Source organism: Lissotriton helveticus, chromosome 12 (genome assembly GCF_964261635.1).
Source record: "Lissotriton helveticus chromosome 12, aLisHel1.1, whole genome shotgun sequence".
NCBI classification, from domain to species: domain Eukaryota; kingdom Metazoa; phylum Chordata; class Amphibia; order Caudata; family Salamandridae; genus Lissotriton; species Lissotriton helveticus.
In genome coordinates this window covers 66,989,445-67,060,990 of record NC_136073.1, presented here as the reverse complement: position 1 = coordinate 67,060,990, position 71,546 = coordinate 66,989,445, and positions in this window count along the sequence as shown.

The window sequence follows — 71,546 nt, the reverse complement described above, 5'->3', positions numbered from 1 at the left end:
ACAGAGGCTCACCATCACTCACTGTGACCCCTCCTTCTGATCACCAGTGTCAGCTCCTGTCCCTCCCCGAGGAGCCTTTAATGGTGAGTCCTAAACCTGGCAGCAGTAACACCTCTGGGTCACTGCTCTCACTTCCTGTGTGGACAGGGGCTCACCATCACTCACTGTGACCCCTCCTTGTGATCACCAGTGTCCGCTCCTGTCCCTCCCCGAGGAGCCTTTAATGGTGAGTCCTTAACCTGGCAGCAGTAACACCTCTGGGTCACTGCTCTCACTTCCTGTGTGGACAGGGGCTCACCATCACTCACTGTGACCCCTCCTTGTGATCACCAGTGTCCGCTCCTGTCCTTCCCTGAGGAGCCTTTTGAAGGTGAGTCCTTAACCTGGCAGCAGTAACACCTCTGGGTCACTGCTCTCACTTCCTGTGTGGACAGGGGCTCACCATCACTCACTGTGACCCCTCCTTGTGATCACCAGTGTCCTCCTGTCCCTCCCTGAGGAGCCTTTAATGGTAAGTACTTAACCTGGCTGCAGTAACACCTCTGGGTCACTACTCTCACTTCCTGTGTGGACAGGGGCTCACCATCACTCCCTGTGACCCCTCCTTCTGATCACCAGTGTCCGCTCCTGTCCCTCCCTGAGGAGCCTTTAATGGTGAGTCCTTAACCTGGCTGAAGTAACACCTCTGGATCACTGCTCTCACTTCCTGTGTGCACAGGTGCTCACCATCACTCACTGTGACCCCTCCTTCTGATCACCAGTGTCAGCTCCTGTCCCTCCCCGAGGAGCCTTTAATGGTGAGTCCTTAACCTGGCTGCAGTAACACCTCTGGGTCACTGCTCTCACTTCCTGTGTGGACAGGGGCTCACCATCACCCACTGTGACCCCTCCTTCTGATCACCAGTGTCAGGGCAGTCCTTCCCTGAGGAGCCTTTAATGGTGAGTCCTTAACCTGGCTGTAGTAATGCCTCTGGGTCGCTGCTCTCACTTCCTGTGTGGACAGGGGCTCACCATCACTCACTGTGACCCCTCCTTCTGATCACCAGTGTCCGCTCCTGTCCCTTCCTGGGGAGCCTTTAATGGCGAGTCCTTAACCTGGCTGCAGTAACATCTCTGGGTCACTGCTCTCGCTTCCTGTGTGCACAGGTGCTCACCATCACTCACTGTGACCCCTCCTTGTGATCACCAGTGTCCTCCTGTCCCTCCCCGAGGAGCCTTTAATGGTGAGTCCTTAACCTGGCAGCAGTAACACCTCTGGGTCACTGCTCTCACTACCTGTGTGGACAGGGGCTCACCATCACTCACTGTGATCCCTCCTTGTTATCACCAGTGTCCCTCCTGTCCCTCCCCGAGGAGCCTTTAATGGTGAGTCCTTAACCTGGCTGCAGTAACACCTCTGGGTCACTGCTCTCACTTCCTGTGTGGACAGGGGCTCACCATCACTCCCTGTGACCCCTCCTTGTGATCACCAGTGTCCCTCCTGTCCTTCCCTGACGAGCCTTTAAAGGTGAGTCCTTAACCTGGCAGCAGTAACACCTCTGGGTCACTGTTCTCACTTCCTGTGTGGACGGGGCTCACCATCACTCACTGTGACCACTCCTTCTGATCACCAGTGTCCTCCTGTCCCTCCCTGAGGAGCCTTTAATGGTGAGTCCTTAACCTGGCAGCAGTAACACCTCTGGGTCACTGCTCTCACTTCCTGTGTGGACAGGGGCTCACCATCACTCACTGTGACCCCTCCTTGTGATCACCAGTGTCCGCTCCTGTCCCTCCCTGAAGAGGCCTTTAATGGTGAGTCCTTAAACTGGCAGCAGTAACACCTCTGGGTCACTGCTCTCACTTCCTGTGTGGACAGGGGCTCACCATCACTCACTGTGACCCCTCCTTCTGATCACCAGTGTCCGCTCCTGTCCCTCCCTGAGGACCCTTTAATGGCGAGTCCTTAACCTGGCTGCAGTATTACCTCTGGATCACTGCTCTCACTTCCTGTGTGGACGGGGCTCACCATCACTCACTGTGACCCCTCCTTCTGATCACTAGTGTCCTCCTGTCCCTCCCTGAGGAGCCTTTAATGGTGAGTCCTTAACCTGGCAGCAGTAACACCTCTGGGTCACTGCTCTCACTTCCTGTGTGGACAGGGGCTCACCATCACTCACTGTGACCCGTCCTTGTGATCACCAGTGTCCGCTCCTGTCCCTCCCTGAAGAGGCCTTTAATGGTGAGTCCTTAACCTGGCAGCAGTAACACCTCTGGGTCACTGCTCTCACTTCCTGTGTGGACAAGGGCTCACCATCACTCACTGTGACCCCTCCTTCTGATCACCAGTGTCCGCTCCTGTTCCTCCCTGAGGAGCCTTTAATGGTGAGTCCTTAACCTGGCTGCAGTAACACCTCTGGATCACTGCTCTCACTTCCTGTGTGGACAGGGGCTCACCATCACTCACTGTGACCCCTCCTTGTGATCACCAGTGTCCGCTTCTGTCCTTCCCTGAGGAGCCTTTAATGGTAAGTACTTAACCTGGCTGCAGTAACACCTCTGGGTCACTGCTCTCACTTCCTGTGTGGGCAGGGGCTCACCATCACTCACTGTGACCCCTCCTTGTGATCACCAGTGTCCGCTCCTGTCCTTCCCTGAGGAGCCTTTAAAGGTGAGTCCTTAACCTGGCAGCAGTAACACCTCTGGGTCACTGCTCTCACTTCCTGTGTGGACAGAGGCTCACCATCACTCACTGTGACCCCTCCTTCTGATCACCAGTGTCAGCTCCTGTCCCTCCCCGAGGAGCCTTTAATGGTGAGTCCTAAACCTGGCAGCAGTAACACCTCTGGGTCACTGCTCTCACTTCCTGTGTGGACAGGGGCTCACCATCACTCACTGTGACCCCTCCTTGTGATCACCAGTGTCCGCTCCTGTCCCTCCCCGAGGAGCCTTTAATGGTGAGTCCTTAACCTGGCTGCAGTAACACCTCTGGATCACTGCTCTCACTTCCTGTGTGGACAGGGGCTCACCATCACTCACTGTGACCCCTCCTTGTGATCACCAGTGTCCGCTTCTGTCCTTCCCTGAGGAGCCTTTAATGGTAAGTACTTAACCTGGCTGCAGTAACACCTCTGGGTCACTGCTCTCACTTCCTGTGTGGACAGGGGCTCACCATCACTCACTGTGACCCCTCCTTGTGATCACCAGTGTCCGCTCCTGTCCTTCCCTGAGGAGCCTTTAAAGGTGAGTCCTTAACCTGGCAGCAGTAACACCTCTGGGTCACTGCTCTCACTTCCTGTGTGGACAGAGGCTCACCATCACTCACTGTGACCCCTCCTTCTGATCACCAGTGTCAGCTCCTGTCCCTCCCCGAGGAGCCTTTAATGGTGAGTCCTAAACCTGGCAGCAGTAACACCTCTGGGTCACTGCTCTCACTTCCTGTGTGGACAGGGGCTCACCATCACTCACTGTGACCCCTCCTTGTGATCACCAGTGTCCGCTCCTGTCCCTCCCCGAGGAGCCTTTAATGGTGAGTCCTTAACCTGGCAGCAGTAACACTTCTGGGTCACTGCTCTCACTTCCTGTGTGGACAGGGCCTCACTATCACTCACTGTGACCCCTCCTTGTGATCACCAGTGTCAGCTCCTGTCCCTCCCCGAGGAGCCTTAAATGGTGAGTCCTTAACCTGGCAGCAGTAACACCTCTGGGTCACTGCTCTCACTTCCTGTGTGGACAGAGGCTCACCATCACTCACTGTGACCCCTCCTTCTGATCACCAGTGTCAGCTCCTGTCCCTCCCCGAGGAGCCTTTAATGGTGAGTCCTAAACCTGGCAGCAGTAACACCTCTGGGTCACTGCTCTCACTTCCTGTGTGGACAGGGGCTCACCATCACTCACTGTGACCCCTCCTTGTGATCACCAGTGTCCGCTCCTGTCCCTCCCCGAGGAGCCTTTAATGGTGAGTCCTTAACCTGGCAGCAGTAACACCTCTGGGTCACTGCTCTCACTTCCTGTGTGGACAGGGGCTCACCATCACTCACTGTGACCCCTCCTTGTGATCACCAGTGTCCGCTCCTGTCCTTCCCTGAGGAGCCTTTTGAAGGTGAGTCCTTAACCTGGCAGCAGTAACACCTCTGGGTCACTGCTCTCACTTCCTGTGTGGACAGGGGCTCACCATCACTCACTGTGACCCCTCCTTCTGATCACCAGTGTCAGCTTCTGTCCCTCCCCGAGGAGCCTTTAATGGTGAGTCCTTAACCTGGCAGCAGTAACACCTCTGGGTCACTGCTCTCACTTCCTGTGTGGACAGGGCCTCACCATCACTCACTGTGACCCCTCCTTGTGATCACCAGTGTCCCTCCTGTCCCTCCCCGAGGAGCCTTTAATGGTGAGTCCTTAACCTGGCTGTAGTAACGCCTCTGGGTCACTGCTCTAACTTCCTGTGTGGACAGGGGCTCACCATCACTCACTGTGACCCCTCCTTCTGATCACCAGTGTCAGCTCCTGTCCCTCCCCGAGGAGCCTTTAATGGTGAGTCCTTAACCTGGCAGCAGTAACACCTCTGGGTCACTGCTCTCACTTCCTGTGTGGACAGGGCCTCACTATCACTCACTGTGACCCCTCCTTGTGATCACCAGTGTCAGCTCCTGTCCCTCCCCGAGGAGCCTTAAATGGTGAGTCCTTAACCTGGCAGCAGTAACACCTCTGGGTCACTGCTCTCACTTCCTGTGCGGACAGAGGCTCACCATCACTCACTGTGACCCCTCCTTCTGATCACCAGTGTCAGCTCCTGTCCCTCCCCGAGGAGCCTTTAATGGTGAGTCCTAAACCTGGCAGCAGTAACACCTCTGGGTCACTGCTCTCACTTCCTGTGTGGACAGGGGCTCACCATCACTCACTGTGACCCCTCCTTGTGATCACCAGTGTCCGCTCCTGTCCCTCCCCGAGGAGCCTTTAATGGTGAGTCCTTAACCTGGCAGCAGTAACATCTCTGGGTCACTGCTCTCACTTCCTGTGTGGACAGGGGCTCACCATCACTCACTGTGACCCCTCCTTGTGATCACCAGTGTCCGCTCCTGTCCTTCCCTGAGGAGCCTGTTGAAGGTGAGTCCTTAACCTGGCAGCAGTAACACCTCTGGGTCACTGCTCTCACTTCCTGTGTGGACAGGGGCTCACCATCACTCACTGTGACCCCTCCTTCTGATCACCAGTGTCAGCTTCTGTCCCTCCCCGAGGAGCCTTTAATGGTGAGTCCTTAACCTGGCAGCAGTAACACCTCTGGGTCACTGCTCTCACTTCCTGTGTGGACAGGGCCTCACCATCACTCACTGTGACCCCTCCTTGTGATCACCAGTGTCCCTCCTGTCCCTCCCCGAGGAGCCTTTAATGGTGAGTCCTTAACCTGGCTGTAGTAACGCCTCTGGGTCACTGCTCTAACTTCCTGTGTGGACAGGGGCTCACCATCACTCACTGTGACCCCTCCTTCTGATCACCAGTGTCAGCTCCTGTCCCTCCCCGAGGAGCCTTTAATGGTGAGTCCTTAACCTGGCAGCAGTAACACCTCTTGGTCACTGCTCTCACTTCCTGTGTGGACGGGGCTCACCATCACTCACTGTGACCCCTCCTTGTGATCACCAGTGTCAGCTCCTGTCCCTTCCTGAGGAGCCTTTAATGGTAAGTACTTAGCCTGGCTGCAGTAACACCTCTGGGTCACTGCTCTCACTTCCTGTGTGGACAGGGGCTCACCATCACTCACTGTGACCCCTCCTTGTGATCACCAGTGTCCGCTCCTGTCCTTCCCTGAGGAGCCTTTAAAGGTGAGTCCTTAACCTGGCAGCAGTAACACCTCTGGGTCACTGCTCTCACTTCCTGTGTGGACAGGTGCTCACCATCACTCACTGTGACCCCTCCTTCTGATCACCAGTGTCCGCTCCTGTCCTTCCCTGAGGAGCCTTTAATGGTGAGTCCTTAACCTGGCAGCAGTAACACCTCTGGATCACTGCTCTCACTTCCTGTGGCGATGGGGGCCTGCCATCACTCACTGTGACCCCTCCTTCTGATCACCAGTGTCAGCTCCTGTCCCTCCCCGAGGAGCCTTTAATGGTGAGTCCTTAACCTGGCAGCAGTAACACCTCTGGGTCACTGCTCTCACTTCCTGTGTGGACAGGGGCTCACCATCACTCACTGTGACCCCTCCTTGTGATCACCAGTGTCAGCTCCTGTCCCTCCCCGAGGAGCCTTTAATGGTGAGTCCTTAACCTGGCAGCAGTAACACCTCTGGGTCCCTACTCTCACTTCCTGTGTGGACGGGGCTCACCATCACTCACTGTGACCCCTCCTTGTGATCACCAGTGTCAGCTCCTGTCCCTTCCTGAGGAGCCTTTAATGGTAAGTACTTAGCCTGGCTGCAGTAACACCTCTGGGTCACTGCTCTCACTTCCTGTGTGGACAGGGGCTCACCATCACTCACTGTGACCCCTCCTTGTGATCACCAGTGTCCGCTCCTGTCCTTCCCTGAGGAGCCTTTAAAGGTGAGTCCTTAACCTGGCAGCAGTAACACCTCTGGGTCACTGCTCTCACTTCCTGTGTGGACAGGTGCTCACCATCACTCACTGTGACCCCTCCTTCTGATCACCAGTGTCCGCTCCTGTCCTTCCCTGAGGAGCCTTTAATGGTGAGTCCTTAACCTGGCAGCAGTAACACCTCTGGATCACTGCTCTCACTTCCTGTGGCGATGGGGGCCTGCCATCACTCACTGTGACCCCTCCTTCTGATCACCAGTGTCAGCTCCTGTCCCTCCCCGAGGAGCCTTTAATGGTGAGTCCTTAACCTGGCAGCAGTAACACCTCTGGGTCACTGCTCTCACTTCCTGTGTGGACAGGGGCTCACCATCACTCACTGTGACCCCTCCTTGTGATCACCAGTGTCAGCTCCTGTCCCTCCCCGAGGAGCCTTTAATGGTGAGTCCTTAACCTGGCAGCAGTAACACCTCTGGGTCCCTACTCTCACTTCCTGTGTGGACAGGGGCTCACCATCACTCCCTGTGACCCCTCCTTCTGATCACCAGTGTCCGCTCCTGTCCCTCCCTGAAGAGGCCGTTAATGGTGAGTCCTTAACCTGGCAGCAGTAACACCTCTGGGTCACTGCTCTCACTTCCTATGTGGACAGGGCCTCACCATCACTCACTGTGACCCCTCCTTGTGATCACCAGTGTCCCTCCATTGCCTCCCCGAGGAGCCTTTAATGGTGAGTCCTTAACCTGGCTGCAGTAACACCTCTGGGTCACTGCTCTCACTTCCTGTGTGGACAGGGGCTCACCATCACTCACTGTGACCCCTCCTTGTGATCACCAGTGTCCTCCTGTCCCTCCCTGAGGAGCCTTTAATGGTAAGTACTTAACCTGGCTGCAGTAACACCTCTGGGTCACTACTCTCACTTCCTGTGTGGACAGGGGCTCACCATCACTCCCTGTGACCCCTCCTTCTGATCACCAGTGTCCGCTCCTGTCCCTCCCTGAGGAGCCTTTAATGGTGAGTCCTTAACCTGGCTGCAGTAACACCTCTGGATCACTGCTCTCACTTCCTGTGTGCACAGGTGCTCACCATCACTCACTGTGACCCCTCCTTCTGATCACCAGTGTCAGCTCCTGTCCCTCCCCGAGGAGCCTTTAATGGTGAGTCCTTAACCTGGCTGCAGTAACACCTCTGGGTCACTGCTCTTACTTCCTGTGTGGACAGGGGCTCACCATCACCCACTGTGACCCCTCCTTCTGATCACCAGTGTCAGGGCAGTCCTTCCCTGAGGAGCCTTTAATGGTGAGTCCTTAACCTGGCTGTAGTAATGCCTCTGGGTCGCTGCTCTCACTTCCTGTGTGGACAGGGGCTCACCATCACTCACTGTGACCCCTCCTTCTGATCACCAGTGTCCGCTCCTGTCCCTTCCTGGGGAGCCTTTAATGGTGAGTCCTTAACCTGGCTGCAGTAACATCTCTGGGTCACTGCTCTCGCTTCCTGTGTGCACAGGTGCTCACCATCACTCACTGTGACCCCTCCTTGTGATCACCAGTGTCCTCCTGTCCCTCCCTGAGGAGCCTTTAATGGTGAGTCCTTAACCTGGCAGCAGTAACACCTCTGGGTCACTGCTCTCACTACCTGTGTGGACAGGGGCTCACCATCACTCACTGTGATCCCTCCTTGTTATCACCAGTGTCCCTCCTGTCCCTCCCCGAGGAGCCTTTAATGGTGAGTCCTTAACCTGGCTGCAGTAACACCTCTGGGTCACTGCTCTCACTTCCTGTGTGGACAGGGGCTCACCATCACTCCCTGTGACCCCTCCTTGTGATCACCAGTGTCCCTCCTGTCCTTCCCTGACGAGCCTTTAAAGGTGAGTCCTTAACCTGGCAGCAGTAACACCTCTGGGTCACTGTTCTCACTTCCTGTGTGGACGGGGCTCACCATCACTCACTGTGACCACTCCTTCTGATCACCAGTGTCCTCCTGTCCCTCCCTGAGGAGCCTTTAATGGTGAGTCCTTAACCTGGCAGCAGTAACACCTCTGGGTCACTGCTCTCACTTCCTGTGTGGACAGGGGCTCACCATCACTCACTGTGACCCCTCCTTGTGATCACCAGTGTCCGCTCCTGTCCCTCCCTGAAGAGGCCTTTAATGGTGAGTCCTTAAACTGGCAGCAGTAACACCTCTGGGTCACTGCTCTCACTTCCTGTGTGGACAGGGGCTCACCATCACTCACTGTGACCCCTCCTTCTGATCACCAGTGTCCGCTCCTGTCCCTCCCTGAGGACCCTTTAATGGCGAGTCCTTAACCTGGCTGCAGTATTACCTCTGGATCACTGCTCTCACTTCCTGTGTGGACGGGGCTCACCATCACTCACTGTGACCCCTCCTTCTGATCACTAGTGTCCTCCTGTCCCTCCCTGAGGAGCCTTTAATGGTGAGTCCTTAACCTGGCAGCAGTAACACCTCTGGGTCACTGCTCTCACTTCCTGTGTGGACAGGGGCTCACCATCACTCACTGTGACCCGTCCTTGTGATCACCAGTGTCCGCTCCTGTCCCTCCCTGAAGAGGCCTTTAATGGTGAGTCCTTAACCTGGCAGCAGTAACACCTCTGGGTCACTGCTCTCACTTCCTGTGTGGACAAGGGCTCACCATCACTCACTGTGACCCCTCCTTCTGATCACCAGTGTCCGCTCCTGTTCCTCCCTGAGGAGCCTTTAATGGTGAGTCCTTAACCTGGCTGCAGTAACACCTCTGGATCACTGCTCTCACTTCCTGTGTGGACAGGGGCTCACCATCACTCACTGTGACCCCTCCTTGTGATCACCAGTGTCCGCTTCTGTCCTTCCCTGAGGAGCCTTTAATGGTAAGTACTTAACCTGGCTGCAGTAACACCTCTGGGTCACTGCTCTCACTTCCTGTGTGGGCAGGGGCTCACCATCACTCACTGTGACCCCTCCTTGTGATCACCAGTGTCCGCTCCTGTCCTTCCCTGAGGAGCCTTTAAAGGTGAGTCCTTAACCTGGCAGCAGTAACACCTCTGGGTCACTGCTCTCACTTCCTGTGTGGACAGAGGCTCACCATCACTCACTGTGACCCCTCCTTCTGATCACCAGTGTCAGCTCCTGTCCCTCCCCGAGGAGCCTTTAATGGTGAGTCCTAAACCTGGCAGCAGTAACACCTCTGGGTCACTGCTCTCACTTCCTGTGTGGACAGGGGCTCACCATCACTCACTGTGACCCCTCCTTGTGATCACCAGTGTCCGCTCCTGTCCCTCCCCGAGGAGCCTTTAATGGTGAGTCCTTAACCTGGCAGCAGTAACACCTCTGGGTCACTGCTCTCACTTCCTGTGTGGACAGGGCCTCACTATCACTCACTGTGACCCCTCCTTGTGATCACCAGTGTCAGCTCCTGTCCCTCCCCGAGGAGCCTTAAATGGTGAGTCTTTAACCTGGCAGCAGTAACACCTCTGGGTCACTGCTCTCACTTCCTGTGTGGACAGAGGCTCACCATCACTCACTGTGACCCCTCCTTCTGATCACCAGTGTCAGCTCCTGTCCCTCCCCGAGGAGCCTTTAATGGTGAGTCCTAAACCTGGCAGCAGTAACACCTCTGGGTCACTGCTCTCACTTCCTGTGTGGACAGGGGCTCACCATCACTCACTGTGACCCCTCCTTGTGATCACCAGTGTCCGCTCCTGTCCCTCCCCGAGGAGCCTTTAATGGTGAGTCCTTAACCTGGCAGCAGTAACACCTCTGGGTCACTGCTCTCACTTCCTGTGTGGACAGGGGCTCACCATCACTCACTGTGACCCCTCCTTGTGATCACTAGTGTCCGCTCCTGTCCTTCCCTGAGGAGCCTTTTGAAGGTGAGTCCTTAACCTGGCAGCAGTAACACCTCTGGGTCACTGCTCTCACTTCCTGTGTGGACAGGGGCTCACCATCACTCACTGTGACCCCTCCTTCTGATCACCAGTGTCAGCTTCTGTCCCTCCCCGAGGAGCCTTTAATGGTGAGTCCTTAACCTGGCAGCAGTAACACCTCTGGGTCACTGCTCTCACTTCCTGTGTGGACAGGGCCTCACCATCACTCACTGTGACCCCTCCTTGTGATCACCAGTGTCCCTCCTGTCCCTCCCCGAGGAGCCTTTAATGGTGAGTCCTTAACCTGGCTTTAGTAACGCCTCTGGGTCACTGCTCTAACTTCCTGTGTGGACAGGGGCTCACCATCACTCACTGTGACCCCTCCTTCTGATCACCAGTGTCAGCTCCTGTCCCTCCCCGAGGAGCCTTTAATGGTGAGTCCTTAACCTGGCAGCAGTAACACCTCTGGGTCACTGCTCTCACTTCCTGTGTGGACAGGGCCTCACTATCACTCACTGTGACCCCTCCTTGTGATCACCAGTGTCAGCTCCTGTCCCTCCCCGAGGAGCCTTAAATGGTGAGTCCTTAACCTGGCAGCAGTAACACCTCTGGGTCACTGCTCTCACTTCCTGTGTGGACAGAGGCTCACCATCACTCACTGTGACCCCTCCTTCTGATCACCAGTGTCAGCTCCTGTCCCTCCCCGAGGAGCCTTTAATGGTGAGTCCTAAACCTGGCAGCAGTAACACCTCTGGGTCACTGCTCTCACTTCCTGTGTGGACAGGGGCTCACCATCACTCACTGTGACCCCTCCTTGTGATCACCAGTGTCCGCTCCTGTCCCTCCCCGAGGAGCCTTTAATGGTGAGTCCTTAACCTGGCAGCAGTAACACCTCTGGGTCACTGCTCTCACTTCCTGTGTGGACAGGGGCTCACCATCACTCACTGTGACCCCTCCTTGTGATCACCAGTGTCTGCTCCTGTCCTTCCCTGAGGAGCCTTTTGAAGGTGAGTCCTTAACCTGGCAGCAGTAACACCTCTGGGTCACTGCTCTCACTTCCTGTGTGGACAGGGGCTCACCATCACTCACTGTGACCCCTCCTTCTGATCACCAGTGTCAGCTTCTGTCCCTCCCCGAGGAGCCTTTAATGGTGAGTCCTTAACCTGGCAGCAGTAACACCTCTGGGTCACTGCTCTCACTTCCTGTGTGGACAGGGCCTCACCATCACTCACTGTGACCCCTCCTTGTGATCACCAGTGTCCCTCCTGTCCCTCCCCGAGGAGCCTTTAATGGTGAGTCCTTAACCTGGCTGTAGTAACGCCTCTGGGTCACTGCTCTAACTTCCTGTGTGGACAGGGGCTCACCATCACTCACTGTGACCCCTCCTTCTGATCACCAGTGTCAGCTCCTGTCCCTCCCCGAGGAGCCTTTAATGGTGAGTCCTTAACCTGGCAGCAGTAACACCTCTTGGTCACTGCTCTCACTTCCTGTGTGGACGGGGCTCACCATCACTCACTGTGACCCCTCCTTGTGATCACCAGTGTCAGCTCCTGTCCCTTCCTGAGGAGCCTTTAATGGTAAGTACTTAGCCTGGCTGCAGTAACACCTCTGGGTCACTGCTCTCACTTCCTGTGTGGACAGGGGCTCACCATCACTCACTGTGACCCCTCCTTGTGATCACCAGTGTCCGCTGCTGTCCTTCCCTGAGGAGCCTTTAAAGGTGAGTCCTTAACCTGGCAGCAGTAACACCTCTGGGTCACTGCTCTCACTTCCTGTGTGGACAGGTGCTCACCATCACTCACTGTGACCCCTCCTTCTGATCACCAGTGTCCGCTCCTGTCCTTCCCTGAGGAGCCTTTAATGGTGAGTCCTTAACCTGGCAGCAGTAACACCTCTGGATCACTGCTCTCACTTCCTGTGGCGATGGGGGCCTGCCATCACTCACTGTGACCCCTCCTTCTGATCACCAGTGTCAGCTCCTGTCCCTCCCCGAGGAGCCTTTAATGGTGAGTCCTTAACCTGGCAGCAGTAACACCTCTGGGTCACTGCTCTCACTTCCTGTGTGGACAGGGGCTCACCATCACTCACTGTGACCCCTCCTTGTGATTACCAGTGTCAGCTCCTGTCCCTCCCCGAGGAGCCTTTAATGGGGAGTCCTTAACCTGGCAGCAGTAACACCTCTGGGTCCCTACTCTCACTTCCTGTGTGGACAGGGGCTCACCATCACTCCCTGTGACCCCTCCTTCTGATCACCAGTGTCCGCTCCTGTTCCTCCCTGAAGAGGCCGTTAATGGTGAGTCCTTAACCTGGCAGCAGTAACACCTCTGGGTCACTGCTCTCACTTCCTATGTGGACAGGGCCTCACCATCACTCACTGTGACCCCTCCTTGTGATCACCAGTGTCCCTCCTGTGCCTCCCCGAGGAGCCTTTAATGGTGAGTCCTTAACCTGGCTGCAGTAACACCTCTGGGTCACTGCTCTCACTTCCTGTGTGGACAGGGGCTCACCATCACTCACTGTGACCCCTCCTTGTGATCACCAGTGTCCTCCTGTCCCTCCCTGAGGAGCCTTTAATGGTAAGTACTTAACCTGGCTGCAGTAACACCTCTGGGTCACTACTCTCACTTCCTGTGTGGACAGGGGCTCACCATCACTCCCTGTGACCCCTCCTTCTGATCACCAGTGTCCGCTCCTGTCCCTCCCTGAGGAGCCTTTAATGGTGAGTCCTTAACCTGGCTGCAGTAACACCTCTGGATCACTGCTCTCACTTCCTGTGTGCACAGGTGCTCACCATCACTCACTGTGACCCCTCCTTCTGATCACCAGTGTCAGCTCCTGTCCCTCCCCGAGGAGCCTTTAATGGTGAGTCCTTAACCTGGCTGCAGTAACACCTCTGGGTCACTGCTCTCACTTCCTGTGTGGAAAGGGGCTCACCATCACTCACTGTGACCCCTCCTTCTGATCACCAGTGTCAGGGCAGTCCTTCCCTGAGGAGCCTTTAATGGTGAGTCCTTAACCTGGCTGTAGTAATGCCTCTGGGTCGCTGCTCTCACTTCCTGTGTGGACAGGGGCTCACCATCACTCACTGTGACCCCTCCTTCTGATCACCAGTGTCCGCTCCTGTCCCTTCCTGGGGAGCCTTTAATGGTGAGTCCTTAACCTGGCTGCAGTAACATCTCTGGGTCACTGCTCTCGCTTCCTGTGTGCACAGGTGCTCACCATCACTCACTGTGACCCCTCCTTGTGATCACCAGTGTCCTCCTGTCCCTCCCTGAGGAGCCTTTAATGGTGAGTCCTTAACCTGGCAGCAGTAACACCTCTGGGTCACTGCTCTCACTACCTGTGTGGACAGGGGCTCACCATCACTCACTGTGATCCTCCTTGTTATCACCAGTGTCCCTCCTGTCCCTCCCCGAGGAGCCTTTAATGGTGAGTCCTTAACCTGGCTGCAGTAACACCTCTGGGTCACTGCTCTCACTTCCTGTGTGGACAGGGGCTCACCATCACTCCCTGTGACCCCTCCTTGTGATCACCAGTGTCCCTCCTGTCCTTCCCTGACGAGCCTTTAAAGGTAAGTCCTTAACCTGGCAGCAGTAACACCTCTGGGTCACTGCTCTCACTTCCTGTGTGGACGGGGCTCACCATCACTCACTGTGACCCCTCCTTCTGATCACCAGTGTCCTCCTGTCTCTCCCTGAGGAGCCTTTAATGGTGAGTCCTTAACCTGGCAGCAGTAACACCTCTGGGTCACTGCTCTCACTTCCTGTGTGGACAGGGGCTCACCATCACTCACTGTGACCCCTCCTTGTGATCACCAGTGTCCGCTCCTGTGCCTCCCTGAAGAGGCCTTTAATGGTGAGTCCTTAAACTGGCAGCAGTAACACCTCTGGGTCACTGCTCTCACTTCCTGTGTGGACAGGGGCTCACCATCACTCACTGTGACCCCTCCTTCTGATCACCAGTGTCCGCTCCTGTCCCTCCCTGAGGACCCTTTAATGGTGAGTCCTTAACCTGGCTGCAGTATTACCTCTGGATCACTGCTCTCACTTCCTGTGTGGACGGGGCTCACCATCACTCACTGTGACCCCTCCTTCTGATCACTAGTGTCCTCCTGTCCCTCCCTGAGGAGCCTTTAATGGTGAGTCCTTAACCTGGCAGCAGTAACACCTCTGGGTCACTGCTCTCACTTCCTGTGTGGACAGGGGCTCACCATCACTCACTGTGACCCGTCCTTGTGATCACCAGTGTCCGCTCCTGTCCCTCCCTGAAGAGGCCTTTAATGGTGAGTCCTTAACCTGGCAGCATTAACACCTCTGGGTCACTGCTCTCACTTCCTGTGTGGACAAGGGCTCACCATCACTCACTGTGACCCCTCCTTCTGATCACCAGTGTCCGCTCCTGTTCCTCCCTGAGGAGCCTTTAATGGTGAGTCCTTAACCTGGCTGCAGTAACACCTCTGGATCACTGCTCTCACTTCCTGTGTGGACAGGGGCTCACCATCACTCACTGTGACCCCTCCTTGTGATCACCAGTGTCCGCTTCTGTCCTTCCCTGAGGAGCCTTTAATGGTAAGTACTTAACCTGGCTGCAGTAACACCTCTGGGTCACTGCTCTCACTTCCTGTGTGGACAGGGGCTCACCATCACTCACTGTGACCCCTCCTTGTGATCACCAGTGTCCGCTCCTGTCCTTCCCTGAGGAGCCTTTAAAGGTGAGTCCTTAACCTGGCAGCAGTAACACCTCTGGGTCACTGCTCTCACTTCCTGTGTGGACAGAGGCTCACCATCACTCACTGTGACCCCTACTTCTGATCACCAGTGTCAGCTCCTGTCCCTCCCCGAGGAGCCTTTAATGGTGAGTCCTAAACCTGGCAGCAGTAACACCTCTGGGTCACTGCTCTCACTTCCTGTGTGGACAGGGGCTCACCATCACTCACTGTGACCCCTCCTTGTGATCACCAGTGTCCGCTCCTGTCCCTCCCCGAGGAGCCTTTAATGGTGAGTCCTTAACCTGGCAGCAGTAACACCTCTGGGTCACTGCTCTCACTTCCTGTGTGGACAGGGCCTCACTATCACTCACTGTGACCCTCTCCTTGTGATCACCAGTGTCAGCTCCTGTCCCTCCCCGAGGAGCCTTAAATGGTGAGTCCTTAACCTAGCAGCAGGAACACCTCTGGGTCACTGCTCTCACCTCCTGTGTGGACAGAGGCTCACCATCACTCACTGTGACCCCTCCTTCTGATCACCAGTGTTACCTCCTGTCCCTCCCCGAGGAGCCTTTAATGGTGATTCCTAAACCTGGCAGCAGTAACACCTCTGGGTCACTGCTCTCACTTCCTGTGTGGACAGGGGCTCACCATCACTCACTGTGACCCCTCCTTGTGATCACCAGTGTCCGCTCCTGTCCCTCCCCGAGGAGCCTTTAATGGTGAGTCCTTAACCTGGCAGCAGTAACACCTCTGGGTCACTGCTCTCACTTCCTGTGCGGACAGGGGCTCACCATCACTCACTGTGACCCCTCCTTGTGATCACCAGTGTCCGCTCCTGTCCCTCCCCGAGGAGCCTTTAATGGTGAGTCCTTAACCTGGCTGCAGTAATTCCTCTGGGTCACTGCTCTCACTTCCTGTGTAGACAGGGGCTCACCATCACTCACTGTGACCCCTCCCTGTGATCACCAGTGTCCTCCTGTCCCTCCCTGAGGAGCCTTTAATGGTAAGTCCTTAACCTGGCTGCAGTAACGCCTCTGGGTCACTGCTCTCACTTCCTGTGTGGACAGGGGCTCACCATCACTCACTGTGACCCCTCCTTGTGATCACCAGTGTCCGCTCCTGTCCCTCCCCGAGGAGCCTTTAATGGTGAGTCCTTAACCTGGCAGCAGTAACACCTCTGGGTCACTGCTCTCACTTCCTGTGTGGACAGGGCCTCACTATCACTCACTGTGACCCTCTCCTTGTGATCACCAGTGTCAGCTCCTGTCCCTCCCCGAGGAGCCTTAAATGGTGAGTCCTTAACCTAGCAGCAGTAACACCTCTGGGTCACTGCTCTCACCTCCTGTGTGGACAGAGGCTCACCATCACTCACTGTGACCCCTCCTTCTGATCACCAGTGTTACCTCCTGTCCCTCCCCGAGGAGCCTTTAATGGTGAGTCCTAAACCTGGCAGCAGTAACACCTCTGGGTCACTGCTCTCACTTCCTGTGTGGACAGGGGCTCACCATCACTCACTGTGACCCCTCCTTGTGATCACCAGTGTCCGCTCCTGTCCCTCCCCGAGGAGCCTTTAATGGTGAGTCCTTAACCTGGCAGCAGTAACACCTCTGGGTCACTGCTCTCACTTCCTGTGCGGACAGGGGCTCACCATCACTCACTGTGACCCCTCCTTGTGATCACCAGTGTCTGCTCCTGTCCCTCCCCGAGGAGCCTTTAATGGTGAGTCCTTAACCTGGCTGCAGTAATTCCTCTGGGTCACTGCTCTCACTTCCTGTGTAGACAGGGGCTCACCATCACTCACTGTGACCCCTCCCTGTGATCACCAGTGTCCTCCTGTCCCTCCCTGAGGAGCCTTTAATGGTAAGTCCTTAACCTGGCTGCAGTAACGCCTCTGGGTCACTGCTCTCACTTCCTGTGTGGATAGGGGCTCACCATCACTCACTGTGACCCCTCCTTGTGATCACCAGTGTCAGCTCCTGTCCCTCCCCGAGGAGCCTTTAATGGTGAGTCCTTAACCTGGCAGCAGTAACACCTCTGGGTCACTGCTCTAACTTACTGTGTGGACAGGGGCTCACCATCACTCACTGTGACACCTCCTTGTGATCACCAGCGTGCGCTCCTGTCCCTCCCTGAAGAGGCCTTTAATGGTGAGTCCTTAACCTGGCTGTAGTAACGCCTCTGGGTCACTGCTCTCACTTCCTGTGTGGACAGGGGCTCACCATCACTCACTGTGACCCCTCCTTCTGATCACCAGTGTCAGCTCCTGTCCCTCCCCGAGGAGCAATTAATGGTGAGTCCTTAACCTGGCAGCAGTAACACCTCTGGGTCACTGCTCTCCCTTCCTGTGTGGACGGGGCTCACCATCACTCACTGTGACCCCACCTTGTGATCACCAGTGTCAGCTCCTGTCCCTTCCTGAAGAGCCTTTAATGGTAAGTACTTAGCCTGGCTGCAGTAGCACCTCTGGGTCACTGCTCTAACTTCCTGTGTGGACAGGGGCTCACCATCACTCACTGTGACCCCACCTTGTGATCACCAGTGTCAGCTCCTGTCCCTTCCTGAAGAGCCTTTAATGGTAAGTACTTAGCCTGGCTGCAGTAGCACCTCTGGGTCACTGCTCTAACTTCCTGTGTGGACAGGGGCTCACCATCACTCACTGTGACCCCTCCTTGTGATCACCAGTGTCCGCTCCTGTCCTTCCCTGAGAAGCCTTTAAAGGTGAGTCCTTAACCTGGCAGCAGTAACACCTCTGGGTCACTGCTCTCACTTCCTGTGTGGACAGGGGCTCACCATCACTCACTGTGACCCCTCCTTGATATCACCAGTGTCCTCCTGTCCCTCCCTGAGGAGCCTTTAATGGTGAGTCCTTAACCTGGCTGTAGTGACGCCTCTGGGTCACTGCTCTCACTTCCTGTGTGGACAGGGGCTCACCATCACTCACTGTGACCCCTCCTTGTGATCACCAGTGTCCGCTCCTGTCCTTCCCTGAGGAGCCTTTTGAAGGTGAGTCCTTAACCTGGCAGCAGTAACACCTCTGGGTCACTGCTCTCACTTCCTGTGTGGACAGGGGCTCACCATCACTCACTGTGACCCCTCCTTGTGATCACCAGTGTCCCTCCTGTCCCTCCCCGAGGAGCCTTTAATGGTGAGTCTTTAACCTGGCTGTAGTAACGCCTCTGGGTCACTTCTCTAACTTCCTGTGTGGACAGGGGCTCACCATCACTCACTGTGACCCCTCCTTCTGATCACCAGTGTCAGCTCCTGTCCCTCCCCGAGGAGCCTTTAATGGTGAGTCCTTAACCTGGCAGCAGTAACACCTCTGGGTCCCTACTCTCACTTCCTGTGTGGACAGGGGCTCACCATCACTCCCTGTGACCCCTCCTTCTGATCACCAGTGTCCGCTCCTGTCCCTCCCTGAAGAGGCCGTTAATGGTGAGTCCTTAACCTGGCAGCAGTAACACCTCTGGGTCACTGCTCTCACTTCCTATGTGGACAGGGCCTCACCATCACTCACTGTGACCCCTCCTTGTGATCACCAGTGTCCCTCCTGTGCCTCCCCGAGGAGCCTTTAATGGTGAGTCCTTAACCTGGATGCAGTAACACCTCTGGGTCACTGCTCTCACTTCCTGTGTGGACAGGGGCTCACCATCACTCACTGTGACCCCTCCTTGTGATCACCAGTGTCCTCCTGTCCCTCCCTGAGGAGCCTTTAATGGTAAGTACTTAACCTGGCTGCAGTAACACCTCTGGGTCACTACTCTCACTTCCTGTGTGGACAGGGGCTCACCATCACTCCCTGTGACCCCTCCTTCTGATCACCAGTGTCCGCTCCTGTCCCTCCCTGAGGAGCCTTTAATGGTGAGTCCTTAACCTGGCTGCAGTAACACCTCTGGATCACTGCTCTCACTTCCTGTGTGCACAGGTGCTCACCATCACTCACTGTGACCCCTCCTTCTGATCACCAGTGTCAGCTCCTGTCCCTCCCCGAGGAGCCTTTAATGGTGAGTCCTTAACCTGGCTGCAGTAACACCTCTGGGTCACTGCTCTCACTTCCTGTGTGGACAGGGGCTCACCATCACTCACTGTGACCCCTCCTTCTGATCACCAGTGTCAGGACAGTCCTTCCCTGAGGAGCCTTTAATGGTGAGTCCTTAACCTGGCTGTAGTAATGCCTCTGGGTCGCTGCTCTCACTTCCTGTGTGGACAGGGGCTCACCATCACTCACTGTGACCCCTCCTTCTGATCACCAGTGTCCGCTCCTGTCCCTTCCTGGGGAGCCTTTAATGGTGAGTCCTTAACCTGGCTGCAGTAACATCTCTGGGTTACTGCTCTCGCTTCGTGTGTGTACAGGTGCTCACCATCACTCACTGTGACCCCTCCTTGTGATCACCAGTGTCCTCCTGTCCCTCCCTGAGGAGCCTTTAATGGTGAGTCCTTAACCTGGCAGCAGTAACACCTCTGGGTCACTGCTCTCACTACCTGTGTGGACAGGGGCTCACCATCACTCACTGTGATCCCTCCTTGTTATCACCAGTGTCCCTCCTGTCCCTCCCCGAGGAGCCTTTAATGGTGAGTCCTTAACCTGGCTGCAGTAACACCTCTGGGTCACTGCTCTCACTTCCTGTGTGGACAGGGGCTCACCATCACTCCCTGTGACCCCTCCTTGTGATCACCAGTGTCCCTCCTGTCCTTCCCTGACGAGCCTTTAAAGGTGAGTCCTTAACCTGGCAGCAGTAACACCTCTGGGTCACTGCTCTCACTTCCTGTGTGGAGGGGGCTCACCATCACTCACTGCGACCCCTCCTTCTGATCACCAGTGTCCTCCTGTCCCTCCCTGAGGAGCCTTTAATGGTGAGTCCTTAACCTGGCAGCAGTAACACCTCTGGGTCACTGCTCTCACTTCCTGTGTGGACAGGGGCTCACCATCACTCACTGTGACCCCTCCTTGTGATCACCAGTGTCCGCTCCTGTCCCTCCCTGAAGAGGCCTTTAATGGTGAGTCCTTAAACTGGCAGCAGTAACACCTCTGGGTCACTGCTCTCACTTCCTGTGTGGACAGGGGCTCACCATCACTCACTGTGACCCCTCCTTCTGATCACCAGTGTCCGCTCCTGTCCCTCCCTGAGGACCCTTTAATGGTGAGTCCTTAACCTGGCTGCAGTATTACCTCTGGATCACTGCTCTCACTTCCTGTGTGGACGGGGCTCACCATCACTCACTGTGACCCCTCCTTCTGATCACTAGTGTCCTCCTGTCCCTCCCTGAGGAGCCTTTAATGGTGAGTCCTTAACCTGGCAGCAGTAACACCTCTGGGTCACTGCTCTCACTTCCTGTGTGGACAGGGGCTCACCATCACTCACTGTGACCCGTCCTTGTGATCACCAGTGTCCGCTCCTGTCCCTCCCTGAAGAGGCCTTTAATGGTGAGTCCTTAACCTGGCAGCAGTAACACCTCTGGGTCACTGCTCTCACTTCCTGTGTGGACAGGGGCTCACCATCACTCACTGTGACCCCTCCTTGTGATCACCAGTGTCCACTTCTGTCCTTCCCTGAGGAGCCTTTAATGGTAAGTACTTAACCTGGCTGCAGTAACACCTCTGGGTCACTGCTCTCACTTCCTGTGTGGACAGGGGCTCACCATCACTCACTGTGACCCCTCCTTGTGATCACCAGTGTCCGCTCCTGTCCTTCCCTGAGGAGCCTTTAAAGGTGAGTCCTTAACCTGGCAGCAGTAACACCTCTGGGTCACTGCTCTCACTTCCTGTGTGGACAGAGGCTCACCATCACTCACTGTGACCCCTCCTTCTGATCACCAGTGTCAGCTCCTGTCCCTCCCCGAGGAGCCTTTAATGGTGAGTCCTAAACCTGGCAGCAGTAACACCTCTGGGTCACTGCTCTCACTTCCTGTGTGGACAGGGGCTCACCATCACTCACTGTGACCCCTCCTTGTGATCACCAGTGTCCGCTCCTGTCCCTCCCCGAGGAGCCTTTAATGGTGAGTCCTTAACCTGGCTGCAGTAATTCCTCTGGGTCACTGCTCTCACTTCCTGTGTAGACAGGGGCTCACCATCACTCACTGTGACCCCTCCCTGTGATCACCAGTGTCCTCCTGTCCCTCCCTGAGGAGCCTTTAATGGTAAGTCCTTAACCTGGCTGCAGTAACGCCTCTGGGTCACTGCTCTCACTTCCTGTGTGGACAGGGGCTCACCATCACTCACTGTGACCCCTCCTTGTGATCACCAGTGTCAGCTCCTGTCCCTCCCCGAGGAGCCTTTAATGGTGAGTCCTTAACCTGGCAGCAGTAACACCTCTGGGTCACTGCTCTAACTTACTGTGTGGACAGGGGCTCACCATCACTCACTGTGACACCTCCTTGTGATCACCAGCGTGCGCTCCTGTCCCTCCCTGAAGAGGCCTTTAATGGTGAGTCCTTAACCTGGCTGTAGTAACGCCTCTGGGTCACTGCTCTCACTTCCTGTGTGGACAGGGGCTCACCATCACTCACTGTGACTCCTCCTTCTGATCACCAGTGTCAGCTCCTGTCCCTCCCCGAGGAGCAATTAATGGTGAGTCCTTAACCTGGCAGCAGTAACACCTCTGGGTCACTGCTCTCCCTTCCTGTGTGGACGGGGCTCACCATCACTCACTGTGACCCCACCTTGTGATCACCAGTGTCAGCTCCTGTCCCTTCCTGAAGAGCCTTTAATGGTAAGTACTTAGCCTGGCTGCAGTAGCACCTCTGGGTCACTGCTCTAACTTCCTGTGTGGACAGGGGCTCACCATCACTCACTGTGACCCCTCCTTGTGATCACCAGTGTCCCTCCTGTCCTTCCCTGAGGAGCCTTTAAAGGTGAGTCCTTAACCTGGCAGCAGTAACACCTCTGGGTCACTGCTCTCACTTCCCGTGTGGACAGGGGCTCACCATCACTCACTGTGACCCCTCCTTGTGATCACCAGTGTCCCTCCTGTCCTTCCCTGAGGACCCTTTAATGGTGAGTCCTTAACCTGGCTGCAGTAACACCTCTGGGTCACTGCTCTCACTTCCTGTGTGGACAGGGGCTCACCATCACTCACTGTGACCCCTCCTTGTGATCACCAGTGTCAGCTCCTGTCGCTCCCCGAGGAGCCTTTAATGGTGAGTCCTTAACCTGGCAGCAGTAACACCTCTGGGTCACTGCTCTCACTTACTGTGTGGACAGGGGCTCACCATCACTCACTGTGACACCTCCTTGTGATCACCAGCGTCCGCTCCTGTCCCTCCCTGAAGAGGCCTTTAATGGTGAGTCCTTAACCTGGCTGTAGTAACGCCTCTGGGTCACTGCTCTCACTTCCTGTGTGGACAGGGGCTCACCATCACTAACTGTGACCCCTCCTTCTGATCACCAGTGTCAGCTCCTGTCCCTCCCCGAGGAGCCATTAATGGTGAGTCCTTAACCTGGCAGCAGTAACACCTCTGGGTCACTGCTCTCACTTCCTGTGTGGACAAGGGCTCACCATCACTCACTGTGACCCCTCCTTGTGATCACCAGTGTCCGCTCCTGTCCTTCCCTGAAGAGGCCTTTAATGGTGAGTCCTTAACCTGGCTGTAGTAACGCCTCTGGGTCACTGCTCTCACTTCCTGTGTGGACAGGGGCTCACCATCATTCACTGTGACCCCTCCTTCTGATCACCAGTGTCAGCTCCTGTCCCTCCCCGAGGAGCCTTTAATGGTGAGTCCTTAACCTGGCAGCAGTAACACCTCTGGGTCACTGCTCTCACTTCCTGTGTGGACAGGGGCTCACCATCACTCACTGTGACCACTCCTTGTGATCACCAGTGTCCGCTCCTGTCCCTCCCTGAAGAGGCCTTTAATGGTGAGCCCTTAACCTGGCAGCAGTAACACCTCTGGGTCACTGCTCTCACTTCCTGTGTGGACAGGGGCTCACCATCACTCACTGTGACCCCTCCTTGTGATCACCAGTGTCCGCTCCTGTCCCTCCCTGAAGAGGCCTTTAATGGTGAGTCCTTAACCTGGCTGCAGTAACACCTCTGGGTCACTGCTCCCACTTCCTGTGTGGACAGGGGCTCACCATCACTCACTGTGACCCCTCCTTGTGATCACCAGTGTCAGCTCCTGTCCCTCCCCGAGGAGCCTTTAATGGTGAGTCCTTAACCTGGCAGCAGTAACACCTCTGGGTCACTGCTCTCACTTCCTGTGTGGACAGGGGCTCACCATCACTCACTGTGACCCCTCCCTGTGATCACCAGTGTCCGCTCCTGTCCCTCCCTGAAGAGGCCTTTAATGGTGAGTCCTTAACCTGGCAGCAGTAACACCTCTGGGTGACTGCTCTCACTTCCTGTGTGGACAGGGGCTCACCATCACTCACTGTGACCCCTCCTTGTGATCACCAGTGTCCGCTCCTGTCCTTCCCTGAAGAGGCCTTTAATGGTGAGCCCTTAACCTGGCAGCAGTAACACCTCTGGGTCACTGCTCTCACTTCCTGTGTGGACAGGGGCTCACCATCACTCACTGTGACCCCTCCTTGTGATCACCAGTGTCCGCTCCTGTCCCTCCCTGAAGAGGCCTTTAATGGTGAGTCCTTAACCTGGCAGCAGTAACACCTCTGGGTCACTGCTCTCACTTCCTGTGTGGACAGGGGCTCACCATCACTCACTGTGACCCCTCCTTGTGATCACCAGTGTCCGCTCCTGTCCTTCCCTGAGGAACCTTTAAAGGTGAGTCCTTAACTTGGCTGCAGTAACACCTCTGGGTCACTGCTCTCACTTACTGTGTGGACAGGGGCTCACCATCACTCACTGTGACACCTCCTTGTGATCACCAGCGTCCGCTCCTGTCCCTCCCTGAAGAGGCCTTTAATGGTGAGTCCTTAACCTGGCTGTAGTAACGCCTCTGGGTTACTGCTCTCACTTCCTGTGTGGACAGGGCCTCACCATCACGCACTGTGACCCCTCCTTGTGATCACCAGTGTCAGCTCCTGTCCTTCCCTGAGGACCCTTTAATGGTGAGTCCTTAACCTGGCAGCAGTAACACCTCTTGGTCACTGCTCTCACTTCCTGTGTGGACGGGGCTCACCATCACTCACTGTGACCCCTCCTTGTGATCACCAGTGTCCGCTCCTGTCCTTCCCTGAGGAGCCTTTAAAGGTGAGTCCTTAACCTGGCAGCAGTAACACCTCTGGGTCACTGCTCTCACTTCCTGTGTGGACAGGGGCTCACCATCACTCACTGTGACCCCTCCTTGTGATCACCAGTGTCCTCCTGTCCCTCCCTGAGGAGCCTTTAATGGTAAGTACTTAACCTGGCTGCAGTAACACCTCTGGGTCACTACTCTCACTTCCTGTGTGGACAGGGGCTCACCATCACTCCCTGTGACCCCTCCTTCTGATCACCAGTGTCCGCTCCTGTCCCTCCCTGAGGAGCCTTTAATGGTGAGTCCTTAACCTGGCTGCAGTAACACCTCTGGATCACTGCTCTCACTTCCTGTGTGCACAGGTGCTCACCATCACTCACTGTGACCCCTCCTTCTGATCACCAGTGTCAGCTCCTGTCCCTCCCCGAGGAGCCTTTAATGGTGAGTCCTTAACCTGGCTGCAGTAACACCTCTGGGTCACTGCTCTCACTTCCTGTGTGGACAGGGGCTCACCATCACTCACTGTGACCCCTCCTTCTGATCACCAGTGTCAGGGCAGTCCTTCCCTGAGGAGCCTTTAATGGTGAGTCCTTAACCTGGCTGTAGTAATGCCTCTGGGTCGCTGCTCTCACTTCCTGTGTGGACAGGGGCTCACCATCACTCACTGTGACCCCTCCTTCTGATCACCAGTGTCCGCTCCTGTCCCTTCCTGGGGAGCCTTTAATGGTGAGTCCTTAACCTGGCTGCAGTAACATCTCTGGGTCACTGCTCTCGCTTCCTGTGTGCACAGGTGCTCACCATCACTCACTGTGACCCCTCCTTGTGATCACCAGTGTCCTCCTGTCCCTCCCTGAGGAGCCTTTAATGGTGAGTCCTTAACCTGGCAGCAGTAACACCTCTGGGTCACTGCTCTCACTACCTGTGTGGACAGGGGCTCACCATCACTCACTGTGATCCCTCCTTGTTATCACCAGTGTCCCTCCTGTCCCTCCCCGAGGAGCCTTTAATGGTGAGTCCTTAACCTGGCTGCAGTAACACCTCTGGGTCACTGCTCTCACTTCCTGTGTGGACAGGGGCTCACCATCACTCCCTGTGACCCCTCCTTGTGATCACCAGTGTCCCTCCTGTCCTTCCCTGACGAGCCTTTAAAGGTGAGTCCTTAACCTGGCAGCAGTAACACCTCTGGGTCACTGCTCTCACTTCCTGTGTGGACGGGGCTCACCATCACTCACTGTGACCCCTCCTTCTGATCACCAGTGTCCTCCTGTCCCTCCCTGAGGAGCCTTTAATGGTGAGTCCTTAACCTGGCAGCAGTAACACCTCTGGGTCACTGCTCTCACTTCCTGTGTGGACAGGGGCTCACCATCACTCACTGTGACCCCTCCTTGTGATCACCAGTGTCCGCTCCTGTGCCTCCCTGAAGAGGCCTTTAATGGTGAGTCCTTAATCTGGCAGCAGTAACACCTCTGGGTCACTGCTCTCACTTCCTGTGTGGACAGGGGCTCACCATCACTCACTGTGACCCCTCCTTCTGATCACCAGTGTCCGCTCCTGTCCCTCCCTGAGGACCCTTTAATGGTGAGTCCTTAACCTGGCTGCAGTATTACCTCTGGATCACTGCTCTCACTTCCTGTGTGGACGGGGCTCACCATCACTCACTGTGACCCCTCCTTCTGATCACTAGTGTCCTCCTGTCCCTCCCTGAGGAGCCTTTAATGGTGAGTCCTTAACCTGGCAGCAGTAACACCTCTGGGTCACTGCTCTCACTTCCTGTGTGGACAGGGGCTCACCATCACTCACTGTGACCCGTCCTTGTGATCACCAGTGTCCGCTCCTGTCCCTCCCTGAAGAGGCCTTTAATGGTGAGTCCTTAACCTGGCAGCAGTAACACCTCTGGGTCACTGCTCTCACTTCCTGTGTGGACAAGGGCTCACCATCACTCACTGTGACCCCTCCTTCTGATCACCAGTGTCCGCTCCTGTTCCTCCCTGAGGAGCCTTTAATGGTGAGTCCTTAACCTGGCTGCAGTAACACCTCTGGATCACTGCTCTCACTTCCTGTGTGGACAGGGGCTCACCATCACTCACTGTGACCCCTCCTTGTGATCACCAGTGTCCGCTTCTGTCCTTCCCTGAGGAGCCTTTAATGGTAAGTACTTAACCTGGCTGCAGTAACACCTCTGGGTCACTGCTCTCACTTCCTGTGTGGACAGGGGCTCACCATCACTCACTGTGACCCCTCCTTGTGATCACCAGTGTCCGCTCCTGTCCTTCCCTGAGGAGCCTTTAAAGGTGAGTCCTTAACCTGGCAGCAGTAACACCTCTGGGTCACTGCTCTCACTTCCTGTGTGGACAGAGGCTCACCATCACTCACTGTGACCCCTCCTTCTGATCACCAGTGTCAGCTCCTGTCCCTCCCCGAGGAGCCTTTAATGGTGAGTCCTAAACCTGGCAGCAGTAACACCTCTGGGTCACTGCTCTCACTTCCTGTGTGGACAGGGGCTCACCATCACTCACTGTGACCCCTCCTTGTGATTACCAGTGTCCGCTCCTGTCCCTCCCCGAGGAGCCTTTAATGGTGAGTCCTTAACCTGGCAGCAGTAACACCTCTGGGTCACTGCTCTCACTTCCTGTGTGGACAGGGCCTCACTATCACTCACTGTGACCCTCTCCTTGTGATCACCAGTGTCAGCTCCTGTCCCTCCCCGAGGAGCCTTAAATGGTGAGTCCTTAACCTAGCAGCAGTAACACCTCTGGGTCACTGCTCTCACCTCCTGTGTGGACAGAGGCTCACCATCACTCACTGTGACCCCTCCTTCTGATCACCAGTGTTACCTCCTGTCCCTCCCCGAGGAGCCTTTAATGGTGAGTCCTAAACCTGGCAGCAGTAACACCTCTGGGTCACTGCTCTCACTTCCTGTGTGGACAGGGGCTCACCATCACTCACTGTGACCCCTCCTTGTGATCACCAGTGTCCGCTCCTGTCCCTCCCCGAGGAGCCTTTAATGGTGAGTCCTTAACCTGGCAGCAGTAACACCTCTGGGTCACTGCTCTCACTTCCTGTGCGGACAGGGGCTCACCATCACTCACTGTGACCCCTCCTTGTGATCACCAGTGTCCGCTCCTGTCCCTCCCCGAGGAGCCTTTAATGGTGAGTCCTTAACCTGGCTGCAGTAATTCCTCTGGGTCACTGCTCTCACTTCCTGTGTAGACAGGGGCTCACCATCACTCACTGTGACCCCTCCCTGTGATCACCAGTGTCCTCCTGTCCCTCCCTGAGGAGCCTTTAATGGTAAGTCCTTAACCTGGCTGCAGTAACGCCTCTGGGTCACTGCTCTCACTTCCTGTGTGGACAGGGGCTCACCATCACTCACTGTGACCCCTCCTTGTGATCACCAGTGTCCGCTCCTGTCCCTCCCCGAGGAGCCTTTAATGGTGAGTCCTTAACCTGGCAGCAGTAACACCTCTGGGTCACTGCTCTCACATCCTGTGTGGACAGGGCCTCACTATCACTCACTGTGACCCTCTCCTTGTGATCACCAGTGTCAGCTCCTGTCCCTCCCCGAGGAGCCTTAAATGGTGAGTCCTTAACCTAGCAGCAGTAACACCTCTGGGTCACTGCTCTCACCTCCTGTGTGGACAGAGGCTCACCATCACTCACTGTGACCCCTCCTTCTGATCACCAGTGTTACCTCCTGTCCCTCCCCGAGGAGCCTTTAATGGTGAGTCCTAAACCTGGCAGCAGTAACACCTCTGGGTCACTGCTCTCACTTCCTGTGTGGACAGGGGCTCACCATCACTCACTGTGACCCCTCCTTGTGATCACCAGTGTCCGCTCCTGTCCCTCCCCGAGGAGCCTTTAATGGTGAGTCCTTAACCTGGCAGCAGTAACACCTCTGGGTCACTGCTCTCACTTCCTGTGTGGACAGGGCCTCACTATCACTCACTGTGACCCTCTCCTTGTGATCACCAGTGTCAGCTCCTGTCCCTCCCCGAGGAGCCTTAAATGGTGAGTCCTTAACCTAGCAGCAGTAACACCTCTGGGTCACTGCTCTCACCTCCTGTGTGGACAGAGGCTCACCATCACTCACTGTGACCCCTCCTTCTGATCACCAGTGTTACCTCCTGTCCCTCCCCGAGGAGCCTTTAATGGTGAGTCCTAAACCTGGCAGCAGTAACACCTCTGGGTCACTGCTCTCACTTCCTGTGTGGACAGGGGCTCACCATCACTCACTGTGACCCCTCCTTGTGATCACCAGTGTCCGCTCCTGTCCCTCCCCGAGGAGCCTTTAATGGTGAGTCCTTAACCTGGCAGCAGTAACACCTCTGGGTCACTGCTCTCACTTCCTGTGCGGACAGGGGCTCACCATCACTCACTGTGACCCCTCCTTGTGATCACCAGTGTCCGCTCCTGTCCCTCCCCGAGGAGCCTTTAATGGTGAGTCCTTAACCTGGCTGCAGTAATTCCTCTGGGTCACTGCTCTCACTTCCTGTGTAGACAGGGGCTCACCATCACTCACTGTGACCCCTCCCTGTGATCACCAGTGTCCTCCTGTCCCTCCCTGAGGAGCCTTTAATGGTAAGTCCTTAACCTGGCTGCAGTAACGCCTCTGGGTCACTGCTCTCACTTCCTGTGTGGACAGGGGCTCACCATCACTCACTGTGACCCCTCCTTGTGATCACCAGTGTCCGCTCCTGTCCCTCCCCGAGGAGCCTTTAATGGTGAGTCCTTAACCTGGCAGCAGTAACACCTCTGGGTCACTGCTCTCACATCCTGTGTGGACAGGGCCTCACTATCACTCACTGTGACCCTCTCCTTGTGATCACCAGTGTCAGCTCCTGTCCCTCCCCGAGGAGCCTTAAATGGTGAGTCCTTAACCTAGCAGCAGTAACACCTCTGGGTCACTGCTCTCACCTCCTGTGTGGACAGAGGCTCACCATCACTCACTGTGACCCCTCCTTCTGATCACCAGTGTTACCTCCTGTCCCTCCCCGAGGAGCCTTTAATGGTGAGTCCTAAACCTGGCAGCAGTAACACCTCTGGGTCACTGCTCTCACTTCCTGTGTGGACAGGGGCTCACCATCACTCACTGTGACCCCTCCTTGTGATCACCAGTGTCCGCTCCTGTCCCTCCCCGAGGAGCCTTTAATGGTGAGTCCTTAACCTGGCAGCAGTAACACCTCTGGGTCACTGCTCTCACTTCCTGTGCGAACAGGGGCTCACCATCACTCACTGTGACCCCTCCTTGTGATCACCAGTGTCTGCTCCTGTCCCTCCCCGAGGAGCCTTTAATGGTGAGTCCTTAACCTGGCTGCAGTAATTCCTCTGGGTCACTGCTCTCACTTCCTGTGTAGACAGGGGCTCACCATCACTCACTGTGACCCCTCCCTGTGATCACCAGTGTCCTCCTGTCCCTCCCTGAGGAGCCTTTAATGGTAAGTCCTTAACCTGGCTGCAGTAACGCCTCTGGGTCACTGCTCTCACTTCCTGTGTGGACAGGGGCTCACCATCACTCACTGTGACCCCTCCTTGTGATCACCAGTGTCAGCTCCTGTCCCTCCCCGAGGAGCCTTTAATGGTGAGTCCTTAACCTGGCAGCAGTAACACCTCTGGGTCACTGCTCTAACTTACTGTGTGGACAGGGGCTCACCATCACTCACTGTGACACCTCCTTGTGATCACCAGCGTGCGCTCCTGTCCCTCCCTGAAGAGGCCTTTAATGGTGAGTCCTTAACCTGGCTGTAGTAACGCCTCTGGGTCACTGCTCTCACTTCCTGTGTGGACAGGGGCTCACCATCACTCACTGTGACCCCTCCTTCTGATCACCAGTGTCAGCTCCTGTCCCTCCCCGAGGAGCAATTAATGGTGAGTCCTTAACCTGGCAGCAGTAACACCTCTGGGTCACTGCTCTCCCTTCCTGTGTGGACGGGGCTCACCATCACTCACTGTGACCCCACCTTGTGATCACCAGTGTCAGCTCCTGTCCCTTCCTGAAGAGCCTTTAATGGTAAGTACTTAGCCTGGCTGCAGTAGCACCTCTGGGTCACTGCTCTAACTTCCTGTGTGGACAGGGGCTCACCATCACTCACTGTGACCCCACCTTGTGATCACCAGTGTCAGCTCCTGTCCCTTCCTGAAGAGCCTTTAATGGTAAGTACTTAGCCTGGCTGCAGTAGCACCTCTGGGTCACTGCTCTAACTTCCTGTGTGGACAGGGGCTCACCATCACTCACTGTGACCCCTCCTTGTGATCACCAGTGTCCGCTCCTGTCCTTCCCTGCGAAGCCTTTAAAGGTGAGTCCTTAACCTGGCAGCAGTAACACCTCTGGGTCACTGCTCTCACTTCCTGTGTGGACAGGGGCTCACCATCACTCACTGTGACCCCTCCTTGATATCACCAGTGTCCTCCTGTCCCTCCCTGAGGAGCCTTTAATGGTGAGTCCTTAACCTGGCTGTAGTGACGCCTCTGGGTCACTGCTCTCACTTCCTGTGTGGACAGGGGCTCACCATCACTCACTGTGACCCCTCCTTGTGATCACCAGTGTCCGCTCCTGTCCTTCCCTGAGGAGCCTTTTGAAGGTGAGTCCTTAACCTGGCAGCAGTAACACCTCTGGGTCACTGCTCTCACTTCCTGTGTGGACAGGGGCTCACCATCACTCACTGTGACCCCTCCTTGTGATCACCAGTGTCCCTCCTGTCCCTCCCCGAGGAGCCTTTAATGGTGAGTCTTTAACCTGGCTGTAGTAACGCCTCTGGGTCACTGCTCTAACTTCCTGTGTGGACAGGGGCTCACCATCACTCACTGTGACCCCTCCTTCTGATCACCAGTGTCAGCTCCTGTCCCTCCCCGAGGAGCCTTTAATGGTGAGTCCTTAACCTGGCAGCAGTAACACCTCTTGGTCACTGCTCTCACTTCCTGTGTGGACGGGGCTCACCATCACTCACTGTGACCCCTCCTTGTGATCACCAGTATCAGCTCCTGTCCCTTACTGAGGAGCCTTTAATGGTAAGTACTTAGCCTGGCTGCAGTAACACCTCTGGGTCACCGCTCTCACTTCCTGTGTGGACAGGGGCTCACCATCACTCACTGTGACCCCTCCTTGTGATCACCAGTGTCCGCTCCTGTCCTTCCCTGAGGAGCCTTTAAAGGTGAGTCCTTAACCTGGCAGCAGTAACACCTCTGGGTCACTGCTCTCACTTCCTGTGTGGACAGGTGCTCACCATCACTCACTGTGACCCCTCCTTCTGATCACCAGTGTCCGCTCCTGTCCTTCCCTGAGGAGCCTTTAATGGTGAGTCCTTAACCTGGCAGCAGTAACACCTCTGGATCACTGCTCTCACTTCCTGTGGCGATGGGGGCCTGCCATCACTCACTGTGACCCCTCCTTCTGATCACCAGTGTCAGCTCCTGTCCCTCCCCGAGGAGCCTTTAATGGTGAGTCCTTAACCTGGCAGCAGTAACACCTCTGGGTCCCTACTCTCACTTCCTGTGTGGACAGGGGCTCACCATCACTCCCTGTGACCCCTCCTTCTGATCACCAGTGTCCGCTCCTGTCCCTCCCTGAAGAGGCCGTTAATGGTGAGTCCTTAACCTGGCAGCAGTAACACCTCTGGGTCACTGCTCTCACTTCCTATGTGGACAGGGCCTCACCATCACTCACTGTGACCCCTCCTTGTGATCACCAGTGTCCCTCCTGTGCCTCCCCGAGGAGCCTTTAATGGTGAGTCCTTAACCTGGCTGCAGTAACACCTCTGGGTCACTGCTCTCACTTCCTGTGTGGACAGGGGCTCACCATCACTCACTGTGACCCCTCCTTGTGATCACCAGTGTCCTCCTGTCCCTCCCTGAGGAGCCTTTAATGGTAAGTACTTAACCTGGCTGCAGTAACACCTCTGGGTCACTACTCTCACTTCCTGTGTGGACAGGGGCTCACCATCACTCCCTGTGACCCCTCCTTCTGATCACCAGTGTCCGCTCCTGTCCCTCCCTGAGGAGCCTTTAATGGTGAGTCCTTAACCTGGCTGCAGTAACACCTCTGGATCACTGCTCTCACTTCCTGTGTGCACAGGTGCTCACCATCACTCACTGTGACCCCTCCTTCTGATCACCAGTGTCAGCTCCTGTCCCTCCCCGAGGAGCCTTTAATGGTGAGTCCTTAACCTGGCTGCAGTAACACCTCTGGGTCACTGCTCTCACTTCCTGTGTGGACAGGGGCTCACCATCACTCACTGTGACCCCTCCTTCTGATCACCAGTGTCAGGGCAGTCCTTCCCTGAGGAGCCTTTAATGGTGAGTCCTTAACCTGGCTGTAGTAATGCCTCTGGGTCGCTGCTCTCACTTCCTGTGTGGACAGGGGCTCACCATCACTCACTGTGACCCCTCCTTCTGATCACCAGTGTCCGCTCCTGTCCCTTCCTGGGGAGCCTTTAATGGTGAGTCCTTAACCTGGCTGCAGTAACATCTCTGGGTTACTGCTCTCGCTTCGTGTGTGTACTGGTGCTCACCATCACTCACTGTGACCCCTCCTTGTGATCACCAGTGTCCTCCTGTCCCTCCCTGAGGAGCCTTTAATGGTGAGTCCTTAACCTGGCAGCAGTAACACCTCTGGGTCACTGCTTTCACTACCTGTGTGGACAGGGGCTCACCATCACTCACTGTGATCCCTCCTTGTTATCACCAGTGTCCCTCCTGTCCCTCCCCGAGGAGCCTTTAATGGTGAGTCCTTAACCTGGCTGCAGTAACACCTCTGGGTCACTGCTCTCACTTCCTGTGTGGACAGGGGCTCACCATCACTCCCTGTGACCCCTCCTTGTGATCACCAGTGTCCCTCCTGTCCTTCCCTGACGAGCCTTTAAAGGTGAGTCCTTAACCTGGCAGCAGTAACACCTCTGGGTCACTGCTCTCACTTCCTGTGTGGACGGGGCTCACCATCACTCACTGCGACCCCTCCTTCTGATCACCAGTGTCCTCCTGTCCCTCCCTGAGGAGCCTTTAATGGTGAGTCCTTAACCTGGCAGCAGTAACACCTCTGGGTCACTGCTCTCACTTCCTGTGTGGACAGGGGCTCACCATCACTCACTGTGACCCCTCCTTGTGATCACCAGTGTCCGCTCCTGTCCCTCCCTGAAGAGGCCTTTAATGGTGAGTCCTTAAACTGGCAGCAGTAACACCTCTGGGTCACTGCTCTCACTTCCTGTGTGGACAGGGGCTCACCATCACTCACTGTGACCCCTCCTTCTGATCACCAGTGTCCGCTCCTGTCCCTCCCTGAGGACCCTTTAATGGTGAGTCCTTAACCTGGCTGCAGTATTACCTCTGGATCACTGCTCTCACTTCCTGTGTGGACGGGGCTCACCATCACTCACTGTGACCCCTCCTTCTGATCACTAGTGTCCTCCTGTCCCTCCCTGAGGAGCCTTTAATGGTGAGTCCTTAACCTGGCAGCAGTAACACCTCTGGGTCACTGCTCTCACTTCCTGTGTGGACAGGGGCTCACCATCACTCACTGTGACCCGTCCTTGTGATCACCAGTGTCCGCTCCTGTCCCTCCCTGAAGAGGCCTTTAATGGTGAGTCCTTAACCTGGCAGCAGTAACACCTCTGGGTCACTGCTCTCACTTCCTGTGTGGACAAGGGCTCACCATCACTCACTGTGACCCCTCCTTCTGATCACCAGTGTCCGCTCCTGTTCCTCCCTGAGGAGCCTTTAATGGTGAGTCCTTAACCTGGCTGCAGTAACACCTCTGGATCACTGCTCTCACTTCCTGTGTGGACAGGGGCTCACCATCACTCACTGTGACCCCTCCTTGTGATCACCAGTGTCCACTTCTGTCCTTCCCTGAGGAGCCTTTAATGGTAAGTACTTAACCTGGCTGCAGTAACACCTCTGGGTCACTGCTCACACTTCCTGTGTGGACAGGGGCTCACCATCACTCACTGTGACCCCTCCTTGTGATCACCAGTGTCCGCTCCTGTCCTTCCCTGAGGAGCCTTTAAAGGTGAGTCCTTAACCTGGCAGCAGTAACACCTCTGGGTCACTGCTCTCACTTCCTGTGTGGACAGAGGCTCACCATCACTCACTGTGACCCCTCCTTCTGATCACCAGTGTCAGCTCCTGTCCCTCCCCGAGGAGCCTTTAATGGTGAGTCCTAAACCTGGCAGCAGTAACACCTCTGGGTCACTGCTCTCACTTCCTGTGTGGACAGGGGCTCACCATCACTCACTGTGACCCCTCCTTGTGATCACCAGTGTCCGCTCCTGTCCCTCCCCGAGGAGCCTTTAATGGTGAGTCCTTAACCTGGCTGCAGTAATTCCTCTGGGTCACTGCTCTCACTTCCTGTGTAGACAGGGGCTCACCATCACTCACTGTGACCCCTCCCTGTGATCACCAGTGTCCTCCTGTCCATCCCTGAGGAGCCTTTAATGGTAAGTCCTTAACCTGGCTGCAGTAACGCCTCTGGGTCACTGCTCTCACTTCCTGTGTGGACAGGGGCTCACCATCACTCACTGTGACCCCTCCTTGTGATCACCAGTGTCAGCTCCTGTCCCTCCCCGAGGAGCCTTTAATGGTGAGTCCTTAACCTGGCAGCAGTAACACCTCTGGGTCACTGCTCTAACTTACTGTGTGGACAGGGGCTCACCATCACTCACTGTGACACCTCCTTGTGATCACCAGCGTGCGCTCCTGTCCCTCCCTGAAGAGGCCTTTAATGGTGAGTCCTTAACCTGGCTGTAGTAACGCCTCTGGGTCACTGCTCTCACTTCCTGTGTGGACAGGGGCTCACCATCACTCACTGTGACTCCTCCTTCTGATCACCAGTGTCAGCTCCTGTCCCTCCCCGAGGAGCAATTAATGGTGAGTCCTTAACCTGGCAGCAGTAACACCTCTGGGTCACTGCTCTCCCTTCCTGTGTGGACGGGGCTCACCATCACTCACTGTGACCCCACCTTGTGATCACCAGTGTCAGCTCCTGTCCCTTCCTGAAGAGCCTTTAATGGTAAGTACTTAGCCTGGCTGCAGTAGCACCTCTGGGTCACTGCTCTAACTTCCTGTGTGGACAGGGGCTCACCATCACTCACTGTGACCCCTCCTTGTGATCACCAGTGTCCCTCCTGTCCTTCCCTGAGGAGCCTTTAAAGGTGAGTCCTTAACCTGGCAGCAGTAACACCTCTGGGTCACTGCTCTCACTTCCCGTGTGGACAGGGGCTCACCATCACTCACTGTGACCCCTCCTTGTGATCACCAGTGTCCCTCCTGTCCTTCCCTGAGGACCCTTTAATGGTGAGTCCTTAACCTGGCTGCAGTAACACCTCTGGGTCACTGCTCTCACTTCCTGTGTGGACAGGGGCTCACCATCACTCACTGTGACCCCTCCTTGTGATCACCAGTGTCAGCTCCTGTCGCTCCCCGAGGAGCCTTTAATGGTGAGTCCTTAACCTGGCAGCAGTAACACCTCTGGGTCACTGCTCTCACTTACTGTGTGGACAGGGGCTCACCATCACTCACTGTGACACCTCCTTGTGATCACCAGCGTCCGCTCCTGTCCCTCCCTGAAGAGGCCTTTAATGGTGAGTCCTTAACCTGGCTGTAGTAACGCCTCTGGGTCACTGCTCTCACTTCCTGTGTGGACAGGGGCTCACCATCACTAACTGTGACCCCTCCTTCTGATCACCAGTGTCAGCTCCTGTCCCTCCCCGAGGAGCCATTAATGGTGAGTCCTTAACCTGGCAGCAGTAACACCTCTGGGTCACTGCTCTCACTTCCTGTGTGGACAAGGGCTCACCATCACTCACTGTGACCCCTCCTTGTGATCACCAGTGTCCGCTCCTGTCCTTCCCTGAAGAGGCCTTTAATGGTGAGTCCTTAACCTGGCTGTAGTAACGCCTCTGGGTCACTGCTCTCACTTCCTGTGTGGACAGGGGCTCACCATCACTCACTGTGACCCCTCCTTCTGATCACCAGTGTCAGCTCCTGTCCCTCCCCGAGGAGCCTTTAATGGTGAGTCCTTAACCTGGCAGCAGTAACACCTCTGGGTCACTGCTCTCACTTCCTGTGTGGACAGGGGCTCACCATCACTCACTGTGACCCCTCCTTGTGATCACCAGTGTCCGCTCCTGTCCCTCCCTGAAGAGGCCTTTAATGGTGAGCCCTTAACCTGGCAGCAGTAACACCTCTGGGTCACTGCTCTCACTTCCTGTGTGGACAGGGGCTCACCATCACTCACTGTGACCCCTCCTTGTGATCACCAGTGTCCGCTCCTGTCCCTCCCTGAAGAGGCCTTTAATGGTGAGTCCTTAACCTGGCTGCAGTAACACCTCTGGGTCACTGCTCCCACTTCCTGTGTGGACAGGGGCTCACCATCACTCACTGTGACCCCTCCTTGTGATCACCAGTGTCAGCTCCTGTCCCTCCCCGAGGAGCCTTTAATGGTGAGTCCTTAACCTGGCAGCAGTAACACCTCTGGGTCACTGCTCTCACTTCCTGTGTGGACAGGGGCTCACCATCACTCACTGTGACCCCTCCCTGTGATCACCAGTGTCCGCTCCTGTCCCTCCCTGAAGAGGCCTTTAATGGTGAGTCCTTAACCTGGCAGCAGTAACACCTCTGGGTGACTGCTCTCACTTCCTGTGTGGACAGGGGCTCACCATCACTCACTGTGACCCCTCCTTGTGATCACCAGTGTCCGCTCCTGTCCTTCCCTGAAGAGGCCTTTAATGGTGAGCCCTTAACCTGGCAGCAGTAACACCTCTGGGTCACTGCTCTCACTTCCTGTGTGGACAGGGGCTCACCATCACTCACTGTGACCCCTCCTTGTGATCACCAGTGTCCGCTCCTGTCCCTCCCTGAAGAGGCCTTTAATGGTGAGTCCTTAACCTGGCAGCAGTAACACCTCTGGGTCACTGCTCTCACTTCCTGTGTGGACAGGGGCTCACCATCACTCACTGTGACCCCTCCTTGTGATCACCAGTGTCCGCTCCTGTCCTTCCCTGAGGAACCTTTAAAGGTGAGTCCTTAACTTGGCTACAGTAACACCTCTGGGTCACTGCTCTCACTTACTGTGTGGACAGGGGCTCACCATCACTCACTGTGACACCTCCTTGTGATCACCAGCGTCCGCTCCTGTCCCTCCCTGAAGAGGCCTTTAATGGTGAGTCCTTAACCTGGCTGTAGTAACGCCTCTGGGTCACTGCTCTCACTTCCTGTGTGGACAGGGCCTCACCATCACGCACTGTGACCCCTCCTTGTGATCACCAGTGTCAGCTCCTGTCCTTCCCTGAGGACCCTTTAATGGTGAGTCCTTAACCTGGCAGCAGTAACACCTCTTGGTCACTGCTCTCACTTCCTGTGTGGACGGGGCTCACCATCACTCACTGTGACCCCTCCTTGTGATCACCAGTGTCCGCTCCTGTCCTTCCCTGAGGAGCCTTTAAAGGTGAGTCCTTAACCTGGCAGCAGTAACACCTCTGGGTCACTGCTCTCACTTCCTGTGTGGACAGGGGCTCACCATCACTCACTGTGACCCCCTCCTTCTGATCACCAGTGTCCGCTCATGTCCCTCCCCGAGGAGCCTTTAATGGTGAGTCCTTAACCTGGCAGCAGTAACACCTCTAGGTCACTGCTCTCACTTCCTGTGTGGACAGGGCCTCACCATCACTCACTGTGACCCCTCCTTGTGATCACCAGTGTCCCTCCTGTCCCTCCCAGAGGAGCCTTTAATGGTGAGTCCTTAACCTGGCTGTAGTAACGCCTCTGGGTCACTGCTCTCACTTCCTGTGTGGACAGGGGCTCACCATCACTCACTGTGACCCCTCCTTGTGATCACCAGTGTCCCTCCTGTCCCTCCCCGAGGAGCCTTTAATGGTGAGTCCTTAACCTGGCTGTAGTAACGCCTCTGGGTCACTGCTCTCACTTCCTGTGTGGACAGGGGCTCACCATCACTCACTGTGACCCCTCCTTCTGATCACCAGTGTCAGCTCCTGTCCCTCCCCGAAGAGCCTTTAATGGTGAGTCCTTAACCTGGCAGCAGTAACACCTCTGGGTCACTGCTCTCACTTCCTGTGTGGACGGGGCTCACCATCACTCACTGTGACCCCTCCTTGTGATCACCAGTGTCCGCTCCTGTCCTTCCCTGAGGAGCCTTTAAAGGTGAGTCCTTAACCTGGCAGCAGTAACACCTCTGGGTCACTGCTCTCACTTCCTGTGTGGACAGGGGCTCACCATCACTCACTGTGACCCCTCCTTGTGATCACCAGTGTCCGCTCCTGTCCTTCCCTGAGGAGCCTTTAAAGGTGAGTCCTTAACCTGGCAGCAGTAACACCTCTAGGTCACTGCTCTCACTTCCTGTGTGGACAGGGGCTCACCATCACTCACTGTGACCCCTCCTTGTGATCACCAGTTTCCGCTCCTGTCCTTCCCTGAGGAGCCTTTAAAGGCGAGTCCTGAACCTGGCAGCAGTAATACCTCTGGATCACTGCTCTCACTTCCTGTGGCGATGGGGGCCCGCCATCACTCACTGTGACCCCTCCTTCTGATCACCAGTGTCAGCTCCTGTCCCTCCCCGAGGAGCCTTTAATGGTGAGTCCTTAACCTGGCAGCAGTAACACCTCTGGGTCACTGCTCTCACTTCCTGTGTGGACAGGGCCTCACTATCACTCACTGTGACCCCTCCTTGTGATCACCAGTGTCCCTCCTGTCCCTCCCCGAGGAGCCTTTAATGGTGAGTCCTTAACCTGGCAGCAGTAACACCTCTGGGTGACTGCTCTCACTTCCTGTGTGGACAGGGGCTCACCATCACTCACTGTGACACCTCCTTGTGATCACCAGCGTCCGCTCCTGTCCCTCCCCGAAGAGGCCTTTAATGGTGAGTCCTTAACCTGGCTGCAGTAACACCTCTGGGTCACTGCTCTCACTTCCTGTGTGGACAGGGGCTCCCCATCACTCACTGTGACCCCTCCTTGTGATCACCAGTGTCCGCTCCTGTCCTTCCCTGAGGAGCCTTCAAAGGTGAGTCCTTAACCTGGCAGCAGTAACACCTCTGGGTCACTGCTCTCACTTCCTGTGTGGACAGGGGCTCACCATCACTCACTGTGACCCCTCCTTCTGATCACCAGTGTCAGCTCCTGTCCCTCCCCGAGGAGCCTTTAATGGTGAGTCCTTAACCTGGCAGCAGTAACACCTCTGGGTCACTGCTCTCACTTCCTGTGTGGACAGGGGCTCACCATCACTCACTGTGACCCCTCCTTCTGATCACCAGTGTCAGCTCCTGTCCCTCCCCGAGGAGCCTTTAATGGTGAGTCCTTAACCTGGCAGCAGTAACACCTCTGGGTCACTGCTCTCACTTCCTGTGTGGACAGGGGCTCACCATCACTCACTGTGACACCTCCTTGTGATCACCAGCGTCCACTCCTGTCCCTCCCTGAAGAGGCCTTTAATGGTGAGTCCTTAACCTGGATGTAGTAACGCCTCTGGGTCACTGCTCTCACTTCCTGTGTGGATAGGGGCTCACCATCACTCACTGTGACCCCTCCTTCTGATCACCAGTGTCAGCTCATGTCCCTCCCCGAGGAGCTTTTAATGGTGAGTCCTTAACCTGGCAGCAGTAACACCTCTAGGTCACTGCTCTCACTTCCTGTGTGGACAGGGGCTCACCATCACTCACTGTGACCCCTCCTTGTGATCACCAGTGTCCTCCTGTCCCTCCCTGAGGAGCCTTTAATGGTAAGTACTTAACCTGGCTGCAGTAACACCTCTGGGTCACTGCTCTCACTTCCTGTGTGGACAGGGGCTCACCATCACTCACTGTGACCCCTCCTTGTGATCACCAGTGTCCTCCTGTCCCTCCCTGAGGAGCCTTTAATGGTAAGTCCTTAACCTGGCTGCAGTAACGCCTCTGGATCACTGCTCTCACTTCCTGTGTGGACAGCGGCTCACCATCACTCACTGTGATCCCCTCCTTCTGATCACCAGTGTCCCTCCTGTCCCTCCCCGAGGAGCCTTTAATGGTGAGTCCTTAACCTGGCAGCAGTAACACCTCTGGGTCACTGCTCTCACTTCCTGTGTGGACAGGGGCTCACCATCACTCCCTGTGACCCCTCCTTCTGATCACCAGTGTCCGCTCCTGTCCCTCCCTGAAGAGGCCTTTAATGGTAAGTCCTTAACCTGGCAGCAGTAACACCTCTGGGTCACTGCTCTCACTTCCTGTGTGGACAGGGGCTCACCATCACTCACTGTGACCCCTCCTTTTGATCACCAGTGTCCGCTCCTGTCCCTCCCTGAAGAGGCCTTTAATGGTGAGTCCTTAACCTGGCAGCAGTAACACCTCTGGGTCACTGCTCTCACTTCCTGTGTGGACAGGGGCTCACCATCACTCACTGTGACCCCTACTTGTGATCACCAGTGTCCTCTCCTGTCCTTCCCTGAGGAGCCTTTAAAGGTGAGTCCTTAATCTGGCTGCAGTAACACCTCTGGGTCACTGCTCTCACTTACTGTGTGGACAGGGGCTCACCATCACTCACTGTGACACCTCCTTGTGATCACCAGCGTCCGCTCCTGTCCCTCCCTGAAGAGGCCTTTAATGGTGAGTCCTTAACCTGGCTGTAGTAACGCCTCTGGGTCACTGCTCTCACTTCCTGTGTGGACAGGGGCTCACCATCACTCACTGTGACCCCTCCTTCTGATCACCAGTGTCAGCTCCTGTCCCTCCCCGCGGAGCCTTTAATGGTGAGTCCTTAACCTGGCAGCAGTAACACCTCTGGGTCACTGCTCTCACTTCCTGTGTGGACGGGGCTCACCATCACTCACTGTGACCCCTCCTTGTGATCACCAGTGTCAGCTCCTGTCCCTTCCTGAGGAGCCTTTAATGGTAAGTACTTAGCCTGGCTGCAGTAACACCTCTGGGTCACTGCTCTCACTTCCTGTGTGGACAGGGGCTCACCATCACTCACTGTGACCCCTCCTTGTGATCACCAGTGTCCGCTCCTGTCCTTCCCTGAGGAGCCTTTAAAGGTGAGTCCTTAACCTGGCAGCAGTAACACCTCTGGGTCACTGCTCTCACTTCCCGTGTGGACAGGGGCTCACCATCACTCACTGTGACCCCTCCTTGTGATCACCAGTGTCAGCTCCTGTCCCTCCCCGAGGAGCCTTTAATGGTGAGTCCTTAACCTGGCAGCAGTAACACCTCTGGGTCACTGCTCTCACTTCCTGTGTGGACAGGGGCTCACCATCACTCACTGTGACCCCTCCTTCTGATCACCAGTGTCAGCTCCTGTCCCTCCCTGAGGAGCCTTTAACGGTGAGTCCTTAACCTGGCAGCAGTAACACCTCTGGGTCACTGCTCTCACTTCCTGTGTGGACAGGGGCTCACCATCACTCACTGTGACTCCTCCTTGTGATCACCAGCGTCCACTCCTGTCCCTCCCTGAAGAGGCCTTTAATGGTGAGTCCTTAACCTGGCTGTAGTAACGCCTCTTGGTCACTGCTCTCACTTCCTGTGTGGACAGGGGCTCACCATCACTCACTGTGACCCCTCCTTCTGATCACCAGTGTCAGCTCCTGTCCCTCCCCGAGGAGCCTTTAATGGTGAGTCCTTAACCTGGCAGCAGTAACACCTCTGGGTCACTGCTCTCACTTCCTGTGTGGACAGGGGCTCACCATCACTCACTGTGACCCCTCCTTCTGATCACCAGTGTCAGCTCCTGTCCCTCCCCGAGGAGCCTTTAATGGTGAGTCCTTAACCTGGCAGCAGTAACACCTCTGGGTCACTGCTCTCACTTCCTGTGTGGACGGGGCTCACCATCACTCACTGTGACCCCTCCTTGTGATCACCAGTGTCAGCTCCTGTCCCTTACTGAGGAGCCTTTAATGGTAAGTACTTAGCCTGGCTGCAGTAACACCTCTGGGTCACCGCTCTCACTTCCTGTGTGGACAGGGGCTCACCATCACTCACTGTGACCCCTCCTTGTGATCACCAGTGTCCGCTCCTCTCCTTCCCTGAGGAGCCTTTAAAGGTGAGTCCTTAACCTGGCAGCAGTAACACCTCTGGGTCACTGCTCTCACTTCCTGTGTGGACAGGTGCTCACCATCACTCACTGTGACCCCTCCTTCTGATCACCAGTGTCCGCTCCTGTCCTTCCCTGAGGAGCCTTTAATGGTGAGTCCTTAACCTGGCAGCAGTAACACCTCTGGATCACTGCTCTCACTTCCTGTGGCGATGGGGGCCTGCCATCACTCACTGTGACCCCTCCTTCTGATCACCAGTGTCAGCTCCTGTCCCTCCCCGAGGAGCCTTTAATGGTGAGTCCTTAACCTGGCAGCAGTAACACCTCTGGGTCCCTACTCTCACTTCCTGTGTGGACAGGGGCTCACCATCACTCCCTGTGACCCCTCCTTCTGATCACCAGTGTCCGCTCCTGTCCCTCCCTGAAGAGGCCGTTAATGGTGAGTCCTTAACCTGGCAGCAGTAACACCTCTGGGTCACTGCTCTCACTTCCTATGTGGACAGGGCCTCACCATCACTCACTGTGACCCCTCCTTGTGATCACCAGTGTCCCTCCTGTGCCTCCCCGAGGAGCCTTTAATGGTGAGTCCTTAACCTGGCTGCAGTAACACCTCTGGGTCACTGCTCTCACTTCCTGTGTGGACAGGGGCTCACCATCACTCACTGTGACCCCTCCTTGTGATCACCAGTGTCCTCCTGTCCCTCCCTGAGGAGCCTTTAATGGTAAGTACTTAACCTGGCTGCAGTAACACCTCTGGGTCACTACTCTCACTTCCTGTGTGGACAGGGGCTCACCATCACTCCCTGTGACCCCTCCTTCTGATCACCAGTGTCCGCTCCTGTCCCTCCCTGAGGAGCCTTTAATGGTGAGTCCTTAACCTGGCTGCAGTAACACCTCTGGATCACTGCTCTCACTTCCTGTGTGCACAGGTGCTCACCATCACTCACTGTGACCCCTCCTTCTGATCACCAGTGTCAGCTCCTGTCCCTCCCCGAGGAGCCTTTAATGGTGAGTCCTTAACCTGGCTGCAGTAACACCTCTGGGTCACTGCTCTCACTTCCTGTGTGGACAGGGGCTCACCATCACTCACTGTGACCCCTCCTTCTGATCACCAGTGTCAGGGCAGTCCTTCCCTGAGGAGCCTTTAATGGTGAGTCCTTAACCTGGCTGTAGTAATGCCTCTGGGTGGCTGCTCTCACTTCCTGTGTGGACAGGGGCTCACCATCACTCACTGTGACCCCTCCTTCTGATCACCAGTGTCCGCTCCTGTCCCTTCCTGGGGAGCCTTTAATGGTGAGTCCTTAACCTGGCTGCAGTAACATCTCTGGGTTACTGCTCTCGCTTCGTGTGTGTACAGGTGCTCACCATCACTCACTGTGACCCCTCCTTGTGATCACCAGTGTCCTCCTGTCCCTCCCTGAGGAGCCTTTAATGGTGAGTCCTTAACCTGGCAGCAGTAACACCTCTGGGTCACTGCTCTCACTACCTGTGTGGACAGGGGCTCACCATCACTCACTGTGATCCCTCCTTGTTATCACCAGTGTCCCTCCTGTCCCTCCCCGAGGAGCCTTTAATGGTGAGTCCTTAACCTGGCTGCAGTAACACCTCTGGGTCACTGCTCTCACTTCCTGTGTGGACAGGGGCTCACCATCACTCCCTGTGACCCCTCCTTGTGATCACCAGTGTCCCTCCTGTCCTTCCCTGACGAGCCTTTAAAGGTGAGTCCTTAACCTGGCAGCAGTAACACCTCTGGGTCACTGCTCTCACTTCCTGTGTGGACGGGGCTCACCATCACTCACTGCGACCCCTCCTTCTGATCACCAGTGTCCTCCTGTCCCTCCCTGAGGAGCCTTTAATGGTGAGTCCTTAACCTGGCAGCAGTAACACCTCTGGGTCACTGCTCTCACTTCCTGTGTGGACAGGGGCTCACCATCACTCACTGTGACCCCTCCTTGTGATCACCAGTGTCCGCTCCTGTCCCTCCCTGAAGAGGCCTTTAATGGTGAGTCCTTAAACTGGCAGCAGTAACACCTCTGGGTCACTGCTCTCACTTCCTGTGTGGACAGGGGCTCACCATCACTCACTGTGACCCCTCCTTCTGATCACCAGTGTCCGCTCCTGTCCCTCCCTGAGGACCCTTTAATGGTGAGTCCTTAACCTGGCTGCAGTATTACCTCTGGATCACTGCTCTCACTTCCTGTGTGGACGGGGCTCACCATCACTCACTGTGACCCCTCCTTCTGATCACTAGTGTCCTCCTGTCCCTCCCTGAGGAGCCTTTAATGGTGAGTCCTTAACCTGGCAGCAGTAACACCTCTGGGTCACTGCTCTCACTTCCTGTGTGGACAGGGGCTCACCATCACTCACTGTGACCCGTCCTTGTGATCACCAGTGTCCGCTCCTGTCCCTCCCTGAAGAGGCCTTTAATGGTGAGTCCTTAACCTGGCAGCAGTAACACCTCTGGGTCACTGCTCTCACTTCCTGTGTGGACAAGGGCTCACCATCACTCACTGTGACCCCTCCTTCTGATCACCAGTGTCCGCTCCTGTTCCTCCCTGAGGAGCCTTTAATGGTGAGTCCTTAACCTGGCTGCAGTAACACCTCTGGATCACTGCTCTCACTTCCTGTGTGGACAGGGGCTCACCATCACTCACTGTGACCCCTCCTTGTGATCACCAGTGTCCACTTCTGTCCTTCCCTGAGGAGCCTTTAATGGTAAGTACTTAACCTGGCTGCAGTAACACCTCTGGGTCACTGCTCTCACTTCCTGTGTGGACAGGGGCTCACCATCACTCACTGTGACCCCTCCTTGTGATCACCAGTGTCCGCTCCTGTCCTTCCCTGAGGAGCCTTTAAAGGTGAGTCCTTAACCTGGCAGCAGTAACACCTCTGGGTCACTGCTCTCACTTCCTGTGTGGACAGAGGCTCACCATCACTCACTGTGACCCCTCCTTCTGATCACCAGTGTCAGCTCCTGTCCCTCCCCGAGGAGCCTTTAATGGTGAGTCCTAAACCTGGCAGCAGTAACACCTCTGGGTCACTGCTCTCACTTCCTGTGTGGACAGGGGCTCACCATCACTCACTGTGACCCCTCCTTGTGATCACCAGTGTCCGCTCCTGTCCCTCCCCGAGGAGCCTTTAATGGTGAGTCCTTAACCTGGCAGCAGTAACACCTCTGGGTCACTGCTCTCACTTCCTGTGCGGACAGGGGCTCACCATCACTCACTGTGACCCCTCCTTGTGATCACCAGTGTCCGCTCCTGTCCCTCCCCGAGGAGCCTTTAATGGTGAGTCCTTAACCTGGCTGCAGTAATTCCTCTGGGTCACTGCTCTCACTTCCTGTGTAGACAGGGGCTCACCATCACTCACTGTGACCCCTCCCTGTGATCACCAGTGTCCTCCTGTCCCTCCCTGAGGAGCCTTTAATGGTAAGTCCTTAACCTGGCTGCAGTAACGCCTCTGGGTCACTGCTCTCACTTCCTGTGTGGACAGGGGCTCACCATCACTCACTGTGACCCCTCCTTGTGATCACCAGTGTCAGCTCCTGTCCCTCCCCGAGGAGCCTTTAATGGTGAGTCCTTAACCTGGCAGCAGTAACACCTCTGGGTCACTGCTCTAACTTACTGTGTGGACAGGGGCTCACCATCACTCACTGTGACTCCTCCTTCTGATCACCAGTGTCAGCTCCTGTCCCTCCCCGAGGAGCAATTAATGGTGAGTCCTTAACCTGTCAGCAGTAACACCTCTGGGTCACTGCTCTCCCTTCCTGTGTGGACGGGGCTCACCATCACTCACTGTGACCCCACCTTGTGATCACCAGTGTCAGCTCCTGTCCCTTCCTGAAGAGCCTTTAATGGTAAGTACTTAGCCTGGCTGCAGTAGCACCTCTGGGTCACTGCTCTAACTTCCTGTGTGGACAGGGGCTCACCATCACTCACTGTGACCCCTCCTTGTGATCACCAGTGTCCCTCCTGTCCTTCCCTGAGGAGCCTTTAAAGGTGAGTCCTTAACCTGGCAGCAGTAACACCTCTGGGTCACTGCTCTCACTTCCCGTGTGGACAGGGGCTCACCATCACTCACTGTGACCCCTCCTTGTGATCACCAGTGTCCCTCCTGTCCTTCCCTGAGGACCCTTTAATGGTGAGTCCTTAACCTGGCTGCAGTAACACCTCTGGGTCACTGCTCTCACTTCCTGTGTGGACAGGGGCTCACCATCACTCACTGTGACCCCTCCTTGTGATCACCAGTGTCAGCTCCTGTCGCTCCCCGAGGAGCCTTTAATGGTGAGTCCTTAACCTGGCAGCAGTAACACCTCTGGGTCACTGCTCTCACTTACTGTGTGGACAGGGGCTCACCATCACTCACTGTGACACCTCCTTGTGATCACCAGCGTCCGCTCCTGTCCCTCCCTTAAGAGGCCTTTAATGGTGAGTCCTTAACCTGGCTGTAGTAACGCCTCTGGGTCACTGCTCTCACTTCCTGTGTGGACAGGGGCTCACCATCACTAACTGTGACCCCTCCTTCTGATCACCAGTGTCAGCTCCTGTCCCTCCCCGAGGAGCCATTAATGGTGAGTCCTTAACCTGGCAGCAGTAACACCTCTGGGTCACTGCTCTCACTTCCTGTGTGGACAAGGGCTCACCATCACTCACTGTGACCCCTCCTTGTGATCACCAGTGTCCGCTCCTGTCCTTCCCTGAAGAGGCCTTTAATGGTGAGTCCTTAACCTGGCTGTAGTAACGCCTCTGGGTCACTGCTCTCACTTCCTGTGTGGACAGGGGCTCACCATCACTCACTGTGACCCCTCCTTCTGATCACCAGTGTCAGCTCCTGTCCCTCCCCGAGGAGCCTTTAATGGTGAGTCCTTAACCTGGCAGCAGTAACACCTCTGGGTCACTGCTCTCACTTCCTGTGTGGACAGGGGCTCACCATCACTCACTGTGACCCCTCCTTGTGATCACCAGTGTCCGCTCCTGTCCCTCCCTGAAGAGGCCTTTAATGGTGAGCCCTTAACCTGGCAGCAGTAACACCTCTGGGTCACTGCTCTCACTTCCTGTGTGGACAGGGGCTCACCATCACTCACTGTGACCCCTCCTTGTGATCACCAGTGTCCGCTCCTGTCCCTCCCTGAAGAGGCCTTTAATGGTGAGTCCTTAACCTGGCTGCAGTAACACCTCTGGGTCACTGCTCCCACTTCCTGTGTGGACAGGGGCTCACCATCACTCACTGTGACCCCTCCTTGTGATCACCAGTGTCAGCTCCTGTCCCTCCACGAGGAGCCTTTAATGGTGAGTCCTTAACCTGGCAGCAGTAACACCTCTGGGTCACTGCTCTCACTTCCTGTGTGGACAGGGGCTCACCATCACTCACTGTGACCCCTCCCTGTGATCACCAGTGTCCGCTCCTGTCCCTCCCTGAAGAGGCCTTTAATGGTGAGTCCTTAACCTGGCAGCAGTAACACCTCTGGGTGACTGCTCTCACTTCCTGTGTGGACAGGGGCTCACCATCACTCACTGTGACCCCTCCTTGTGATCACCAGTGTCCGCTCCTGTCCTTCCCTGAAGAGGCCTTTAATGGTGAGCCCTTAACCTGGCAGCAGTAACACCTCTGGGTCACTGCTCTCACTTCCTGTGTGGACAGGGGCTCACCATCACTCACTGTGACCCCTCCTTGTGATCACCAGTGTCCGCTCCTGTCCCTCCCTGAAGAGGCCTTTAATGGTGAGTCCTTACCCTGGCAGCAGTAACACCTCTGGGTCACTGCTCTCACTTCCTGTGTGGACAGGGGCTCACCATCACTCACTGTGACCCCTCCTTGTGATCACCAGTGTCCGCTCCTGTCCTTCCCTGAGGAACCTTTAAAGGTGAGTCCTTAACTTGGCTGCAGTAACACCTCTGGGTCACTGCTCTCACTTACTGTGTGGACAGGGGCTCACCATCACTCACTGTGACACCTCCTTGTGATCACCAGCGTCCGCTCCTGTCCCTCCCTGAAGAGGCCTTTAATGGTGAGTCCTTAACCTGGCTGTAGTAACGCCTCTGGGTCACTGCTCTCACTTCCTGTGTGGACAGGGCCTCACCATCACGCACTGTGACCCCTCCTTGTGATCACCAGTGTCAGCTCCTGTCCTTCCCTGAGGACCCTTTAATGGTGAGTCCTTAACCTGGCAGCAGTAACACCTCTTGGTCACTGCTCTCACTTCCTGTGTGGACGGGGCTCACCATCACTCACTGTGACCCCTCCTTGTGATCACCAGTGTCCGCTCCTGTCCTTCCCTGAGGAGCCTTTAAAGGTGAGTCCTTAACCTGGCAGCAGTAACACCTCTGGGTCACTGCTCTCACTTCCTGTGTGGACAGGGGCTCACCATCACTCACTGTGACCCCCTCCTTCTGATCACCAGTGTCCGCTCATGTCCCTCCCCGAGGAGCCTTTAATGGTGAGTCCTTAACCTGGCAGCAGTAACACCTCTAGGTCACTGCTCTCACTTCCTGTGTGGACAGGGCCTCACCATCACTCACTGTGACCCCTCCTTGTGATCACCAGTGTCCCTCCTGTCCCTCCCCGAGGAGCCTTTAATGGTGAGTCCTTAACCTGGCTGTAGTAACGCCTCTGGGTCACTGCTCTCACTTCCTGTGTGGACAGGGGCTCACCATCACTCACTGTGACCCCTCCTTGTGATCACCAGTGTCCCTCCTGTCCCTCCCCGAGGAGCCTTTAATGGTGAGTCCTTAACCTGGCTGTAGTAACGCCTCTGGGTCACTGCTCTCACTTCCTGTGTGGACAGGGGCTCACCATCACTCACTGTGACCCCTCCTTCTGATCACCAGTGTCAGCTCCTGTCCCTCCCCGAAGAGCCTTTAATGGTGAGTCCTTAACCTGGCAGCAGTAACACCTCTGGGTCACTGCTCTCACTTCCTGTGTGGACGGGGCTCACCATCACTCACTGTGACCCCTCCTTGTGATCACCAGTGTCCGCTCCTGTCCTTCCCTGAGGAGCCTTTAAAGGTGAGTCCTTAACCTGGCAGCAGTAACACCTCTGGGTCACTGCTCTCACTTCCTGTGTGGACAGGGGCTCACCATCACTCACTGTGACCCCTCCTTGTGATCACCAGTGTCCGCTCCTGTCCTTCCCTGAGGAGCCTTTAAAGGTGAGTCCTTAACCTGGCAGCAGTAACACCTCTAGGTCACTGCTCTCACTTCCTGTGTGGACAGGGGCTCACCATCACTCACTGTGACCCCTCCTTGTGATCACCAGTTTCCGCTCCTGTCCTTCCCTGAGGAGCCTTTAAAGGCGAGTCCTGAACCTGGCAGCAGTAATACCTCTGGATCACTGCTCTCACTTCCTGTGGCGATGGGGGCCCGCCATCACTCACTGTGACCCCTCCTTCTGATCACCAGTGTCAGCTCCTGTCCCTCCCCGAGGAGCCTTTAATGGTGAGTCCTTAACCTGGCAGCAGTAACACCTCTGGGTCACTGCTCTCACTTCCTGTGTGGACAGGGCCTCACTATCACTCACTGTGACCCCTCCTTGTGATCACCAGTGTCCCTCCTGTCCCTCCCCGAGGAGCCTTTAATGGTGAGTCCTTAACCTGGCAGCAGTAACACCTCTGGGTGACTGCTCTCACTTCCTGTGTGGACAGGGGCTCACCATCACTCACTGTGACACCTCCTTGTGATCACCAGCGTCCGCTCCTGTCCCTCCCCGAAGAGGCCTTTAATGGTGAGTCCTTAACCTGGCTGCAGTAACACCTCTGGGTCACTGCTCTCACTTCCTGTGTGGACAGGGGCTCACCATCACTCACTGTGACCCCTCCTTGTGATCACCAGTGTCCGCTCCTGTCCTTCCCTGAGGAGCCTTCAAAGGTGAGTCCTTAACCTGGCAGCAGTAACACCTCTGGGTCACTGCTCTCACTTCCTGTGTGGACAGGGGCTCACCATCACTCACTGTGACCCCTCCTTCTGATCACCAGTGTCAGCTCCTGTCCCTCCCCGAGGAGCCTTTAATGGTGAGTCCTTAACCTGGCAGCAGTAACACCTCTGGGTCACTGCTCTCACTTCCTGTGTGGACAGGGGCTCACCATCACTCACTGTGACCCCTCCTTCTGATCACCAGTGTCAGCTCCTGTCCCTCCCCGAGGAGCCTTTAATGGTGAGTCCTTAACCTGGCAGCAGTAACACCTCTGGGTCACTGCTCTCACTTCCTGTGTGGACAGGGGCTCACCATCACTCACTGTGACCCCTCCTTCTGATCACCAGTGTCAGCTCCTGTCCCTCCCCGAGGAGCCTTTAATGGTGAGTCCTTAACCTGGCAGCAGTAACACCTCTGGGTCACTGCTCTCACTTCCTGTGTGGACAGGGGCTCACCATCACTCACTGTGACACCTCCTTGTGATCACCAGCGTCCACTCCTGTCCCTCCCTGAAGAGGCCTTTAATGGTGAGTCCTTAACCTGGCTGTAGTAACGCCTCTGGGTCACTGCTCTCACTTCCTGTGTGGATAGGGGCTCACCATCACTCACTGTGACCCCTCCTTCTGATCACCAGTGTCAGCTCATGTCCCTCCCCGAGGAGCTTTTAATGGTGAGTCCTTAACCTGGCAGCAGTAACACCTCTAGGTCACTGCTCTCACTTCCTGTGTGGACAGGGGCTCACCATCACTCACTGTGACCCCTCCTTGTGATCACCAGTGTCCTCCTGTCCCTCCCTGAGGAGCCTTTAATGGTAAGTACTTAACCTGGCTGCAGTAACACCTCTGGGTCACTGCTCTCACTTCCTGTGTGGACAGGGGCTCACCATCACTCACTGTGACCCCTCCTTGTGATCACCAGTGTCCTCCTGTCCCTCCCTGAGGAGCCTTTAATGGTAAGTCCTTAACCTGGCTGCAGTAACGCCTCTGGATCACTGCTCTCACTTCCTGTGTGGACAGCGGCTCACCATCACTCACTGTGATCCCCTCCTTCTGATCACCAGTGTCCCTCCAGTCCCTCCCCGAGGAGCCTTTAATGGTGAGTCCTTACCCTGGCAGCAGTAACACCTCTGGGTCACTGCTCTCACTTCCTGTGTGGACAGGGGCTCACCATCACTCCCTGTGACCCCTCCTTCTGATCACCAGTGTCCACTCCTGTCCCTCCCTGAAGAGGCCTTTAATGGTAAGTCCTTAACCTGGCAGCAGTAACACCTCTGGGTCACTGCTCTCACTTCCTGTGTGGACAGGGGCTCACCATCACTCACTGTGACCCCTCCTTTTGATCACCAGTGTCCGCTCCTGTCCCTCCCTGAAGAGGCCTTTAATGGTGAGTCCTTAACCTGGCAGCAGTAACACCTCTGGGTCACTGCTCTCACTTCCTGTGTGGACAGGGGCTCACCATCACTCACTGTGACCCCTCCTTGTGATCACCAGTGTCCTCTCCTGTCCTTCCCTGAGGAGCCTTTAAAGGTGAGTCCTTAATCTGGCTGCAGTAACACCTCTGGGTCACTGCTCTCACTTACTGTGTGGACAGGGGCTCACCATCACTCACTGTGACACCTCCTTGTGATCACCAGCGTCCGCTCCTGTCCCTCACTGAAGAGGCCTTTAATGGTGAGTCCTTAACCTGGCTGTAGTAACGCCTCTGGGTCACTGCTCTCACTTCCTGTGTGGACAGGGGCTCACCATCACTCACTGTGACCCCTCCTTCTGATCACCAGTGTCAGCTCCTGTCCCTCCCCGAGGAGCCTTTAATGGTGAGTCCTTAACCTGGCAGCAGTAACACCTCTGGGTCACTGCTCTCACTTCCTGTGTGGACGGGGCTCACCATCACTCACTGTGACCCCTCCTTGTGATCACCAGTGTCAGCTCCTGTCCCTTCCTGAGGAGCCTTTAATGGTAAGTACTTAGCCTGGCTGCAGTAACACCTCTGGGTCACTGCTCTCACTTCCTGTGTGGACAGGGGCTCACCATCACTCACTGTGACCCCTCCTTGTGATCACCAGTGTCCGCTCCTGTCCTTCCCTGAGGAGCCTTTAAAGGTGAGTCCTTAACCTGGCAGCAGTAACACCTCTGGGTCACTGCTCTCACTTCCCGTGTGGACAGGGGCTCACCATCACTCACTGTGACCCCTCCTTGTGATCACCAGTGTCAGCTCCTGTCCCTCCCCGAGGAGCCTTTAATGGTGAGTCCTTAACCTGGCAGCAGTAACACCTCTGGGTCACTGCTCTCACTTCCTGTGTGGACAGGGGCTCACCATCACTCACTGTGACCCCTCCTTCTGATCACCAGTGTCAGCTCCTGTCCCTCCCTGAGGAGCCTTTAATGGTGAGTCCTTAACCTGGCAGCAGTAACACCTCTGGGTCACTGCTCTCACTTCCTGTGTGGACAGGGGCTCACCATCACTCACTGTGACTCCTCCTTGTGATCACCAGCGTCCACTCCTGTCCCTCCCTGAAGAGGCCTTTAATGGTGAGTCCTTAACCTGGCTGTAGTAACGCCTCTTGGTCACTGCTCTCACTTCCTGTGTGGACAGGGGCTCACCATCACTCACTGTGACCCCTCCTTCTGATCACCAGTGTCAGCTCCTGTCCCTCCCCGAGGAGCCTTTAATGGTGAGTCCTTAACCTGGCAGCAGTAACACCTCTGGGTCACTGCTCTCACTTCCTGTGTGGACAGGGGCTCACCATCACTCACTGTGACCCCTCCTTCTGATCACCAGTGTCCGCTCCTGTCCTTCCCTGAGGAGCCTTTAATGGTGAGTCCTTAACCTGGCAGCAGTAACACCTCTGGATCACTGCTCTCACTTCCTGTGGCGATGGGGGCCTGCCATCACTCACTGTGACCCCTCCTTCTGATCACCAGTGTCAGCTCCTGTCCCTCCCCGAGGAGCCTTTAATGGTGAGTCCTTAACCTGGCAGCAGTAACACCTCTGGGTCCCTACTCTCACTTCCTGTGTGGACAGGGGCTCACCATCACTCCCTGTGACCCCTCCTTCTGATCACCAGTGTCCGCTCCTGTCCCTCCCTGAAGAGGCCGTTAATGGTGAGTCCTTAACCTGGCAGCAGTAACACCTCTGGGTCACTGCTCTCACTTCCTATGTGGACAGGGCCTCACCATCACTCACTGTGACCCCTCCTTGTGATCACCAGTGTCCCTCCTGTGCCTCCCCGAGGAGCCTTTAATGGTGAGTCCTTAACCTGGCTGCAGTAACACCTCTGGGTCACTGCTCTCACTTCCTGTGTGGACAGGGGCTCACCATCACTCACTGTGACCCCTCCTTGTGATCACCAGTGTCCTCCTGTCCCTCCCTGAGGAGCCTTTAATGGTAAGTACTTAACCTGGCTGCAGTAACACCTCTGGGTCACTACTCTCACTTCCTGTGTGGACAGGGGCTCACCATCACTCCCTGTGACCCCTCCTTCTGATCACCAGTGTCCGCTCCTGTCCCTCCCTGAGGAGCCTTTAATGGTGAGTCCTTAACCTGGCTGCAGTAACACCTCTGGATCACTGCTCTCACTTCCTGTGTGCACAGGTGCTCACCATCACTCACTGTGACCCCTCCTTCTGATCACCAGTGTCAGCTCCTGTCCCTCCCCGAGGAGCCTTTAATGGTGAGTCCTTAACCTGGCTGCAGTAACACCTCTGGGTCACTGCTCTCACTTCCTGTGTGGACAGGGGCTCACCATCACTCACTGTGACCCCTCCTTCTGATCACCAGTGTCAGGGCAGTCCTTCCCTGAGGAGCCTTTAATGGTGAGTCCTTAACCTGGCTGTAGTAATGCCTCTGGGTGGCTGCTCTCACTTCCTGTGTGGACAGGGGCTCACCATCACTCACTGTGACCCCTCCTTCTGATCACCAGTGTCCGCTCCTGTCCCTTCCTGGGGAGCCTTTAATGGTGAGTCCTTAACCTGGCTGCAGTAACATCTCTGGGTTACTGCTCTCGCTTCGTGTGTGTACAGGTGCTCACCATCACTCACTGTGACCCCTCCTTGTGATCACCAGTGTCCTCCTGTCCCTCCCTGAGGAGCCTTTAATGGTGAGTCCTTAACCTGGCAGCAGTAACACCTCTGGGTCACTGCTCTCACTACCTGTGTGGACAGGGGCTCACCATCACTCACTGTGATCCCTCCTTGTTATCACCAGTGTCCCTCCTGTCCCTCCCCGAGGAGCCTTTAATGGTGAGTCCTTAACCTGGCTGCAGTAACACCTCTGGGTCACTGCTCTCACTTCCTGTGTGGACAGGGGCTCACCATCACTCCCTGTGACCCCTCCTTGTGATCACCAGTGTCCCTCCTGTCCTTCCCTGACGAGCCTTTAAAGGTGAGTCCTTAACCTGGCAGCAGTAACACCTCTGGGTCACTGCTCTCACTTCCTGTGTGGACGGGGCTCACCATCACTCACTGCGACCCCTCCTTCTGATCACCAGTGTCCTCCTGTCCCTCCCTGAGGAGCCTTTAATGGTGAGTCCTTAACCTGGCAGCAGTAACACCTCTGGGTCACTGCTCTCACTTCCTGTGTGGACAGGGGCTCACCATCACTCACTGTGACCCCTCCTTGTGATCACCAGTGTCCGCTCCTGTCCCTCCCTGAAGAGGCCTTTAATGGTGAGTCCTTAAACTGGCAGCAGTAACACCTCTGGGTCACTGCTCTCACTTCCTGTGTGGACAGGGGCTCACCATCACTCACTGTGACCCCTCCTTCTGATCACCAGTGTCCGCTCCTGTCCCTCCCTGAGGACCCTTTAATGGTGAGTCCTTAACCTGGCTGCAGTATTACCTCTGGATCACTGCTCTCACTTCCTGTGTGGACGGGGCTCACCATCACTCACTGTGACCCCTCCTTCTGATCACTAGTGTCCTCCTGTCCCTCCCTGAGGAGCCTTTAATGGTGAGTCCTTAACCTGGCAGCAGTAACACCTCTGGGTCACTGCTCTCACTTCCTGTGTGGACAGGGGCTCACCATCACTCACTGTGACCCGTCCTTGTGATCACCAGTGTCCGCTCCTGTCCCTCCCTGAAGAGGCCTTTAATGGTGAGTCCTTAACCTGGCAGCAGTAACACCTCTGGGTCACTGCTCTCACTTCCTGTGTGGACAAGGGCTCACCATCACTCACTGTGACCCCTCCTTCTGATCACCAGTGTCCGCTCCTGTTCCTCCCTGAGGAGCCTTTAATGGTGAGTCCTTAACCTGGCTGCAGTAACACCTCTGGATCACTGCTCTCACTTCCTGTGTGGACAGGGGCTCACCATCACTCACTGTGACCCCTCCTTGTGATCACCAGTGTCCACTTCTGTCCTTCCCTGAGGAGCCTTTAATGGTAAGTACTTAACCTGGCTGCAGTAACACCTCTGGGTCACTGCTCTCACTTCCTGTGTGGACAGGGGCTCACCATCACTCACTGTGACCCCTCCTTGTGATCACCAGTGTCCGCTCCTGTCCTTCCCTGAGGAGCCTTTAAAGGTGAGTCCTTAACCTGGCAGCAGTAACACCTCTGGGTCACTGCTCTCACTTCCTGTGTGGACAGAGGCTCACCATCACTCACTGTGACCCCTCCTTCTGATCACCAGTGTCAGCTCCTGTCCCTCCCCGAGGAGCCTTTAATGGTGAGTCCTAAACCTGGCAGCAGTAACACCTCTGGGTCACTGCTCTCACTTCCTGTGTGGACAGGGGCTCACCATCACTCACTGTGACCCCTCCTTGTGATCACCAGTGTCCGCTCCTGTCCCTCCCCGAGGAGCCTTTAATGGTGAGTCCTTAACCTGGCAGCAGTAACACCTCTGGGTCACTGCTCTCACTTCCTGTGCGGACAGGGGCTCACCATCACTCACTGTGACCCCTCCTTGTGATCACCAGTGTCCGCTCCTGTCCCTCCCCGAGGAGCCTTTAATGGTGAGTCCTTAACCTGGCTGCAGTAATTCCTCTGGGTCACTGCTCTCACTTCCTGTGTAGACAGGGGCTCACCATCACTCACTGTGACCCCTCCCTGTGATCACCAGTGTCCTCCTGTCCCTCCCTGAGGAGCCTTTAATGGTAAGTCCTTAACCTGGCTGCAGTAACGCCTCTGGGTCACTGCTCTCACTTCCTGTGTGGACAGGGGCTCACCATCACTCACTGTGACCCCTCCTTGTGATCACCAGTGTCAGCTCCTGTCCCTCCCCGAGGAGCCTTTAATGGTGAGTCCTTAACCTGGCAGCAGTAACACCTCTGGGTCACTGCTCTAACTTACTGTGTGGACAGGGGCTCACCATCACTCACTGTGACTCCTCCTTCTGATCACCAGTGTCAGCTCCTGTCCCTCCCCGAGGAGCAATTAATGGTGAGTCCTTAACCTGTCAGCAGTAACACCTCTGGGTCACTGCTCTCCCTTCCTGTGTGGACGGGGCTCACCATCACTCACTGTGACCCCACCTTGTGATCACCAGTGTCAGCTCCTGTCCCTTCCTGAAGAGCCTTTAATGGTAAGTACTTAGCCTGGCTGCAGTAGCACCTCTGGGTCACTGCTCTAACTTCCTGTGTGGACAGGGGCTCACCATCACTCACTGTGACCCCTCCTTGTGATCACCAGTGTCCCTCCTGTCCTTCCCTGAGGAGCCTTTAAAGGTGAGTCCTTAACCTGGCAGCAGTAACACCTCTGGGTCACTGCTCTCACTTCCCGTGTGGACAGGGGCTCACCATCACTCACTGTGACCCCTCCTTGTGATCACCAGTGTCCCTCCTGTCCTTCCCTGAGGACCCTTTAATGGTGAGTCCTTAACCTGGCTGCAGTAACACCTCTGGGTCACTGCTCTCACTTCCTGTGTGGACAGGGGCTCACCATCACTCACTGTGACCCCTCCTTGTGATCACCAGTGTCAGCTCCTGTCGCTCCCCGAGGAGCCTTTAATGGTGAGTCCTTAACCTGGCAGCAGTAACACCTCTGGGTCACTGCTCTCACTTACTGTGTGGACAGGGGCTCACCATCACTCACTGTGACACCTCCTTGTGATCACCAGCGTCCGCTCCTGTCCCTCCCTTAAGAGGCCTTTAATGGTGAGTCCTTAACCTGGCTGTAGTAACGCCTCTGGGTCACTGCTCTCACTTCCTGTGTGGACAGGGGCTCACCATCACTAACTGTGACCCCTCCTTCTGATCACCAGTGTCAGCTCCTGTCCCTCCCCGAGGAGCCATTAATGGTGAGTCCTTAACCTGGCAGCAGTAACACCTCTGGGTCACTGCTCTCACTTCCTGTGTGGACAAGGGCTCACCATCACTCACTGTGACCCCTCCTTGTGATCACCAGTGTCCGCTCCTGTCCTTCCCTGAAGAGGCCTTTAATGGTGAGTCCTTAACCTGGCTGTAGTAACGCCTCTGGGTCACTGCTCTCACTTCCTGTGTGGACAGGGGCTCACCATCACTCACTGTGACCCCTCCTTCTGATCACCAGTGTCAGCTCCTGTCCCTCCCCGAGGAGCCTTTAATGGTGAGTCCTTAACCTGGCAGCAGTAACACCTCTGGGTCACTGCTCTCACTTCCTGTGTGGACAGGGGCTCACCATCACTCACTGTGACCCCTCCTTGTGATCACCAGTGTCCGCTCCTGTCCCTCCCTGAAGAGGCCTTTAATGGTGAGCCCTTAACCTGGCAGCAGTAACACCTCTGGGTCACTGCTCTCACTTCCTGTGTGGACAGGGGCTCACCATCACTCACTGTGACCCCTCCTTGTGATCACCAGTGTCCGCTCCTGTCCCTCCCTGAAGAGGCCTTTAATGGTGAGTCCTTAACCTGGCTGCAGTAACACCTCTGGGTCACTGCTCCCACTTCCTGTGTGGACAGGGGCTCACCATCACTCACTGTGACCCCTCCTTGTGATCACCAGTGTCAGCTCCTGTCCCTCCACGAGGAGCCTTTAATGGTGAGTCCTTAACCTGGCAGCAGTAACACCTCTGGGTCACTGCTCTCACTTCCTGTGTGGACAGGGGCTCACCATCACTCACTGTGACCCCTCCCTGTGATCACCAGTGTCCGCTCCTGTCCCTCCCTGAAGAGGCCTTTAATGGTGAGTCCTTAACCTGGCAGCAGTAACACCTCTGGGTGACTGCTCTCACTTCCTGTGTGGACAGGGGCTCACCATCACTCACTGTGACCCCTCCTTGTGATCACCAGTGTCCGCTCCTGTCCTTCCCTGAAGAGGCCTTTAATGGTGAGCCCTTAACCTGGCAGCAGTAACACCTCTGGGTCACTGCTCTCACTTCCTGTGTGGACAGGGGCTCACCATCACTCACTGTGACCCCTCCTTGTGATCACCAGTGTCCGCTCCTGTCCCTCCCTGAAGAGGCCTTTAATGGTGAGTCCTTACCCTGGCAGCAGTAACACCTCTGGGTCACTGCTCTCACTTCCTGTGTGGACAGGGGCTCACCATCACTCACTGTGACCCCTCCTTGTGATCACCAGTGTCCGCTCCTGTCCTTCCCTGAGGAACCTTTAAAGGTGAGTCCTTAACTTGGCTGCAGTAACACCTCTGGGTCACTGCTCTCACTTACTGTGTGGACAGGGGCTCACCATCACTCACTGTGACACCTCCTTGTGATCACCAGCGTCCGCTCCTGTCCCTCCCTGAAGAGGCCTTTAATGGTGAGTCCTTAACCTGGCTGTAGTAACGCCTCTGGGTCACTGCTCTCACTTCCTGTGTGGACAGGGCCTCACCATCACGCACTGTGACCCCTCCTTGTGATCACCAGTGTCAGCTCCTGTCCTTCCCTGAGGACCCTTTAATGGTGAGTCCTTAACCTGGCAGCAGTAACACCTCTTGGTCACTGCTCTCACTTCCTGTGTGGACGGGGCTCACCATCACTCACTGTGACCCCTCCTTGTGATCACCAGTGTCCGCTCCTGTCCTTCCCTGAGGAGCCTTTAAAGGTGAGTCCTTAACCTGGCAGCAGTAACACCTCTGGGTCACTGCTCTCACTTCCTGTGTGGACAGGGGCTCACCATCACTCACTGTGACCCCCTCCTTCTGATCACCAGTGTCCGCTCATGTCCCTCCCCGAGGAGCCTTTAATGGTGAGTCCTTAACCTGGCAGCAGTAACACCTCTAGGTCACTGCTCTCACTTCCTGTGTGGACAGGGCCTCACCATCACTCACTGTGACCCCTCCTTGTGATCACCAGTGTCCCTCCTGTCCCTCCCCGAGGAGCCTTTAATGGTGAGTCCTTAACCTGGCTGTAGTAACGCCTCTGGGTCACTGCTCTCACTTCCTGTGTGGACAGGGGCTCACCATCACTCACTGTGACCCCTCCTTGTGATCACCAGTGTCCCTCCTGTCCCTCCCCGAGGAGCCTTTAATGGTGAGTCCTTAACCTGGCTGTAGTAACGCCTCTGGGTCACTGCTCTCACTTCCTGTGTGGACAGGGGCTCACCATCACTCACTGTGACCCCTCCTTCTGATCACCAGTGTCAGCTCCTGTCCCTCCCCGAAGAGCCTTTAATGGTGAGTCCTTAACCTGGCAGCAGTAACACCTCTGGGTCACTGCTCTCACTTCCTGTGTGGACGGGGCTCACCATCACTCACTGTGACCCCTCCTTGTGATCACCAGTGTCCGCTCCTGTCCTTCCCTGAGGAGCCTTTAAAGGTGAGTCCTTAACCTGGCAGCAGTAACACCTCTGGGTCACTGCTCTCACTTCCTGTGTGGACAGGGGCTCACCATCACTCACTGTGACCCCTCCTTGTGATCACCAGTGTCCGCTCCTGTCCTTCCCTGAGGAGCCTTTAAAGGTGAGTCCTTAACCTGGCAGCAGTAACACCTCTAGGTCACTGCTCTCACTTCCTGTGTGGACAGGGGCTCACCATCACTCACTGTGACCCCTCCTTGTGATCACCAGTTTCCGCTCCTGTCCTTCCCTGAGGAGCCTTTAAAGGCGAGTCCTGAACCTGGCAGCAGTAATACCTCTGGATCACTGCTCTCACTTCCTGTGGCGATGGGGGCCCGCCATCACTCACTGTGACCCCTCCTTCTGATCACCAGTGTCAGCTCCTGTCCCTCCCCGAGGAGCCTTTAATGGTGAGTCCTTAACCTGGCAGCAGTAACACCTCTGGGTCACTGCTCTCACTTCCTGTGTGGACAGGGCCTCACTATCACTCACTGTGACCCCTCCTTGTGATCACCAGTGTCCCTCCTGTCCCTCCCCGAGGAGCCTTTAATGGTGAGTCCTTAACCTGGCAGCAGTAACACCTCTGGGTGACTGCTCTCACTTCCTGTGTGGACAGGGGCTCACCATCACTCACTGTGACACCTCCTTGTGATCACCAGCGTCCGCTCCTGTCCCTCCCCGAAGAGGCCTTTAATGGTGAGTCCTTAACCTGGCTGCAGTAACACCTCTGGGTCACTGCTCTCACTTCCTGTGTGGACAGGGGCTCACCATCACTCACTGTGACCCCTCCTTGTGATCACCAGTGTCCGCTCCTGTCCTTCCCTGAGGAGCCTTCAAAGGTGAGTCCTTAACCTGGCAGCAGTAACACCTCTGGGTCACTGCTCTCACTTCCTGTGTGGACAGGGGCTCACCATCACTCACTGTGACCCCTCCTTCTGATCACCAGTGTCAGCTCCTGTCCCTCCCCGAGGAGCCTTTAATGGTGAGTCCTTAACCTGGCAGCAGTAACACCTCTGGGTCACTGCTCTCACTTCCTGTGTGGACAGGGGCTCACCATCACTCACTATGACCCCTCCTTCTGATCACCAGTGTCAGCTCCTGTCCCTCCCCGAGGAGCCTTTAATGGTGAGTCCTTAACCTGGCAGCAGTAACACCTCTGGGTCACTGCTCTCACTTCCTGTGTGGACAGGGGCTCACCATCACTCACTGTGACCCCTCCTTCTGATCACCAGTGTCAGCTCCTGTCCCTCCCCGAGGAGCCTTTAATGGTGAGTCCTTAACCTGGCAGCAGTAACACCTCTGGGTCACTGCTCTCACTTCCTGTGTGGACAGGGGCTCACCATCACTCACTGTGACACCTCCTTGTGATCACCAGCGTCCACTCCTGTCCCTCCCTGAAGAGGCCTTTAATGGTGAGTCCTTAACCTGGCTGTAGTAACGCCTCTGGGTCACTGCTCTCACTTCCTGTGTGGATAGGGGCTCACCATCACTCACTGTGACCCCTCCTTCTGATCACCAGTGTCAGCTCATGTCCCTCCCCGAGGAGCTTTTAATGGTGAGTCCTTAACCTGGCAGCAGTAACACCTCTAGGTCACTGCTCTCACTTCCTGTGTGGACAGGGGCTCACCATCACTCACTGTGACCCCTCCTTGTGATCACCAGTGTCCTCCTGTCCCTCCCTGAGGAGCCTTTAATGGTAAGTACTTAACCTGGCTGCAGTAACACCTCTGGGTCACTGCTCTCACTTCCTGTGTGGACAGGGGCTCACCATCACTCACTGTGACCCCTCCTTGTGATCACCAGTGTAATCCTGTCCCTCCCTGAGGAGCCTTTAATGGTAAGTCCTTAACCTGGCTGCAGTAACGCCTCTGGATCACTGCTCTCACTTCCTGTGTGGACAGCGGCTCACCATCACTCACTGTGATCCCCTCCTTCTGATCACCAGTGTCCCTCCAGTCCCTCCCCGAGGAGCCTTTAATGGTGAGTCCTTACCCTGGCAGCAGTAACACCTCTGGGTCACTGCTCTCACTTCCTGTGTGGACAGGGGCTCACCATCACTCCCTGTGACCCCTCCTTCTGATCACCAGTGTCCACTCCTGTCCCTCCCTGAAGAGGCCTTTAATGGTAAGTCCTTAACCTGGCAGCAGTAACACCTCTGGGTCACTGCTCTCACTTCCTGTGTGGACAGGGGCTCACCATCACTCACTGTGACCCCTCCTTTTGATCACCAGTGTCCGCTCCTGTCCCTCCCTGAAGAGGCCTTTAATGGTGAGTCCTTAACCTGGCAGCAGTAACACCTCTGGGTCACTGCTCTCACTTCCTGTGTGGACAGGGGCTCACCATCACTCACTGTGACCCCTCCTTGTGATCACCAGTGTCCTCTCCTGTCCTTCCCTGAGGAGCCTTTAAAGGTGAGTCCTTAATCTGGCTGCAGTAACACCTCTGGGTCACTGCTCTCACTTACTGTGTGGACAGGGGCTCACCATCACTCACTGTGACACCTCCTTGTGATCACCAGCGTCCGCTCCTGTCCCTCACTGAAGAGGCCTTTAATGGTGAGTCCTTAACCTGGCTGTAGTAACGCCTCTGGGTCACTGCTCTCACTTCCTGTGTGGACAGGGGCTCACCATCACTCACTGTGACCCCTCCTTCTGATCACCAGTGTCAGCTCCTGTCCCTCCCCGAGGAGCCTTTAATGGTGAGTCCTTAACCTGGCAGCAGTAACACCTCTGGGTCACTGCTCTCACTTCCTGTGTGGACGGGGCTCACCATCACTCACTGTGACCCCTCCTTGTGATCACCAGTGTCAGCTCCTGTCCCTTCCTGAGGAGCCTTTAATGGTAAGTACTTAGCCTGGCTGCAGTAACACCTCTGGGTCACTGCTCTCACTTCCTGTGTGGACAGGGGCTCACCATCACTCACTGTGACCCCTCCTTGTGATCACCAGTGTCCGCTCCTGTCCTTCCCTGAGGAGCCTTTAAAGGTGAGTCCTTAACCTGGCAGCAGTAACACCTCTGGGTCACTGCTCTCACTTCCCGTGTGGACAGGGGCTCACCATCACTCACTGTGACCCCTCCTTGTGATCACCAGTGTCAGCTCCTGTCCCTCCCCGAGGAGCCTTTAATGGTGAGTCCTTAACCTGGCAGCAGTAACACCTCTGGGTCACTGCTCTCACTTCCTGTGTGGACAGGGGCTCACCATCACTCACTGTGACCCCTCCTTCTGATCACCAGTGTCAGCTCCTGTCCCTCCCTGAGGAGCCTTTAATGGTGAGTCCTTAACCTGGCAGCAGTAACACCTCTGGGTCACTGCTCTCACTTCCTGTGTGGACAGGGGCTCACCATCACTCACTGTGACTCCTCCTTGTGATCACCAGCGTCCACTCCTGTCCCTCCCTGAAGAGGCCTTTAATGGTGAGTCCTTAACCTGGCTGTAGTAACGCCTCTTGGTCACTGCTCTCACTTCCTGTGTGGACAGGGGCTCACCATCACTCACTGTGACCCCTCCTTCTGATCACCAGTGTCAGCTCCTGTCCCTCCCCGAGGAGCCTTTAATGGTGAGTCCTTAACCTGGCAGCAGTAACACCTCTGGGTCACTGCTCTCACTTCCTGTGTGGACAGGGGCTCACCATCACTCACTGTGACCCCTCCTTCTGATCACCAGTGTCAGCTCCTGTCCCTCCCCGAGGAGCCTTTAATGGTGAGTCCTTAACCTGGCAGCAGTAACACCTCAGGGTCACTGCTCTCACTTCCTGTGTGGACAGCGGCTCACCATCACTCACTGTGACCCCTCCTTCTGATCACCAGTGTCAGCTCCTGTCCCTCCCCGAGGAGCCTTTAATGGTGAGTCCTTAACCTGGCAGCAGTAACACCTCTGGGTCACTGCTCTCACTTCCTGTGTGGACAGGGGCTCACCATCACTCACTGTGACACCTCCTTGTGATCACCAGCGTCCACTCCTGTCCCTCCCTGAAGAGGCCTTTAATGGTGAGTCCTTAACCTGGCTGTAGTAATGCCTCTGGGTCACTGCTCTCACTTCCTGTTTGGACAGGGGCTTACCATCACTCACTGTGACCCCTCCTTCTGATCACCAGTGTCAGCTCATGTCCCTCCCCGAGGAGCCTTTAATGGTGAGTCCTTAACCTGGCAGCAGTAACACCTCTAGGTCACTGCTCTCACTTCCTGTGTGGACAGGGGCTCACCATCACTCACTGTGACCCCTCCTTGTGATCACCAGTGTCCTCCTGTCCCTCCCTGAGGAGCCTTTAATGGTAAGTACTTAACCTGGCTGCAGTAACACTTCTGGGTCACTGCTCTCACTTCCTGTGTGGACAGGGGCTCACCATCACTCACTGTGACCCCTCCTTGTGATCACCAGTGTCCTCCTGTCCCTCCCTGAGGAGCCTTTAATGGTAAGTCCTTAACCTGGCTGCAGTAACGCCTCTGGATCACTGCTCTCACTTCCTGTGTGGACAGCGGCTCACCATCACTCACTGTGATCCCCTCCTTCTGATCACCAGTGTCCCTCCTGTCCCTCCCCGAGGAGCCTTTAATGGTGAGTCCTTAACCTGGCAGCAGTAACACCTCTGGGTCACTGCTCTCACTTCCTGTGTGGACAGGGGCTCACCATCACTCCCTGTGACCCCTCCTTCTGATCACCAGTGTCCGCTCCTGTCCCTCCCTGAAGAGGCCTTTAATGGTAAGTCCTTAACCTGGCAGCAGTAACACCTCTGGGTCACTGCTCTCACTTCCTGTGTGGACAGGGGCTCACCATCACTCACTGTGACCCCTCCTTTTGATAACCAGTGTCCGCTCCTGTCCCTCCCTGAAGAGGCCTTTAATGGTGAGTCCTTAACCTGGCAGCAGTAACACCTCTGGGTCACTGCTCTCACTTCCTGTGTGGACAGGGGCTCACCATCACTCACTGTGACCCCTCCTTGTGATCACCAGTGTCCTCTCCTGTCCTTCCCTGAGGAGCCTTTAAAGGTGAGTCCTTAATCTGGCTGCAGTAACACCTCTGGGTCACTGCTCTCACTTACTGTGTGGACAGGGGCTCACCATCACTCACTGTGACACCTCCTTGTGATCACCAGCGTCCGCTCCTGTCCCTCCCTGAAGAGGCCTTTAATGGTGAGTCCTTAACCTGGCTGTAGTAACGCCTCTGGGTCACTGCTCTCACTTCCTGTGTGGACAGGGGCTCACCATCACTCACTGTGACCCCTCCTTCTGATCACCAGTGTCAGCTCCTGTCCCTCCCCGAGGAGCCTTTAATGGTGAGTCCTTAACCTGGCAGCAGTAACACCTCTGGGTCACTGCTCTCACTTCCTGTGTGGACAGGGGCTCACCATCACTCACTGTGACCCCTCCTTGTGATCACCAGTGTCCGCTCCTGTCCTTCCCTGAGGAGCCTTTAAAGGTGAGTCCTTAACCTGGCAGCAGTAACACCTCTGGGTCACTGCTCTCACTTCCTGTGTGGACAGGGGCTCACCATCACTCACTGTGACCCCTCCTTCTGATCACCAGTGTCAGCTCCTGTCCCTCCCCGAGGAGCCTTTAATGGTGAGTCCTTAACCTGGCAGCAGTAACACCTCTGGGTCACTGCTCTCACTTCCTGTGTGGACAGGGCCTCACCATCACTCACTGTGACCCCTCCTTGTGATCACCAGTGTCCCTCCTGTCCCTCCCCGAGGAGCCTTTAATGGTGAGTCCTTAACCTGGCTGTAGTAACGCCTCTGGGTCACTGCTCTCACTTCCTGTGTGGACAGGGGCTCACCATCACTCACTGTGACCCCTCCTTCTGATCACCAGTGTCAGCTCCTGTCCCTCCCCGAGGAGCCTTTAATGGTGAGTCCTTAACCTGGCAGCAGTAACACCTCTTGGTCACTGCTCTCACTTCCTGTGTGGACAGGGGCTCACCATCACTCACTGTGAGCCCTCCTTGTGATCACCAGTGTCAGCTCCTGTCCCTTCCTGAGGAGCCTTTAATGGTAAGTACTTAGCCTGGCTGCCGTAACACCTCTGGGTCACTGCTCTCACTTCCTGTGTGGACAGGGGCTCACCATCACTCACTGTGACCCCTCCTTGTGATCACCAGTGTCCGCTCCTGTCCTTCCCTGAGGAGCCTTTAAAGGTGAGTCCTTAACCTGGCAGCAGTAACACCTCTGGGTCACTGCTCTCACTTCCCGTGTGGACAGGGGCTCACCATCACTCACTGTGACCCCTCCTTGTGATCACCAGTGTCCGCTCCTGTCCTTCCATGAGGAGCCTTTAATGGTGAGTCCTTAACCTGGCAGCAGTAACACCTCTGGATCACTGCTCTCACTTCCTGTGGCGATGGGGGCCTGCCATCACTCACTGTGACCCCTCCTTCTGATCACCAGTGTCAGCTCCTGTCCCTCCCCGAGGAGCCTTTACTGGTGAGTCCTTAACCTGGCAGCAGTAACACCTCTGGGTCACTGCTCTCACTTCCTGTGTGGACAGGGGCTCACCATCACTCACTGTGACCCCTCCTTCTGATCACCAGTGTCCCTCCTGTCCCTCCCCGAGGAGCCTTTAATGGTGAGTCCTTAACCTGGCTGCAGTAACACCTCTGGGTCACTGCTCTCACTTCCTGTGTGGACAGGGGCTCACCATCACTCACTGTGACCCCTCCTTGTGATCACCAGTGTCCTCCTGTCCCTCCCTGAGGAGCCTTTAATGGTAAGTACTCAACCTGGCTGCAGTAACACCTCTGGGTCACTACTCTCACTTCCTGTGTGGACAGGGGCTCACCATCACTCCCTGTGACCCCTCCTTCTGATCACCAGTGTCCGCTCCTGTCCCTCCCTGAGAGGCCTTTTATGGTGAGTCCTTAACCTGGCTGCAGTAACACCTCTGGATCACTGCTCTCACTTCATGTGTGCACAGGTGCTCACCATCACTCACTGTGACCCCTCCTTCTGATCACCAGTGTCAGCTCCTGTCCCTCCCCGAGGAGCCTTTAATGGTGAGTCCTTAACCTGGCTGCAGTACCACCTCTGGGTCACTGCTCTCAATTCCTGTGTGGACAGGGGCTCACCATCACTAACTGTGACCCCTCCTTCTGATCACCAGTGTCAGGGCAGTCCTTCCCTGAGGAGCCTTTAATGGTGAGTCCTTAACCTGGCTGTAGTAATGCCTCTGGGTCGCTGCTCTCACTTCCTGTGTGGACAGGGTCTCACCATCACTCACTGTGACCCCTCCTTCTGATCACCAGTGTCCGCTCCTGTCCCTCCCTGGGGAGCCTTTAATGGTGAGTCCTTAACCTGGCTGCAGTAACATCTCTGGGTCACTGCTCTCGCTTCCTGTGTGCACAGGTGCTCACCATCACTCACTGTGACCCCTCCTTGTGATCACCAGTGTCCTCCTGTCCCTCCCTGAGGAGCCTTTAATGGTGAGTCCTTAACCTGGCAGCAGTAACACCTCTGGGTCACTGCTCTCACTTACTGTGTGGACAGGGGCTCACCATCACTCACTGTGATCCCTCCTTGTTATCACCAGTGTCCCTCCTGTCCCTCCCCGAGGAGCCTTTAATGGTGAGTCCTTAACCTGGCTGCAGTAACACCTCTGGGTCACTGCTCTGACTTCCTGTGTGGACAGGGGCTCACCATCACTCCCTGTGACCCCTCCTTGTGATCACCAGTGTCCCTCCTGTCCTTCCTTGACGAGCCTTTAAAGGTGAGTCCTTAACCTGGCAGCAGTAACACCTCTGGGTTACTGTTCTCACTTCCTGTGTGGAAGGGGCTCACCATCACTCACTGTGCCCCTCCTTCTGATCACCAGTGTCCTCCTGTCCCTCCCTGAGGAGCCTTTAATGGTGAGTCCTTAACCTGGCAGTAGTAACACCTCTGGGTCACTGCTCTTACTTCCTGTGTGGACAGGGGCTCACCATCACTCACTGTGACCCCTCCTTGTGATCACCAGTGTCCGCTCCTGTCCCTCCCTGAAGAGGCCTTTAATGGTGAGTCCTTAAACTGGCAGCAGTAACACCTCTGGGTCACTGCTCTCACTTCCTGTGTGGACAGGGGCTCACCATCACTCACTGTGACCCCTCCTTCTGATCACCAGTGTCCGCTCCTGTCCCTCCCTGAGGACCCTTTAATGGTGAGTCCTTAACCTGGCTGCAGTAACACCTCTGGATCACTGCTCTCACTTCCTGTGTGGACGGGGCTCACCATCACTCACTGTGACCCCTCCTTCTGATCACTAGTGTCCTCCTGTCCCTCCCTGAGGAGCTTTTAATGGTTAGTCCTTAACCTGGCAGCAGTAACACCTCTGGGTCACTGCTCTCACTTCCTGTGTGGACAGGGGCTCACCATCACTCACTGTGACCCGTCCTTGTGATCACCAGTGTCCGCTCCTGTCCCTCCCTGAAGAGGCCTTTAATGGTGAGTCCTTAAACTGGCAGCAGTAACACCTCTGGGTCACTGCTCTCACTTCCTGTGTGGACAGGGGCTCACCATCACTCACTGTGACCCCTCCTTCTGATCACCAGTGTCCGCTCCTGTCCCTCCCTGAGGACCCTTTAATGGTGAGTCCTTAACCTGGCTGCAGTAACACCTCTGGATCACTGCTCTCACTTCCTGTGTGGACGGGGCTCACCATCACTCACTGTGACCCCTCCTTCTGATCACTAGTGTCCTCCTGTCCCTCCCTGAGGAGCTTTTAATGGTTAGTCCTTAACCTGGCAGCAGTAACACCTCTGGGTCACTGCTCTCACTTCCTGTGTGGACAGGGGCTCACCATCACTCACTGTGACCCGTCCTTGTGATCACCAGTGTCCGCTCCTGTCCCTCCCTGAAGAGGCCTTTAATGGTGAGTCCTTAACCTGGCAGCAGTAACACCTCTGGGTCACTGCTCTCACTTCCTGTGTGGACAAGGGCTCACCATCACTCACTGTGACCCCTCCTTCTGATCACCAGTGTCCGCTCCTGTTCCTCCCTGAGGACCCTTTAATGGTGAGTCCTTAACCTGGCTGCAGTAACACCTCTGGATCACTGCTCTCACTTCCTGTGTGGACAGGGGCTCACCATCACTCACTGTGACCCCTCCTTGTGATCACCAGTGTCCGCTCCTGTCCTTCCCTGAGGAGCCTTTAAAGGTGAGTCCTTAACCTGGCAGTAGTAACACCTCTGGGTCACTGCTCTCACTTCCTGTGTGGACAGAGGCTCACCATCACTCACTGTGACCCCTCCTTCTGATCACCAGTGTCAGCTCCTATCCCTCCCCGAGGAGCCTTTAATGGTGAGTCCTAAACCTGGCAGCAGTAACACCTCTGGGTCACTGCTCTCACTTCCTGTGTGGACAGGGGCTCACCATCACTCACTGTGACCCCTCCGTGTGATCACCAGTGTCCGCTCCTGTCCCATCCCGAGGAGCCTTTAATGGTGAGTCCTTAACCTGGCAGCAGTAACACCTCTGGGTCACTGCTCTCACTTCCTGTGTGGACAGGGCCTCACTATCACTCACTGTGACCCCTCCTTGTGATCACCAGTGTCAGCTCCTGTCCCTCCCCGAGGAGCCTTTAATGGTGAGTCCTTAACCTGGCAGCAGTAACACCTCTGGGTCACTGCTCTCACTTCCTGTGTGGACAGAGGCTCACCATCACTCACTGTGACCCCTCCTTCTGATCACCAGTGTCCGCTCCTGTTCCTCCCTGAGGAGCCTTTAATGGTGAGTCCTTAACCTGGCTGCAGTAACACCTCTGGATCACTGCTCTCACTTCCTGTGTGGACAGGGGCTCACCATCACTCACTGTGACCCCTCCTTGTGATCACCAGTGTCCGCTCCTGTCCTTCCCTGAGGAGCCTTTAATGCTAAGTACTTAACCTGGCTGCAGTAACACCTCTGGGTCACTGCTCTCACTTCCTGTGTGGACAGGGGCTCACCATCACTCACTGTGACCCCTCCTTGTGATCACCAGTGTCCGCTCCTGTCCTTCCCTGAGGAGCCTTTAAAGGTGAGTCCTTAACCTGGCAGTAGTAACACCTCTGGGTCACTGCTCTCACTTCCTGTGTGGACAGAGGCTCACCATCACTCACTGTGACCCCTCCTTCTGATCACCAGTGTCAGCTCCTATCCCTCCCCGAGGAGCCTTTAATGGTGAGTCCTAAACCTGGCAGCAGTAACACCTCTGGGTCACTGCTCTCACTTCCTGTGTGGACAGGGGCTCACCATCACTCACTGTGACCCCTCCGTGTGATCTCCAGTGTCCGCTCCTGTCCCATCCCGAGGAGCCTTTAATGGTGAGTCCTTAACCTGGCAGCAGTAACACCTCTGGGTCACTGCTCTCACTTCCTGTGTGGACAGGGCCTCACTATCACTCACTGTGACCCCTCCTTGTGATCACCAGTGTCAGCTCCTGTCCCTCCCCGAGGAGCCTTTAATGGTGAGTCCTTAACCTGGCAGCAGTAACACCTCTGGGTCACTGCTCTCACTTCCTGTGTGGACAGAGGCTCACCATCACTCACTGTGACCCCTCCTTCTGATCACCAGTGTCAGCTCCTGTCCCTCCCCGAGGAGCCTTTAATGGTGAGTCCTAAACCTGGCAGCAGTAACACCTCTGGGTCACTGCTCTCACTTCCTGTGTGGACAGGGGCTCACCATCACTCACTGTGACCCCTCCTTGTGATCACCAGTGTCCGCTCCTGTCCCTCCCCGAGGAGCCTTTAAGGGTGAGTCCTTAACCTGGCAGCAGTAACACCTCTGGGTCACTGCTCTCACTTCCTGTGTGGACAGGGGCTCACCATCACTCACTGTGACCCCTCCTTGTGATCACCAGTGTCCGCTCCTGTCCCTCCCCGAGGAGCCTTTAATGGCGAGTCCTTAACCTGGCTGCAGTAATTCCTCTGGGTCACTGCTCTCACTTCCTGTGTGGACAGGGGCTCACCATCACTCACTGTGACCCCTCCTTCTGATCACCAGTGTCAGCTCCTGTCCCTCCCCGAGGAGCCATTAATGGTGAGTCCTTAACCTGGCAGCAGTAACACCTCTGGGTCACTGCTCTCACTTCCTGTGTGGACGGGGCTCACCATCACTCACTGTGACCCCACCTTGTGATCACCAGTGTCAGCTCCTGTCCCTTCCTGAAGAGCCTTTAATGGTAAGTACTTAGCCTGGCTGCAGTAGCACCTCTGGGTCACAGCTCTAACTTCCTGTGTGGACAGGGGCTCACCATCACTCACTGTGACCCCTCCTTGTGATCACCAGTGTCCCTCCTGTCCTTCCCTGAGGACCCTTTAATGGTGAGTCCTTAACCTGGCAGCAGTAACACCTCTTGGTCACTGCTCTCACTTCCTGTGTGGACGGGGCTCACCATCACTCACTGTGACCCCTCCTTGTGATCACCAGTGTCCGCTCCTGTCCTTCCCTGAGGAGCCTTTAAAGGTGAGTCCTTAACCTGGCAGCAGTAACACCTCTGGGTCACTGCTCTCACTTACTGTGTGGACAGGGGCTCACCATCACTCACTGTGACACCTCCTTGTGATCACCAGCGTCCGCTCCTGTCCCTCCCTAAAGAGGCCTTTAATGGTGAGTCCTTAACCTGGCTGTAGTAACGCCTCTGGGTCACTGCTCTCACTTCCTGTGTGGACAGGGGCTCACCATCACTCACTGTGACCCCTCCTTCTGATCACCAGTGTCAGCTCCTGTCCCTCCCCGAGGAGCCATTAATGGTGAGTCCTTAACCTGGCAGCAGTAACACCTCTGGGTCACTGCTCTCACTTCCTGTGTGGACAAGGGCTCACCATCAC